General features: G+C 43.2%; 1 long non-coding RNA gene and 1 pseudogene across 1 annotated transcript; both read left to right on the forward strand.

Annotated features, from left to right (window-relative positions):
• Positions 1-22,026: 22,026 nt before the first annotated feature.
• Positions 22,027-32,130, forward strand: LOC136320714 (uncharacterized). Its single transcript, XR_010728366.1, has 2 exons — positions 22,027-22,189; positions 31,724-32,130. It is a non-coding gene; the product is annotated as an uncharacterized lncRNA (long non-coding RNA).
• Positions 32,131-68,909: 36,779 nt separating this feature from the next.
• On the forward strand, positions 68,910-69,375 carry LOC136320715 (large ribosomal subunit protein uL23 pseudogene; annotated as a pseudogene).
• Positions 69,376-72,089: the final 2,714 nt, after the last annotated feature.

The raw sequence follows: 72,089 nt of genomic DNA on the forward strand, positions 1-72,089 counted from the left end.
ACACAATCTGGTTCTTTGGCTACTGAATGTTAGATATCTCACATGATTTGTGGTCACAATTTATGAAGCAATCTACAAACAACCTCCCCTAACTGGACCTCTATCTCTAGTGTCATAGAGTTTTTGAAAATTAAATGAGAAAATTCACATAAAAGTCACTTTGTGAACTGAAATGCATGAAACAAATGCTAGTTAGTGCCTGGCAGGGAGTGAAACACAGAACAGATAGATGATGATAGATAGATAGATAGATAGATAGATAGATAGATAGATAGATAGATAGATGATAGATAGATGATAGATAGATAGAGGTGAGAGACAGATGAGAAAGAGAGAATGAGAAAGAAAATTAAGGGTCCCATGGGAACATGGGGGAAGAGTGATTACTTCCAGCTGGACATTCAAGGGGAGCTTCAGAGAAAATTCATAGTGTAGATGGCCCTTGACAGACGCGCAGGATTTTAACTGCTGGGCAGTGATGATGGGAAAGGCTGCAAACATCTCTCTGAAAAGCTTCAGGGGAGGCATTCAGCATAAAGCTGGCACTGAGTTTCAGAAATGAGTCAGGACTCCTCTGGGCAGGAGGTATGCTGCCTTTCACCACCTTTCTGATTCTCCTAACCTTCTTATTTCCTACATGTTAATACAATAGACCTAATTTCAGGTCTTTATTACCTAGGTCTTCTCATAACCATGCAGAAGATGCTCTTAAGAGGACAATGAGGGAAGCCCAGTGCTCTCTCTGGAGTAGGCAAATATGTCCAACTTGTTAGCTCTGTCCCACCTGAGGATTTCGTGTGAGTGACAAACCAGTAAAACTCACATGCAAGAGGAACTAGCATTTGTGAGAGCAAATCATCCAAGAAACTAGCAACTATCATATATAATGATACTTATATCATACATTTAAATGTATGCTTCAAACTCCTATCCACGCCAATTTCTTGGGTCTCATGGCAAATTTTTTAAAAAGGTCAAAACAGTTTTAAAAAATTATGATATAACCTGGACATGTTTTCTTTGAACATATGTACCCTGATTTATTTATGTCACCCTAGTAAAATAATTTAAAAAAAATAAATTAAATTAAAAAATTGAAAGAAAAAAAAATTATGATATGTATATATTTAACAAAGTTATACTTGTAACACTCAAAACTACATTGTGATAATATAATTGTGCTACTCAAAGGTTAATTACAGGATTTACATACTGTATATTCATAATATAGTTCAGGCATGTGTCTCAGTAATGGGACATCCATAAGTTTATAGATATATACTGAAGATCTTCCTCTTTTGGTCTGATCTGTACTTTTCTACCTAATGTAACAAATCCAACTTTGAGAGCTTTGGGGCTCCCTGGCTCCCAAGGACTCCCTAACTCTGACAGGCTCTGAGCAAGACTTTCACAGGCCGGAAATTTAATATGTGGCAATATAGGTGTCATTCATTCATTACATTGCAAATATTGCTTACATATCTAATGGAGTTTAAATGTCCATATTTACAAAAAAAGCAACCAACAGCTGCTAGGAGCCCTGTGTAACCTGGTGAGTCAGGAGCAAACTAGCAGGCTTCCCCTTAAGGCATTCAGGCAGGGAGCAACCGTCACATTGTAGGATCCCATAAATCCCTCAACAGAGAAGATACTTCTCCAGGACCATCCAAGGTCTTCAGAGAACAGCATTTCCAGTTGCTCATGGTATTAAATGCTTAGCAGCCAGGGGTCCTGGTACAGAGAGTCACCTATTCTGAATTTAGCTAGACTTTCTATGACATGCCTTGTTTCCAACACCACCACCTCTTGTTTCTTCTTCTTTTACTTTTCTTCACTTCCTCCTCTTTGCCCATGTTCTGGAAGAAAAATGAGCCCCCACCTCTGTTGAGGGGTTTGGACTATAGTTTCCTCGCTCTCGGAACTTCAGTCTGTCTTCCGCCTTCCAGAAATGTGTTCTCTCTCACCAGAAACCCACACTCCCACATACTCTGTGACTGTTGCCTTCTCACCACTCGGGCCTTAGTTCAGATGTTATCTCTTCAGGAAGGAAGGCCTCCCTACCTGAAGCGGCTCCTCACCCCTACCCCACTGCCCCCGTCGGCCTGTCTTCCAACCTTCAGGCAGCATTGATCACCATCTGTAATTGTTTTGCTCATGTTTTTGTGGGTGTCTGTGTCTCCTCCCCGGAATTCAAGTTCCAGGAGAGCTCAAATCTTGTCGGTCAAAGCCCTGTTTTGTGTCATCGGAGTTTAGACAACTGACATGCAATAAATATTAGTAAAATGAATAAAAGCACTCATTTCAGCAGATGTATTAAGTGCCAGGAATTGTGCCTATAAAGGAGAAAAATTTATCTGTTTGTGAAAAATGTCTTCCTGTCCCTCTACCACTTCCTGCCTCCTCTTGTCACACTGTCTTTTAATCCCCATAAACAGACACACACAAGCTGGCTCTGCCTGGGTGCCTTGTGGCCTGAAGAAAAGAAACTCAAAGATAGGATGACCCCGTCCCCATGGCCAATTGCAACCAGAGCTGGCTCTGGCCGTGGACCCGACAACGGAGGCCGAATGTTTCCTGGGCCTGGCCTAGTAAATATTCAGCTGCAATAAAAGCCATGGTCCAGTGAGCAATTAGAGAAAGGGGCCCAGGTGTCCCTAGAGGAGCTGGTTCCTATTTACAAGAACACACAAAGGCTGGCTGGGCCGCAGCCCACCTCCGCGGCCTTGACTTGATCACAGCAAACAGGACTGACCCAGAGCTCTCCTCCAGACACTTGCAGCTGGCTGGAAAATGAGCGTGATAGTAAACACATGTTGCCTCGCCTGTGACCTGACAAATCAGATTACCTGCCTCCGACACACGCGGGGGCTTTGCTGGGAGGCAACCTGGAAACAGGGCCCTTGGAAGGGACCACTGGGTCGTTGTTGTTGTATGTTGGGGGTCTGCAGTGACTCAGAAAACCTTGCCATTGTGTGGAACGAAGCATCTTTTATTTATTTGATTGTCCCCCGGTTCCAGAGGAGCTCACATCAGCCTTGTTCTTGTCATGGAGCCCAAACCTTCTCATTCAAAGGCTGTATTTACAAACGGAGCTGGATGGCCATAAAACTGATGACCTTGCTGCTTCTGGAATCTCATAAAAAGTTTCCAAGCTGCTCCTCCCTGGAGTAAATAAGGGTGTTGCAGTTGCTGGTCCCCTGGCAGGGCTCCAGCTGGAGCTATTACATTCCTCCCTCCTCGGCTTTCCTCCGAGTGTCAACTCAGAGTGCTTAACTCTGCAGGTGCTGCTGGGTTGGAGCCTTCAAGCTGAAACGTGGGAGCCGAGCAGAAAAAGGGGGAAAGAAGAAAAGATGCAACCTCGACTGGGATGCTCCAGGCACCATGCAAAGGATTTATCATTAATGTTCTCATTCAATCTCTGTAACTTATTCATAGGCTAGCCCTCACTGGAAGTTTAAACTCCTGAGCCCACATATTAAAAATGCTTGTGGCAGACATCGCCCACTTAACTGGGGTCACATAGATACTGTTGATTAAAATGTATAAGTTCCAGTGGCCTGTGCAGCAGAAATAGCCAAGTGATACAGATCAGACCAATGAGGGTCAATGGGCGTGTAGGGATGGGGCTTCAGGGAATCTTTTGTTTTACTGATAAAAAAGAGTCATACTTAGCTAGCATGTGTCTTTTGCCTGTTTCCATTCTTCCTCCTTTGAGTGAGGATGTGAGCCTAGAAGAGCAGCATCAATCTTATGACCAGAAGGATGAAGGACGGTGAAGCAGAATAAAGAGCCTGGGACATGGATGGCAGCATGGAGATGCTCCGTCGGAGCCCACATGCCTGTGCTCAGGCCTCTTAGTAGTGTGAAGAAATCGTCCCCGTCCTTGTGGTGGTGGACAGAATGGAGGGTATCCCTCATCTACGGGTGGGCATACCTATGGTGGGACCTATGACTTGCTTCTAATCAACAGAATATGGCGGAGTGATGAGATGTCAGTCCCATGATAACATTACATTATACAGGCTTTGTCTTGTTAACAGACTTGCTCTAGAGACTCTCCCTACTGCCTTACTAAAGTAAGCAGCCATGTTGGAAAAGCCCACATGGGAAGGAAATATAGGTATCCACTAGGAACTGTGAGAATCCTCTACAAACTGAGGGAAGCTTCTAGAAATGGCAGGTAGCCTTCAGAAGATGGTGATGGCCTCAGTTCTGCAGCTGCAAGGAAATCTATTCTACCAAAAACCTGAACAAACTTGGAAGTGAATTCTTCCCCAGCCAAGCCTCCAGATGAGCATGCAGCCCAGCTTCATTGCAGCCTTGTGAGACCCTGAGCAGAGGACCCGACTAAACCAGGCATGCCTAGACTCTTGACCCACAGAAACTGAGATAATAAATGCATGTCGTTTTAAACCACTAAGTTGGGGCAGTTTGTTTTGCAGCAATGAGTCACCAATACCCTCATTTTACACTGTTCTGGTCATCTTTCCGTTTATGTAACCAAACTAATACACAATTGGTGAATATACAGATAAGGATCTCCCCACTGAAAAGAGTTGAGGGGCGGCAGTTGACTTGTGGAGAAGGTGGAAGATTAGTTGTTGGAAGATGAAGAGAGGCCCTGGCTAGTTGTCTCAGTAGCAGAGCTCAGCCTGGTGTGTGGAAGTCCCAGGTTCAATTCCTGTTCAGGGCACACAGGAGAAGCAGCCATCTGTTTCTCTACCCCTTATTTATATGATCATTGGTTAATTCTTTTATGTGCCCTGACCAAGGATGGAGCCCACAACCTTGGTGTATCAGGATGATGCTTTAACCAGCTGAGTTACCTGGTCAGGGCCAAATAAAACTGAGTATTTTCATTCAAAAAGCTTTAAGCTGCTGACCATTTAGCTATTATCCAAAATATTATAGGTGACTAAGGACTTGGAAATAGAAGATTTGTTCATTTACCCTTTGGGGTAGGTCTTTGAACAAAGGGTAGGACACCAGACTCTGTATTTCTCTTTTTGGTTCTATGGGAGATAGTTTTCTAACATGAGAATAATAATACCAATTGGCATCGCATCCCTTCAGCACTTACTGTGCACAACGCACTACGCCTGTCCCTACACCTGCGTTTCTCTTCCATGCTCAGAGCTGACCTATAAGCTCAGATTAATGACTACTCCCTCGTGACAGATGCGAAAACTACGATTCAGAGAGATTAAGAGGTGGATCAGTAAGCAGCAAGGTTCAAGGAAGGCAGTCCGACCTCATACCCGAGGTGTGTAAACATTACCCTATTCGTCCCACAGCAAGAGATGGAAGACAGAGAAAACAGTCATAAGAAGAGGAAGGGAACCCTTTTCCATACCCCAAACACCTGGGCACAAGTACAAAGACATCTTTGCCATAGAGGGTGGGGCAAAAGTAGGTTTACAGTTGTAAGTACATGAAACACTGAGTTTATTTTTGTACTATTATTTATTAATTATTGTGTCATTTTCCATACAAACAGCTGTAAGCCATCTTTTGCCCCCACCTGGTATTTCCTAACAAGATCGAGGTCAGCCCACACATACAAATGCGTCTCCTGCATTTTGTTTTTTTCAGGGAACATGCCATACGCAGTTTCTTGGGTTCTTCAAAGCTCCGGGTAAGCACGGTGCTTTCTATTCCATTACCTGAGGTACCATAATATAGGAAGGCGTCTTCCTAATACAGACAATTTGAGATGCTCCCCATTTAGGACTATTATAAATAAAGCTGCAATTAACATCTTTGTGCCTGAAGGTTTTTTCCATTATTTTGAATTTAAGGTAGAGTCCTCCAAGTGGTAAGACTGAACCAGAGAGGGTGAGTACAATTAATGTTAGTGATACTCGTGCCCAGCTGGCTCTAGCTCAAAGGTGACAAGGTAAGACTTAAAGACAAGAGAAAGGCGACAAAAGAAAGCTTCTTCAAAAGTGACATGGGGGTCTATGTACCGTAAGAAGGCCAGATTTCTTATAGTTATCTGGAATGTAGTGCTTCTTCCAGAAGCTATAAAATTCTAGCCTGATATTTGGTAAAGTTCCCTGGTGTTTGTGTTTTATAAACTGTCTCACGGCCATGGTCTCAGCCATTTCTACATGTTCCTAAATAAACAGCAGGCCTCACATGCTTTCTGGTACAGACAGACCTCTGCTACGTTCCAATTGGTACCCACCAGATCAACCATATTTTCCATATGCTTAAAAGAACAAAAGGTCTCTAACCCCAGAGGCACAAAAAATATGGCTTGTTTTTGAGGTAAAATAAGTGAAACTTTTAAACATTTCAGTGTCGTGGCTAAATGACCAAGGAAAATCAGTTTCTCCTCCCATCTGCTACAGATACGTTTTGAATTGGGGTGATGGAGCCAGGTATCGGCAAGGAGAAACTTAGGCACTTAATAATGGAAAGGGCTAACCTTGGCTGGACATGACTATGTGTCAGGCACTGGGCTCAGTGCTTTGCATACATTGTTTCCTGTCACCTCAGCACGAGTCCATCAGGTAGATAGATTTGTTATTCCCATTTTGCAGTTGGGAAAATGGAGGGACGGAGAGGTAATGACTTTCCAAGGTCACAGATGTTCAGCCCAGTGGTTGAAGTCAGAAGAGATCTTAGAGACCAGGGAGATCTCACACTTTGCTCTGTGGCTCCAAAAACCACTGTGGAGGCAAGGACACCTAGGATGGGAAAGCTCGAGAGAAAGGCCCCCACCCACCCCGTCTCCTAAATACTAGGACGTGGCTGGAGTTCATGAACTATGCACCAGTGGAAATGAGGACTCACACAGTGACTTCTGCTTATGTGTGGTTTTATTCTCGTCTTCCTTTTGTAAGTCTCCGATCAGATTTTGAGTTCTAAGAGGTAGATGCAATGTCCTCGCCTCCACTCTGACTGGAAACTCGGGAGCTCTTCATTTCTACAATACTGGTCACATTTTCTTTTCCTCCTCCTCCACCTTGGGTTAGGCAGAATAATGGTGGCCCAAAGATGTCAATGTTCTAATTCCCAGAACCTGTGAGTATGTTGCCTTACATGACAAAAGGGACTTTACAGATGTGATTGACTTCAGGACCGTGAGATGGGGAGGTTACCCAGGTTTATCCAAGTGGACCCACTGTAATCACACGGGTCCTCAAAGTGAAGAAGCCTTCCAGGCGACGGTTGGCGGGAGCTGTGCTTATGGAAGAAGGAAGGGTCAGAGAGAGTCAACATTGCTAGCTTTGAAGATGGAGAAAGGGCCAAAGAACGTCATGTCTTGAAGCTGGAAAAGGCAGGGAAGCAGTGTTCCCCTCGAGCCTACAGGAAGGAGTGCAGCCCTGCAGCACCTCGGCTTCCGCCCAGAGACCCCTCTGACTTCTAATGCACAGCAGGACGGGATAATAGATCCGTGTTACTCTAAGCCACTAACTCGGAGGTCGTGTCTGATGGCAGCGACGGAAACCTAGAGCTATCCCCTCCCCTATTTTATTCTTGTGATCAGACTTCAGTGTGAGATTTCATTTGGAAAATAAAACAAAGGGGGCTACTTCTGAAAAAGTTAAAAACAAACAAATTCTTCTCTCTCTGTTTTTGTTTGTTTCTAATATATGAGAAAAGGCTTGGTGTCCAGAGAGAGGACAGGCTTTGTCCACTGTCACATAGTGGCGGGGTGACTGGCCCACCAGTCACTGCACTCACAGCCCCAGTGAGCACTCAGAGACCTGCTCCTCTGAACCAGAGCGGCAGCTGTGGATCCGCCACCTGAGCCAGCACTAAAAACCAGGTGAACTTCTGCCACTCAGCCGCTCAATACATAACCCCCAGCATGGATTAGACATTGTGCCAAGCATTTGGCAAAAAAGGGATGAATGCAACCCAGTCCCACCTCTGGGAAAGCCAGCAGATACACTGGAGAGTGACTAGAACTGTAGCATGTGGAGAGTGAAGGCTAACCAGCCAAGTCCTGAGGGCCACAAAAGGCTGTCCAGGAGAAAGGACATCTAAGCAGAGGCCTGAGGAAGAGTGAAAGTCGGCCGGAAGGGTAAGAAGACTGTTCTGTGCAGGATCACAGTGCAAAGGTGTGGAGAGAAGGAATGGGCAGCTTCCAGAAGTTGAGAATGGATGAAATGAAGAATTCACAGAGAAGGGGGTGGCGGAAAGTGAGACAGGGGAAGTAAGCCTGGGTCGGTACGAAGGGCCTGTGAGCTAAATTAAAAACTCACCTGAATTTACCTTCCATCAATGCCCATTACCTGATGACGATGGGAAGCCATGCAAGGTCTCTGATGCCGACAGAGAGATTGCAAACATAGGGCAAGGTCAGAGCAGGGACACTAAATTTCTGTTGACTGAATTCAGTGTGGTGACATGTATAATTGAGGTGCATGCAAAGTGCAATGGGAAAGAGAAAGGACTGGCTAGTTCTCCCTGGAGGGGGTAGGAAGGTTCACAGAGCAGGTGAAGACCTGCAGCTCAAATGATTATCCAACAAAGGACATGTTAAGTTAACTTATTTTTCTCTGAAATCTTCTGTGAGCACATAAGAATAGTCTCTGTAATCCATCACATTCCCATAAACATTTGCGCCTTGAAAAATTTGAAAATTCACACCTCTATTTCTTTTAATTAATGATACGTCTTCATAGTATAATGTTTAACTAGCTTTCTTAAGGGTGTATGACCATCCACCTACCCCCAGTTCTTCCTTGCCACCAAAGGAAGGTGCCCAGCCCTGAGAGGGTGGAATTGTGATTGGTCTAAGTCGGCATGGCTATTCCATTAACATTTGCCAGACATTCACTTTCTCAAACTCTTTTGCAGTGAAGGATGCACATGTGACCCAGTTTTGATTAATACTATTCTGGTCGATTAGATATAAGTCAGCTGAGAGGACTTCTGGAATATTTTGTTCCTTGATTAATAAAATGGCATAGTAATTTTAGGAAAAGGAACTTGTGCTATTCTACACATTTATCCTTTTGCCATCTTTCCACCTATGAATACTGTTGTGATGTCCTGAGGTGTGGCAGCCATCTCATAGACATGAGGCAAAAAGCAGAAGAATCAATGACCTACGTACATATGGAGGATGAAAAAGCGCAAGAATAGAAAAGTGCCTGGCATGTTAATAACACCATTGAGCTTCTGTTCTCACTTTAGAATACTTACCTCCAGCCTCCTGGTATGTGAGATAATCAAACATCTTTATGGCTCAGGCCATTATCAATCAGGTTTTTTGTTTCTTGTCGCCAAATATATTCTAAATTATATTGCTATTTCCAGAAAGAGGACTACCGGGACTACCTTTCGTCTTACTGGATTTATGCACCTCTAAAACCGTGAACAAAGCGGTAGTCTATGGCCCACTAGCCCGATGAAAATCCAAGATAATGTTTCCCCAATCCTGGAAACAGAAAATTTTCTTCCTCCAACCCTCCCTTCCCGACGATGACTCTTCCTTGGCTGGGAGGAGATGTTTGCTCTTCTGATTTCATGCCTCCACATTCACCCGTTGCTTCATCGCTCTCTGCATTTGGCCAGGTCTTTGGTCATGTTGGTCCCTGTGGAGGGCCTGGCTAGTTAGGAAAGTTGAACTTGTCAAAAAAATCAGAGTCAGATTCTCCTTGGCAATGGCAAAGGTAAGCTGTCACCAGCCCTGTCAACAGTCACAGCAGAAAGAGAGCTATTTATTCATCTCAGACCTTTATGAGTCACAGTCTAAACATTCTATGAACCCTCCTCTGGCAAGTCATACCCTGTCCCGGTCTCTGGAGAGAGTGCTTCCCACCCAGTGCCACTTCAACATAACAGACTCTTGGCTTGTGGCTGTCTAATCTTTGGGCTGCACAAGTGGTCATGTTATTAATGACTCTGAGTCATCATTTAGGACATTCCATCTGGAGTGTGTGTGTGTGTGTGTGTGTGTGTGTGTGTGTGCGCGCGCGCACGAGCGCAAGCACTCACGTACATGCACATATGTAAAAAGTAAACGTAAGATGGAGGTCTACTGTGTCCCAGACAATATACGAGACTTCCCATGGCCTCTGCCTTACTATATACACTTCAAAATATAACCTGTTCTTTTCATGACAAGGGTTCGAGTATATCCACCTCTTGGTGACTGCTCTTTGTAACATCCTCTTGTTGGTCAGTGTCAATTAAAACTCAAAGAATTTAATCATTCTTAGGTGGGTCTGCTGAACACAGAGCGTGAGGAACATGGGAAAAAAGAGCTCTGACCTTTTATAATTTTAGACAGATCTTTAATTAGAATTTTCATCTTTGTTTTTGTCTTCTCCTCCATCTCAACTTACATAATGACTGTGACTATCCTCTCTGGAGTAAGAAAATGCTCAAACCTTGATGACACAATTCATGGAAAGCTTCCCACCTTAGCAACTTCTCACAAGTGTGGACAGTTGTCGATTCTTTCAAGAAGTCATCCCTGATCGCATTAAGTGGTGTTCCATGTATGAGTCGCTGTAACACCTGGTACTTCCTTGAAGAAAGTGCTTATCATATTGGCAACTCCCAATTTTCATGTCAGTTGCCCATGGGGTTGCAAGAACTATGAAAGCAGGGTTTGTATCATGTTACCAGCATCTAAACATTCCCTGACTCATATCAGGCACCTTAAGTAATATATATATTGAGTGAATGAGGTATAGGGAAGGACCACCTTCTACAACCGGGCAGATACCAAAGCCAGCCCTAAGGCCCCTCAACCTGGAAGAAATAATAGGGGAGAGGGTTGACCAGAAGGATGTTTCTGATGTTCCTTTCATCAACACCTTGAAGACATAGACCAGGTATTACACTTTTCTGTCCAACAAAAGGAAGTCTAATCTTCCCTGCCTCTAAGTGGCCAGTCAGCATTGCCAAGGTGTTCTGTTTGAGTAAAATGTTGCAAGCACTCTGGGACTGACAGGCTTCCTTTAGAACCCTGGGGTTAGACGCTATAGAACAGGGGTCCCCAAACTACGGCCCGCGGGCTGCATGTGGCCCCCTGAGGCCATTTATACAGCCCCCACCGCACTTCCGGAAGGGGCACCTTTTTCATTGGTGGTCAGTGAGAGGAGCACATTGACCATCTCATTAGTCAAAAGCAGCCCATAGTTCCCATTGAAATACTGGTCAGTTTGTTGATTTAAATTTACTTGTTCTTTATTTTAAATATTGTATATTTGTTCCCATTTTGTTTTGTTTTTTTTTTTACTTTAAAATAAGATATGTGCAGTGTGCATAGGGATTTGTTCATAGTTTTTTTTATAGTTCGGCCCTCCAACAGTTTGAGGGACAGTGAACTGGCCCCCTGTGTAAAAAGTTTGGGGACCCCTGCTATAGAACATAAGTAGATAGGCATCAATAGCAAAGACCTGTCAATGGGCAGGGACATTATTCTATGAAAGAAGAAAGCTCAGAGCTCACAGTTGGGTCCTGAAATTCCATTAATTATCAGAATGATGGGCCAGACTTGTGAGGAACCCACTATAGTGCTACTACTTTGGTCCTCCAGCCTGACCTCAAGAATCTTGTCCCCACCTTGAAATCTTAACACTGATGAGGAAAGCCCTCCTTGGAAGCAAGTCAGAGTTTGCGGAGGGAGAGAAAGCACACCAGGTCTTTGTTAAGAAGCCCTAGATGGGAGAAATGGCAACAGCCAAGAAATTTTCTGGTTATCAATCAGACCACACGAGACTTTCAGGACCCTGCCGGGGAAAGGAAGAAATGTGGACAGAGGAAGCTCAGGAGTACAGGAAAAAATGCTGAGAGAGGAAACCAAGGAGTCAGCACTAGTCCAGCCTCCTGTTTTCTGTTCGAACAACAGTTAGTTACATGATATCCCTGCACACGATGGAGAAAATTGGTCCTAATATTACAGGCTTGCTATAGAGATTAAAGAAGATGGCTTGTCCACAGCACCTGATCCATAGTAAGTGTTCAAGACATGCAGATATTGTTACCAGCTAAGTAGCGGCTGAGGATCAAAGGCAGTTTCCCTCTCTGTTACAATGTAATCCCCATTCCCTGATGTTTGTCCCAGGTTGGTGTATTCAGTGAATTCCAGGTTTTACCTGGCTGGCTGTCTACCAATGCTAAACAGACGGCTGTCTACCACCCGAACCGCCATCTCCACCCGCTGCCTTTAGCTAACGCCTGGTGCTCTCACTTACCGTGTCTCCTCTATCCATAAATTCAGGTCCTATATAGATAGCTGCCTGGACTTATCTAGAACCACCCTCACTTGAATCTTGATCTTCTCCAGATTCAATGCTGCTTTTAGGTTTTTATATTATCTCCCTCCCTCCCGACTTCCCTGACTCTCTGAAGAATGGCGCCAAGCAGTCATTATGGACTTTTGTGTGGGTTTATCTGTGACTCTCCTGGCTTTCTACTTCTTTGCTAGGAAGCCCTTTTTAGGTGCTCAAGTCCCCCAGCCAAGGCCATAGCCAATCAGCCAGCTGGCTTCCTGGTTGAACAACCAAAGTGCTGGGTTCAGACACCTGGCACAGAGGCAGTGCCCAGGAAAAGTTTATGGAATCCAGTGGTCTCATGTTTCATGTCCATTTCCAGCCCAACACTGGAATGGTGCTGAGACCTTACCCGCAACAATGCTAAAACATAAGAAACTGTCATCTGCCTCGGACCAAAGGAGAAGGAAATTGCTCTTTGATAGATAAATGCGAGTGTGGCAGTGCCCTGAAAACTATCAATTATGCAGATCTGAAAAACACTTTCAACATAAAATGCAGTCTCTCTGAAGAATCCAGAGGAAAGACAGATTCCCAAACAAGGGTCAGGGGGTGAAACTGGACACTAAAGAAATTCATCTTCTAGGGCCCATGATCTAAAGTAGAGGGAGGAAACGCGCTGAGGACCCACCTTGTGCCATCCTTTTTCTCATGTCATTTATACAATGCCCTGTAACCTGGACGGGGCCACTTCCAGGGGAACTATGAAACTCAGATCAGATCAGTAATTTCCCCTAATGGTCAGACATCAAGTGGCCAAGCCTGGATTCTCGTCCAGGGTCTCAGCACTCTCCTTCCCCAGTACTCGCCATAAGAATGTAAACCTCCTCACCTTTTAGAGGGAGCAGTTACCACAGAGACACACTGTCTCTCCGGGAAGCCACCCCCCCCATCTCCTTCCCACTGAGTACTCTCTGTTGAGATCCTGGCGAGCCAGTGGGTAATGGGGCCTTTATGCTTCTCAAAGCCCTTCCCATGCCATGCACTCCGTACCTACAGAGACAGGATAGTGTAGCACAGCCATTAAACTGATTCTTGCTCAGAGCCAGGCAGCCGGAGTTCAAACCCTGGGTCCACCACTTGCCAGCTGTATGACTCTGAGCAAGGTGTTGAGCTTTTCTGTGCTCCAGTGACCTCATCTGTAAAATGGGGTGATAATAACAATCTATCTCCTAGGTTACTGTGTAGATCAAAGGAGTCTATACAAGTGCCGACACAGCGTTAAAACTCAAGCTTTAGTAACTGTTATTACAAGTCCATTTTACAACACTTTGATGAGGGTTTTTGTTTTGTTTTTCAGTTATTGGTCAAATAAAGGAACTGAGGCAGAGAACAGTTACTGTCATGCCCACAGGTCCCACAGCTCATCAAAGGCAAGGCTAGGCTTAGAAAGCAAGGTCTCGGATGCCTCAGCCAGGGCTCTCTCTCCTCCTGCTCACTGAACCAAGAGGCAGAAGAAGCAATTAAGCTGTTGATGCAAGGCGTAATCTCCTCTCCCCTCTCCCACAGCCTGCCCTGTCACATGAACCACAGTGAAGTCACCACAAACATCCATGTATTTATAAACCTACAACATTAACCTCTTCACTTAAAAGCCTCTTGGAAACTTGCTGGTTAAAAGCATTTCAGAGTCTGTCAGAGAAACAAGCTCCCACTGACATCTTGTCTCCATATGCCTTTGAAACTTGTTCCGAGCCCCCTAATCCCTCACCGAGGGACGTTCTCTGCACTCCATTCTTCTAAGGTTTCCACAGTGGGGCGTGGGCATGCTCCGAAAGCTCTCCCTTTTGAAAAATTCCCTTGCTTTGAGTCATGGCAAAATCTGAGGAAATGAAGGCTGCCAAAGGTTTCAACATTTACATAAGCTCTTAATCAGCCCTCAGGTTCATTACAGAGTGACCTATCGATTACCCTGTTGTCCAGGCAAAGGAATGGGACCTTGCATTCTGCTGTTTTGACTCAGAGAACGTAGAGGGAGTTTGGAAAACTGAGCTCTGTGGATGGTGCCTGGGCCCTGGGAACAGGTTCCAGCTCCTCCCTTTCTGAGAGCTTGCTCTGGCACCAAACCCAGGTGCAGCTCCTGCCACTCGAAAGCTAGCAATCAGGAGACCAGGACTGGTGGAGGAAAAGCAGGTTTGCTCAAGAGCTGGATGCTTGAGAAGATGGTGGATTCTCTTCACAAAGACTGTCCTGACCATCTTAATAAACTGGACACAATCAGGGGCTTTTGTAAGTGAGGAGAAAGAAAGAAAGAAGAGAGAGAGAGAGAGAAAGAAAGAAAGAAAGAAAGAAAGAAAGAAAGAAAGAAAGAAAGGAGGGAGGGAGGGAGGGAGGGAGGGAGGGAGGGAGGGAGGGAGGGAGGGAGGGAGGGAAAGAAAGAAAGAAAGAAAGAAAGAAAGAAAGAAAGAAAGAAAGAAAGAAAGAAAGAAAGAGGAATCAAAAGGAGGAGGTTGAGAGTTTGAGGAGACTACTTGCAAGCCAGCACAGCCTGTTCTGATACCTGGTTGAAGGTCAACAGATCACCTGGAGGTGGAAAGTCTGAAGGTCTGCTTCTTTTGAAGTTAGTTCCTAGAATTCTAAAGCAAACAGGCTATTTATCCATGAAAGGGTCATCATTTACAGAAGTAATGTCAAAAGAATGATGGGGTGGGCTACACTCTTATACTGCATTCTTGTTTATTCATTCATTTAGTAAATATTTATTGGTCTGCTTACTATGGAGACCATACTAAGTACTGGAGATGTAAGTGAAGCAGATATGACCTCTGGCATCCTGAGTCTAGATCAGAGGTCCCCAAACTTTTTACACAGGGGGCCAGTTCACTGTCCCTCAGACCATTGGAGGGCCGCCACATAAAGTGCTCCTCTCACTGACCACCAATGAAAGAGGTGCCCCTTCCTGGAGTGCAGCGGGGGGCCGGATAAATGGCCTCAGGGGGCCACATGCGGCCCACGGGGCCGTAGTTTGGGGACGCCTGGCTAGATAGGTCAACAGACACTAATCAAAATAAATGGTGCTATGCATATGTGTGGCAGGGCAACATAAATTTGACCTGTCTGAAGTCAGAGAAGTTTTCCTCTGGTAAATAATGTTTCACCTGTGATCTGAGGTTTTGGAGTAGAACTTCCGAGACAGAACATCTACTAACAGAACGTCTTTATTCTAGACCAGTGGAAAGCCACGGAGAAATCATAGCCAGTATCCAAGGGCATCACCATCCTGGTTATTATATTATTCTCCCTTAAGTTGGGGTTATTTCTCTTTCATCTTATACCAGCTGTTTCTAGCGCAATGTTTTCTAAACTATTTACTTCACATATATTATCTCGTTGAATCCTCACCCAAACCTTATAAGAAATGTACTATCATTATGCCCATTTTACAGGTGAGAAGAGTGAGGCTCAAAGAGAGAAAATAATTTTCCCAATGTCACACAGAGGAGATGAGATTAAAATCAGATCTCATTTATTGTTGCTGGATGGATAACTGGGTGTATAGTCTGGTTCCAGAATTTACTTTTTCCTTTTGGCTTTTTCCCCCTTTTTTTTTTCTCTCTCTCTCTCTGTTTACAAAGCCTGAAGAAAGATGACAAAGTACAAAGATCAAGGAGGAGGCAGTCGGTTTACAGGGAGGGTAAAGGAAAGTGAGAATCCAGGAGCTTCGTCTGCTCCAACCTGAAACGATATCCATGTCAGGAGTGCTAGGACCGTGGACTGCAGGTGCGGGAGCAGCAGCAGCAGCCTTGGCCTCCCGCACTTCCCTCTGCCTGCTCCTCCCGGAGCTTGGGGCCCACAGGAGTGGCCCCGGGCTCTGCCCAGAGCCCAGGAATTCCCAAAAGGAGGCGGAAGCTGGTGTGACCTGTGATTGTTCCTGCGCTGCAGTGACAGTGGCTGTTCTGGGCACTTCAGGAAGTACTTGCTCCAAGAGGCCCTTCCAGCTATTGTTGTTCGGGCCAACCCTGCTGGGCTGGCACCGGGACAGGCTGCTCCTTCCAGGCCAAGGGTGTGTCCAGGGAACTGGGGGCAGGGGGGGTGGTGGTGAAAGGCAGGAATAAACCAGAGGTACTCAGACGAGGAAGGGGTCTTGGGCCCAAGCTTCTCTTTCATTTAGGGCATTCGTGCCAGGAGCTGCCAGCCTGTCGGTTCAGTTCTGTCTCCTCCGGCCATGCACGGCATTGACTCAGAACGAGCCAGATGCTGTCAGTGACGTCAGGGCTGGGCCAGCAAGAACCACACGGGGCCCTGAAAGGAGCCTGGGTACAGGCCTGGCTGCTGGCTCTGCCTGTCCCTGTGCCCTCGGATGCTCCTGAATCTCCTCCTCGCCTTCCCCTTCCTCTTCCATAGAGAGGAAGAGTAACCAGCTTGAGGGGTTCTAGGATGAGCTGAGCTGAGATTGATGTCCTGTCAGGTACACAATGGCACTGGGAAGAAGCTCGTTTCCTTCCTTGCCCTGAGCAGCTGGACGAGGGTGGGCGGTGTGGGGACGTGGTTGGGCAGCACATGTCACGTTTCTCCACATTCCTTCCTCTCACAGGCTGCTGGCCTGGGCACTACGCCCACTGCGGCCCGAATTATCCCGACAGCTGCCCAGCTTCTCTGCGTGGCCTTGCCCGTGACTCCTGTTTGAACCAAGAAAAGCCTCTGCTCTGCTCCAGTCACAGAAAAATAACAAGAATGATGCAATAGGTGTCTCTCGCAGTCACCAGCCACAGAGTCCTGGCTTCCTCATCTCTGCCCCAAACCCATGCCAAGGTTGTAAATTAACGTCTCCCTGTTCCCATAAATTTTGGGTGACTTCCTTGCCACTGATCCACCTGGCAACAGCTCTGCCACCCATGTATTTTGTGATCAAGGCCACCAATCTGGTCCCTGAGGCACAAAATTGGCCAGAGGCAGGGAGACAGTTTTCCAGTACCTAGACCCTGCAACCTGACTTTTCATAATAATGATGATGATGATGATAACAGTGATGTTTATTGAGTATGTGCCCAGCCCTGTTCTAAACCCTTATATTAACTCATTTAATGTTCACCAACATGTTTGGAGGTAGGTACTGTTTATATCCCCGTTTTACAGAAAAAGAAACTGAGTCTCAGGCAGCGAGGCTGGCATCATAGCGGCATAAGACATTCCTCCTTTCTCTCCCCCTTACTTAGTAACACTTTCATCCTTGGACAAAGGTGCCTCAGTGGGAGCTGAGACCCAGCACCATATAAGCTAAGGGACCCAGGAAGACTCTTACTCACCTATGCGTCCAAAAATTAGCAGAAAGACCTCAATAAGGGCTGTGGAAACTAAGTCTCAGAGAGTTTAGGTGATGGCCCACGGCCACCTAATTCATGAGTTGCAGGTAAAATTTAAACTCATTCCTGCAGCTGCCACGTCTTGTATTATTTGTGTTTCCACCATGCCACTGACTCCCAAACAAATAAAACTGGCAGCCTGGACCCTTCAGAGTGATTCTGTACAATAGAATTTCCCCCAGCGAACTCAACGTTTACAACCCCAAACTAAGTTTGAGGAGCAAAGCGACAGCCTGAGTGTTCTACAAAGGGAGAGAAGGCAGGAAGCGTGGCCTGTCCTCTCCCTACCATGAGCCAGGAGCGTGATCCTGGACCTCCACTGTGACTTCAGGCAGACCCCTCCCCACACTGGCAATCCAGGATCCCAGGAAACAGCTACCGTTTGTGGTGCATTTCCATGATGCCAGTCACTGGTCTGAGTATTTTATATAATCTCAAAATAATCACAGCTATTTGCTGGGCTCTGCTACAAGTACTTTCCCCTGTAGTATCTCATTTAATCTGCAGAACCACCCTAAGAGACAGATGAGGCTATCCCTTCCCCATTCCAGGACACTGAGACTCAGAGCAGTGATGCAAATTAACCCCAAGTCACCCAGCCAATAAGCGATGTTGGTGGAATTCAAACTCAACTTGCCTGACACTCAAACCATAACTTTCATGACTAGACTACTTACAGCACCTCCTCTGCCTCAAGCAGGGGCAGATGCCAGAAACAGGCACTGTTGCTTTGCCACTTATCCCACTTGCCTGTCCATCTACAGTTGTTGTTTTATTTTTTTTTATCCTTCCAATCATCAATCACAGTGTGACTTAAACAGGTCAGGGAGAGAGGGTCTCCCGGCCGCCCGTGCAAGGCCACAGCAGCCCACAGCCCATAAGGTCCTTCCCGTTCCCGTGGACTTTATTATTGACATTTGCGAAAGCCTTATCTTTGAAAATAAACTGATCATGTTGGGGGAAGGGTCCCCTTTATTTATTTAGACTCAGTCCCAAGGCTAAATTGGTGAACTGGCAGCTCCAAGTATTTTCTCTGAGCTGAAAAGCCAATTCCAAGGGCTCAGCTGAACAGGTTGGGAAATTTGAGAACCGCACAAACATCGGGGAGAATTCAGCGAGTGGAGCAGTTGATGGTGTTGAAAGGGCTGTATGGCCCAGAGTGCCTCTCCCTCGGGTAACTTCCAAGCTACCCCCTCTTTCTTATCCCTCCTTCCTGCACAAATTAAGTAAACCAAGGAATTCTAAGAAGCAGGCCTGAGGAAGCGGGCTTCTCCAGGAAGGGGGAGGGGGCTACTGGTCCAGGAGTCATTTGTCTTGGGGAAGAGGGTCATTCCGAAGTCACTGACCTGCACACCAGGGCAGATCTCGCGGGCCTGGGCACAAACCCTGCTAATCCTCTGGGCTGTACTGCCCGAGGTGACTGTGGAGAGGGGCAGCGATGGAATGCCTCCTGGTCAGAGGAAAAGTATCCAGCATGACTCAGTCAGGGAGAGCACTTCTTGGAGGAACCATCCAGAAGCCAGCAGAATTTGAACTGAAGAAGCTTCCACAAAGAATGCGTTTCTGCGAGGTCACTCGTGACCACCACGTTACTCTAACTGTGCTTCACTCCCTAAAAACTGCCTCTAACATTCATTTGGAGCTTATCAACTGAAATTTCAAACAAACAAGCTGACATTTCTGGGACAAAACCACTTCCACAGTGTGGACATGGCAGAAATTCCATTCCTTACCCGTAGGAGGACGGCGCTTGACCGCATACTGCATGATTTGAGCTGGACTTGTCACCAAGTGTTTGTTCAACTGTTCTGTGACCTATCTAGACATCACTTGGTGCACGTTTATTGGCCTTCAGTCACACTCGTGTAGTTTTATTCCTAGGCCCCAGAGAGACAGCTGGCTTTCAAGACACAGGGGTTTCATTTCAAATCCCAGCTCAGCAATCTTCACAATCCAAAACAAGCCCCCTACACTTCTTGGACCTTGTTTTTCCAATCTACAAAATGGGGCTAGTATTACCTATTTTGAAAAATCGTTATAAGGCTCAAAAGAGATAATGTCTGTAGTACAGAGTAGGTACTTAATCTCTGGTTGTTGACCCCAAATCAACACCAACAAAAGTCCCCAATTTGGGGTGCAGTGAAGATGGAAAATTTATTCCATACAAAACAGCTCAATTGTGATACAACACAGCTGTACAACAGCTCTGGGACCAGGCATCCTCTCTGCTCTATGGAGACATCTTTTGTATTTCAACTCAGCCAGGGAGACAAAGTCTTCAATTCTTCAGTGGAAGGAGAAAGTTTGTTCGAAGAGCCAGGGGAAGAAGACCTCATCCCTGATCCCTGACTGGTCTATCTTCATGCAAATGAGGGCTCTGAGTCTTCACAGTTTGGCCCAAAAGGCACCGTTCTGATTGGTCAGAATAAGGCCACTCTCATTGGTCAGAGCTGCATAGCTCTGATTGGATAGAGAAATCCTCAGTCTTATTTGTTGAAATAGGATTCCAGGAACCCCTTTATAAGCTGGCTCAGCTAGCAGAAACAATACAGGCAAACAGTTCAGCAAAGACTAATGCAATCCAGTGCCAGCTTTTCTATAAAGTGCTGTTTGCATGAGAGTCTCCTGTGCAGAAATGGCTCCTAAGCTCTGTTTTTGTTTGTTTGTTTTTGTTTTATTTTTGTTTTTGTATTAATTTTAGCCAGTTAGCCACCAGGAGCCCTTCTTAGTAAGTGTCTTCTTTCTCAGGGTTCACATACACTATAAATGTAATTCCTTCCCCCTTACTTCTCACATCAGGCAAAGGAAATACTATTGATAAAAAAGAAAAGGAAGGGAAGGGGAGGGAAGGGGGGGATTTCAACTTTATTTTCTAATCTCACCACCTGTGCCCTAAAGCACCACACTCTGGTCCCTGTGCTAAGAAAATGTTTGAAGCCTTCTCCTCCCTAGGGTCTGTCAGGGTGGCCTCAAATGTAAGCAAGGAAAAGGCTGGGGATCCACGTTGTCAAGTTCCCACAATACTTTCAGCCACAAGCCCATGTTGCTGCTCCGGATCTGATGTCACCATGAACCGGGGCTCTGCAGGGATGCCCCAAACCCCAGATGCCAGAGAAATATTCACCAACGTCCCTCTTTGGATAACCATTTCACATCCTCTCATTCAAGAAAGGTATTAACACCAGAAAGAAAGACATATTTTTGCAAAAGTGATAAACAGCCTCAGTTTAAATCTTGGCTCTGTCGCTTACTATGGGACCTTGGCCAACTAACCTCATCACACCACACAGAACCATGTCAGCCATAGCAATGTTTTTCAATGCTGGTCTGCAGACCGTGCTGGTCCACCAGCAATTTCATGCTGGTCCACAAAAGAGTTAACCACCTGATGTTATATGAAGATTATAGACCACTGATCCATAGGATGAAAACACTACAGGGCATATCTTAGAGGACTACCATGAGGACTCATTAAAATCATTAAAACAAATATTTAGCATAGTACCCAGACATAATAAATGCACAGTATTCAACTGTGTTTTTATAACCGGGTCAGTAAATATTTCTGGACCATTCATATTCCTAAAATTTCAACTTTTGCAACTCTTGCCCCCTAAAAAGGTAGAACAAGAATAATACAATTCAGAAAGAAATTTTTCTGAGTTTTTTTCAATAAAACGTAAAGTATGTGGATTGGTCAGGTCCTGCTCTAGGCACTGCACATAAATTCTCATTCAATCCTCATGATACCTTCTGAAGCATGATACTTTTGAAGCTGGAGAGTAAGTAGAGGAACGGTTAGGAACAAACTGTAAGAGGGTGCTCTGACTTGGCCATTTAACTCTGTGACCTGGGGCCAGTGGCTTAAACTCTCTGGGCCAATTTCTTTGTCTAGTACAATGATAATAATGATACTTACAATGTAGTCATAAGGACTACATGAGTTAACAAGCAGAAAGCAGTAAGGAGTGTTATGCACATAGTAAACAGTCAATGTATAATGGCTAACTAACACCTTTTACGGAGCCTGAACCAGAGCTTTGAGGAGGTTAGTTAATTTACCCAACTTCACTTGCTGCTGCTGGTTAAGTGGCAAAAGCAGAATTTAAATCCAAGTCAAACTAACTCCAAAGCCAATCACACACTCGATAAGAAAATGTTCAGGACGTATTCTAGTGAGAACAGATGGGGCCAAAGAAAGTGGACCTGCGTGCGCTGTAGGAAGAGTGATGGTGCTGCTGGCAGAAGTGAGAAAGACAGAAAAAGGGAACTGGTTTGGGGACAAAGATGCTCAGTTACATTGTGGCATCAGAAGTTAGCTCTGCAAATAAAACAAGGTTTTAGGCCATATTGCCACCTGTGAGTACAGCTGGCATTCAAACCAGTGTGAAAACCCCCCGTGGGAGCGTTCCAGACACTGTTTAAATTCTGATGCGGGGTGGGAAGGGGCGGGGCTGGGAGCCCTGGCGGCTGCGTGTTTCTGCTGAGCAGGTTTCCCTGCGCACAGACCCTCCCTGGGGCGCAGCCCTCAAGGAGGCAGCGCCCCAAAGCGCTAAAGCAAACACGCTTGTAGCCTTTCTGCCAGACCCCATGCCTTCAGTTCACAGAACGTGAAATCCGGCCCACGGAAACAAAGCAAACGTGAGGAAAGGCGACAGGCTGGGCGGCCAGGGCGGGGCCGGGCATTCAAAGGCTTCATGTGACTATCATCAGTGGTGGGATTAGCGGTGATTAATTTTTCTTCTGAGTGTTTGCTTGAGCATGGGGCACCTATTGCTTTGGTGATTAGAGAAACTGTTGAAACAAAACAGATAAAAAACTGCGTGTGGTCACCTCTGGACTGTGGGATTACGGCTGATTGTGTTGCTGCTGCTTTGTGTGTTTTCTGTTTTCTTACATTTTCTGCTTTGAACGAGTAAAGCCTTCAGATCTAAAAGAAGAAGGAAAAAAAAGTTCTTAAAAGTCAAACAAGAACAATTTCAGGTGAGGGTGAGCTCTAACCACTTAGACTTCCCTGATTCCTGTCACAACATGTTGAAGATGAAATTAGGTAATGACCTCCGTCAGTGAAAAGAAAGTAGGAGAAAACCCCCCACTAGGGGGTGGCCAATCTCCAAGGGTATATGGGGCACAGGTAAATCATTCTGTTACCAACCTCAAGGGGTTCACCACTTGGGGTGTTCTGTTCAAAAATAAGATGTGGTTGTCACTAGGTAGTTCTATTTACTTGCAGCAAGTAAAGGAGACAGGTTATTTATATCCAAACCACTGCCTCCCAGAAGGAAGGCTTAACCATTGCTTATACACACTCTTTGGTCAATTACATATTGATTTCTTCTTTGTGGTTGGCTACTCTCATCAGGTTGCTGTTCTTTATCATGCTTATCCCCTTTACAGCTGGTCTGCAAAATACAGTGCTGCATGTTAACATTTAGCAAGAAATAGCATTTAGTAAGAACGGCCTAGACCTTGAGACCCTTGTCCTAACAATTCCACCAGCACTACCAATTTTAGAGGCGGATGTATTTTGTTATTGTTGCTGTTAGACTAGCTTGATTATTTCTTTACCAAATTAAAGGGGAAAAAAATGTATTCCCACCCAACCAAAATTTCTGGTATGTCAATTAGCTCCATTCTTCAAACCAGGAAAGAAATGTTTAAGTTCCTTAGAGACAACTTTGAGGGTTGTTGATATGAATGCAAACATATGAGTTCCTGGGGATATAATTTCTGCCAGGAAAGAATAGACTGGGCCAAAGTCAATGGTCTCATTTTTGTTTGCATGTTTCTTCTGGGGGGGAGGGAGAAAAACAGAGGAGATGAGAGGAAGGAAAGGAAAGAAAGAAGAAATAAAGAAGAGAAAGAGGGAGGGAGGGAGGGAGAGAGAAAGGAAGAGGAAGGGAGGAGGGAGGGAGGAAGGAAGATAGACAGAAGGAAAGATGGAAGGAAAGAAGGAAGGAAGAAAAGAAGGAAAAAGGGGAAAAGGAGTGGGGAAAGAAGAGAGGAACAGAGTGATCTATGAAAAGTAAGGAGAGTAGTGTTAACAATTAGAATGCAATGGTAATAATATTAGAAGAAAAAAGGACAAAAAAATGATCTTTCCAACTCCCCTCAATTTCCAGATGAAAAAAAACTAAGCCCAGAGAAGTTAAATTATTTGCCCATTTTAAATAGTTGTATGATGATGGAAGCAAGATTGGAAGCCAAACTTCTCAAATCCGGACCTGGCCCACTCTCACTCGGCCTTCAGGTGCAGAGTAGTATGTGTGACCTACCCTGTTTATTACAAAGGCCTTGACATTTAAAGGATTAAACATGTGGATGATGTATTGGAAGTATTCCTTCAAAGATAGTTCTCTCCAAAGAGGTAGATCAAAGAAGACTGGTGGAAAGAGGGATCTGTCGTAGCTTATCTGACTCAAACTGGCTGAAGTAGGAAAGGGAATTTTGTGGAAAATGCCACCATGATGTGTCTGCCTTTGGAAGAGGCTTGTTGCCGTTGGCTCAATTAAGTCACCAAAGGTCTAGTTTCTCCCCAGCTTGATCTTGATCTCTGCCTTTGACAGTGGGACTCACTCTCTCTGTCACCCTAAGTCAGAAACCCTCAGGACAGATCCTTTTCCTAGACCTCAATTCCCTGATGGGGTTGGTCATTGAATGAACTCTAAGTGCCCTCCCACCTTGAATAGTGTTTCTCAAAAGATGGATCACAACCATCTTCATTAGAATGGTCACAGAGAATGTTGGTTAAACCATGCTGTTCCTACATCCGAGCTCATCCCCCACTACGTTGTCATCTGGGAGGAGCACAGGAATTTGTGGTTCCAACCAGCTCACCCAGGATGGCCTCGTGCTCCCTGAAGTTTGATAAATATTTTCCCCCCTACAAGAGAGCTTAGAACAAAGAACAACCCAGGGACAGTGAGCTTAACACTACCTGACTGTTAAGAATGATTTTTGCATTTTTAAAGGGTCATCTAAAAAAAATACACAAAGAAGAATATGAAACAGAGACCTTACATGGCTCACAAAGGCGAAAATATTTACTACCTGGCTTATTACAGGAAAAGTTTGCTGATCCCTGGCCTGGAATTATGAGGTCATTGGATGGTGAAAAGAAAGGCAGGGGGTGGATTTAAACAGTTTATAGGGCTGATGAGGCCAAGAATTTCTGGGAGCAGGAGTTTTCAATGTTCCATCAGCTCCATGGAGAAGCAAGCAAATAAAAAATAAAATGTGCTCAAGTTCTGGAATTTTGTTTAAAAAAAAATCTTTTCCAGGAAACCTCCTGCAGTCTCTGGATGGGCCACCTGATGTCTAATGTTGACAGAAGGGCCAGCAGGGGCAAAGATTCAGGAGAGACAAGTCAGCAGGCCAGCCCTGAGCCAAAAGCCACCAATCAGCTCTCGTTTGTACCATGGGGAACATTTTGGGAGCAGCTGGCCTGGGCTCTTTTCTAAGCCTTCCCTCCAGCCACTGGGCAAACATGAATCAGCTAAGGACTGGGCTCTCAGAAAGCCATCCTGGGTTAAGAGGTAATTTCCCAGGACTTGGCCAAGAAGAGATCCCAGTCCTTTGAAGACACCAGGCAAGAGAGGCTCTCTGTTAGGAGCAACAGTGGGCAAGCCCATGGCTTTGAGAGTCAGGCAGACCTAAGACACATTCTGCCCTTGAACTTACCTCCTGAGACTTCAGACCTGCACTCTTTAAGCCCCAGGTGGCTATTTATAGTTCATTAAAATGAAATAAAAATCACAATTCAGTTCCTCTGTCACAGTAGTCACAGTAGTGGTTGCAATCAGTTCAGTACATGTGGGTAATAGCTGTCATATCAGACTGTGCAGGGGCAGAACACCGCCACCGTCATAGAAAGTTGTGTTGGACAACGCTGCTGTACTCATTCTCTGACAATCATTTCAGATCCATCCGCTGGCTGTCTTTCCACCACCTTGTGGCCTCATTATTCTAGGCTCCATTGCCTTAGAAACAAATGTTTATCAAACTTCAAACCAAGCTTCAATTTGCTCATTTGTAAAATGGGCATGTGTCTGGGCTGATGGGAGAATTAGAAGAGACAGAACAGGTAGAGTGGTTAACACAATACCCAGCACATAGGAAGTGCTTAATAAATGGCTCATACTGCTAATTTTATTACCTCGTGTTAATTAGTATTGCCGATACTCTCCCCTCTTCCCTTAGGCCAGGGCTTCCCAAACTTGAGCAGTCACAAGACTCACCTGGAGGGCTTTGTTAAACCCTCTAATTGCTGGCAGGGCCCTACATCCTGAGTGCCCAGTTCAATAGGCCATGGAGCAAGTTCGTTTGCATTTCTAACACATTTCCAGCTCTTGTTCGTGTGGCAGTTCTCAGAACCATACTTGGAGAACTGTTCTTCTAAACAGCTCTTCCTAAGCCATTGCTGCCTCTTTGGAGGAAAGGTGCTTTTTTTTGGTGACTGTTGTCCTTTCTTAAATGCACCATGCTACGCTATCCACCTGCCCTCCACCCCAGAGAGTCCCTTTCTCTGCCGGTTTTCCAGCCCTAAATCAGACTCTGATAACGCTGGCCGACCGCTTCTTTCCATCCTCCCACCCCCCGGTTCGTCACTCATTTCTCTGTGCTGCCTTCTACGTTTTGTTTACTGTTTGTCTGCTCTCGCATAACAGTTACTTGTTTCCCTGTCTGCGTTTTCCTAAAGTGTGGGAGACATTCCACTGATGGGTACCTACGGCAAATTTCTACATCAATAGTATTAGATGGTACTCAGAGAAATAAACAGCAATGAGCCACAAGAGAAGGAAGTTATTACTTTTAATTTTTTTCAAACCCTGATTACATCAGGGAGAAAGCCCCAGTCTAGGGCTGATGTGTCTTCACCCCTCACTGACAGCCTTCCCGCTCAGATCATGAGTCAGGTAATTCGATCACCATTGTCATCACCACTATCTGAATGGTGGCAGCCTGATTTCAAATAGTGCTCTCTGTGTGCCTGGCAGTGTTCTAGGGGCTTTACACATATTCCCTAGACATACAACTGAATAGTAAGCTAAAATCATTAATCCTCACAACCTTATGAAGTAGATAAAATCATGTCTCACAGTGTACGGATGAAGAAACTGAGACAGAGAGAGGTTATGTGACTCACGCATGGTCACACAGCCTAACCGTGGGAGAAGCAAGACTTCAGCCTGGCTCAGTCGAGTAGCAGAATGTGCCTTTAACCACAGGGATGCTGAGCTAGAGTTTAGCAATACTGTTCTGTTATGCCCTTGTCTTTTATTTTGCACAAATATATTTATTTTCTATTTAGATAGTGATTTTAAAAATCTCTTTTTATGTTTCATGTCAATAATACCTCTATTTAAATAGATAGGTAGATAGATAGATAGGCAGACAGGTAGAGTGATATATAGATTTAAATGGGGGGGTCTTTTTTTTACCTGAATGGCAAAAAAATGAGGCGACTTAAGCAGAAATATTTAGCACATAATAGTGGAAGTGGTTCTTGGACGTAACAGCAGCTGTGGGGATGGCGTGCACTGACTCATGTTTGGGATAACTAGTCTAAGCAGACAGTGAGCTTCCCAGGGGCAGGATCCTGTTGGTGTCAGTCAGGGTCCAGCCAGGGAACAGCCTGAATGGCTTAATTGAAACGAGCGTAATGAAGGCGGTATTCAGAGGTGCAGGCAGGCGGGAGGTAATGACATACCACAGACTAGCTGCACAGGGAGGCCGTTACCACCCTGGAAGGAACAAGGGAGAAAACGATATTAGCAGATTATGGTGAGAGTGAGAGCCAGCTGTAACGGTGGAAAGGAGGTCAGCAGACAGAAACCATAGCCAAAGGAGAGCCAGCTATGAGCTGGGGAAGGGAGGGGGGACCTGTTTCCCTTCTGACCTGTAATCTTCATCCTGCCAGCCCTTGCCGTGGACGAACTCCCACCTGGAGGCCAGAGGGCAAAGAGCCTGGTGATGCCATCAGTAAATAAAGGTCCGCCTCCCAGATGCTGAGCAGGGCAGAGGAAAGCCGCCGGCAGGGGACGGCCGGCACCGCCCTAGAGCTGGCGCAGTGCGCAGAGGGCATGGCTTTGAATTGAACGGAACCAAATGGACAAATTGATTTTGAGTAAAGGGTGCTGTGTGGTCAAGACAACTGGGCCCTGGACCTTTAGGGTTTGGCTTCCAGCTTATCTGGGCAAGTGAATCATCAGATTTCGGTCACCTCTCAGGGCCTGAGTCATACACAGGCAGGAGGAGCTGGTTGCTGAAGCATGTTAAGTGTTTCAAGGTATAATTATATCTTCTACCTCCTCAGAGTGTCTAGACTAGATTGCGAGGGCTGGGGAAAAAATGGCTGCAGCTTTCAGTGGCCCTCGGACACGTGGAGCTCCTGGCAGAGGCCCCCTTCCCAGAGTGCACGGGGCAGCAGCCCCCGGACGCAGCAACAGCCTGGGCCTGAGGCTGGAGATGGAAGCGGGGAAAACTGCCCCGTTTAAGTCTTGAGAGGAAAGAGAGTCCAGTCAAGCAGAGGCCGTTGGGATATGAAGGGTTCCTGCTGGCATTTGCCAGAAAAAGTGTTCATATGACTTATTATCAGCAATATTAATAATAGTCCGTATTTAGCGCACGTTTGTTATGTGGCAGACACAGTGCTATGCATCTGCCATGCCTGCCTGCCTTTCACCTCCACCGCCACCCTCTAAGGTGAGTGCCATTAACCCTGTTGTGTTTTTTTTTTCGTTTTTTTTTGTATTTTTCCGAAGCTGGAAACGGGGAAGCAGTCAGACAGACTCCCGCATGCGCCCCACCAGGATCCACCCGGCATGCCCACCAGGAGGCAATGTTCTGCCCATCTTGGGGCGTCGCTCTGTCACAATCAGAGCCACTCTATTGCCTGAGGCAGAGGCCACAGAGCCATCCTCAGTGCCCGGGCCAACTTTGCTCCAGTGGAGCTTTGACTGCGGGAGGGGAAGAGAGAGACAGAGAAGAAGGAGAGGGGGAGGGGTGGAGAAGAAGATGGGCGGGCGCTTCTCCTGTGTGCCCTGGCCAGGAATTGAACCCGGGACTCCTGCACGCCAGGCCGACGCTCTACCACTGAGCCAACTGGCCAGGGCCTTGTTTTTTATTTTAAAGAAAAATGATGCTATACAACCAGTAGTCACGGCCGTCATTGTCATGGCCATGCAGGTGCAGGTTCCCATTTGATTCGGGCAGATGGTAAAGAAACAGTGGAGCTGAAAATGGTGGGCCATTCCTTTATTCAAGTCTCGCACCGGCCAATGAGCAAACACACAGGGGAAACACTTCCCTCTTCATTCATTCAGATCTCACAAAGCCCTGACACATTATCCAGCTCTACAACCAGGAGAATGTTCTCTGATTTCTCCTAGAATCAAAGGCCTCACCAGTCTCAGCAGAGCTCGCAAAAGCCCCTCCCCTCTGTTCCCCATCTCCTTCTTAATACTTTCTGCACAAGCTCTGCTCAAAGATGGCTTCCTCCCTTCTCTTTTCAATACTTTCTGGAGTGTAAACCTCTCCTCCAGCAAACATACACAAGACAATGGCCTTTCCCAAGCAGGAAGGTAATTTGCAATTTCATAGATCACATACCTGGCGCTGCCCAGCGCCATTTTTAACACTAAAAATGAGCAAACTCAGAAAATACAAATTTTACAAACTCATTTGCCCAATAAATGCCCAGAAAGGCAAAGAAATCATGGTTTTTAGCTCCAATTGATTGAACCTTTATTATGTGCCTGGTTCTGTCTCTGGTGCTTATATCAGGGCTGTGTATCACAATGGTTGTCCAAGAGAGGTTGTGGCCACTCTGGGTCCCCAAGACCTCTACTGGGGAACATCTGCAAGGTCAAAACAATATCCACAGTGACTCTGAGATACTATCTTCCCTTTCCAGTGTGTTTACATTTGCAGCAATGGTGCAAAAGAAAAAGTGGGGAATGCTGCGCGTGCCTTTGCCTGGATCAAGGCAGTGCACCGAACAGCACCAGCGGCCATTGCGTTCTTCAATGGCACCCGCTCGCAGTGGGGGAAACAATGCCTTCACTTAAGCATGTCTTTGATGAAGCAGAACAGTTATATATTTTATGAAAGCTCAACCCTTAAGCACATATCTTCTTAAGATTTTGCATGAGGAAGTGGGAAGATGGCACAATGCACTTCTACCCACATCCAAGTACCACGCTTGCCTCCAGGAAGGGCCCCTACACAACTGTTTGAGCTGCCGTTGGGTTCAACTCTTCTTTTCATGGGTTCCATTTTTACTCGAATGAACAAATGGAAAACTATGGGCATTCGGACTTGGGTAGCTGGCAAACACATTCTCAAAAAATTAATAAGTGAGCCTGTTATGTAAAGGAATACAATGCCAGTGATAACATTGGAGTTTCAAAGAAAAATTAGAATTTTGGGAAACATATGCCACTATAAACTTGCCAACTTCCCATTCAAAGACTTTTCTGATGCGGTCTGTGGTGTCATTAATTAATGCGATGTTTTGATATTGTATTTAAAATGTGTCAACATCTGGATGGTCTGCATAAGTCAGTGCACCATTATTTTCCAACTGGCCAATGTGTCCAGTTGCAAAGGCATGCAGAGGTTAAAACATTGACTCAAAGTGGAAACTAGACAGTGGACTTTTAAAATAATGTAATAGCATGAAAATGTCATTGATTTTGGTTTCATTAGCCACATTACAACTAATTATTAAGAACCTGGAAGTCAAGTTTTGACTTCGTATCAAAAATGTCTATTAGAATATACTTCCCTTTTCCTAATACATTTCTGCATAAGGCTAAATATTTTCTATACCACAAGCAAAACAATACATGGCAACACACTGGATTCAGAAGAGGTTATGGCGTTGTCTTCAGTTATGTAACATGTAATCAGTTTATGATTGTTATTTTTAAATAAATTAGTAGCTAAAGGATTTTAAAATTTTTTCAGTTGTAATTTCTACAGAAAATGTTAGTCGATTAACCCACATTTCAAAATAAAAAACAAAAAAAAGCTCTTTGGGACCCTCAATAATAATGTTTCGGAGTGTAAAAGGGTCCCGAAGCCAGAGTGTCTGGAACCGCTATCGGATCAGAAACTCGCCAGTGCAGTGCAATCCCAGAGCTCTGAGTTTTTCAGGGGCCTAGACAACTGTACAACATCCAGATAGAAAATAGCTGTTGGCTTCAAACCTACAAAAAGAAAACAATAAATGTAGAAACATGTTTAAATGGCTGCAAACATACTGACATGCCAGTTTCATTCACTGTTAAGTTTAGTATTCATAAAAGTTTTATTCCATCGAATCCAACTTACAGGTTCAGTTTTCTCAGTTCACAAATGCCCCTAAGAATACACAGTAATTGTTGGGAACTCACAGCCAATCCCAAATTAAATAAGTATCATAGTGCCAAATAATTTCTAAGGCACAAATATAAAAACCCTTACAAAAGTTCTTAAAACAAAAAAAAGTATATATAATGTGGGATATGGGTACAGCCAGTATATTCGATGGTTTTGTGGTGGGAACTCTAAATGTCAGACTATGTACATCTTATGAAAGTCCTGCTTTGAATATGGCATCATCTTGGCTTTAAATTATATGCCTCCTGGAAGCATGTCAATGAGAGGAGTTCATTTCCCCCAGACAAAGGCAATGTCTTCACTGGGAGAACTATACCCCCCTGACCTTTGGCAGGACTGGGAAAGAGAAGCACAGGATGAAAATACAATAAACCCGTCAGCAAAAGCACCAAATCACAGGGCAAAGAGTGAGCAGACGCTCAGTTGTGTGGGTCTGAGCAGTAGCACAGCTGGCTGGGCCCCTGCCTCCTGGGCAGTAGGGGTTAAAGTCACCCTCACACCTAGACTCTCATTAGGTGTGAGCAAGGTGGGGCCGATGGCTTAGAAGAGCCCTGGGCTTCTCACGGGAAAAGAGAAAGCCTGGGGAGAAAGGTTGAGGGCGCTTCCTAAAGGGCCCCCAGCTCAAGGCACAGTCACCCAGCGGTCCTCCCCACTCTGTTCTGGGAGGCCCTTGATTCAGGCTGGTACCTGGGAATTACGTTCCTTACCAGGGAGCAGTGCTCAGTAATACAGAGACCTCTCTTGACTTCGTTCCCTTTAAAAGTGTCTTCCTCCCTTCTCCCTTTCTCCCAGGCCCTCAGCACCACTGGCCGGAGCAGAGCAGGTTCAGGCCCTCACCCAGCTTGGCACTGTAATGACTCTGAGACAACATGGTTGCCTGTTAACGGGGGTCTCCAAGGATGAAATTCCCCGCAATATGACGGAACTCATTTAAATCCTTATCTGATTTTGCTATGGCTTCTGCTATCAATACATTTACTTTAATTGTTTAATTGTAATGGATATGGTTAGAGAACTGGCGCCACAGAGTTCCTCAGTAAAGACTAATTACTGTTACTCTGTGATTAATCAGAGGGCACCCTAACATTCCCTGCCTCACAGCAGGAGCTCACCAGCATCAAGGGAGGACAGATTCACTTCCATTTCTGGAGCTGCCTCATTTGGTTAAAAAAAATAAAATAAAAAGAGAAAAATGGAAAGGATTTTGTTTTTTAATTTAGAAAATTAATTTTAACAAAGTGATCAATTAATCAAGTGACATTGATCAATAAATATACGTAGATTTCAGGCAAACATCACTCCATCATTTGAATAGTCAATTATGTTGTATATCCATCACCTAAAGCCAAATTATTTTCTGTCACTTTATAATATTTGTCCCTTTTTACACCCTCCCCACCACTTACCTCCCCCTCCCCTATCTCCCCCCCATAATCATTGCACTTATCTATGTCCATGAGTCTCAACTTTGTATCCACCTGTGTGTGAAATCATACAGTTTTTAGCTGTTTCTGACTTACTTATTTCACTCAGTATAAATGTTCTCAAGGTCCATCCATGTTGTCATAAATGAACCTATGTTGTCATTTCTTATGGCTGAGTAATATTCCATTGTATACATGTATCACGTTCCTTTTTCCAATCCTCTATCAAGGGCACTTTGGTTGTTTCCATGTCTTGGCTGCTGTGAATAATGCTGCGATGAACATGGGGGGTGCATGTGGAAAGAGGATTTTGTAACACACTGTGTATATGAAATGTTTCATTTAACAAATCAATGCTTTTAAACATGCATACACATGCAAAACCACAATGCAATAAAATTGGGCAATTGACAATATAATTATAAGACTTATGAAAAACAGATAATGCGCTGAGCATGCATTGTGCAGGAAATGTAGTGAGGAGTCCACACGTTGGGCTCTGGGATGTACAGTCTTCTTTCAGGCATGTCAGCGAAGCTCTGTGACTCAGTGGTATCACTTGGAGATTAAAACAAAAGTCCAAAATTAGACTTCGTTGCCAAATTGCTATTCTCAGGTACCTCCTCCCTTTACCAACACCAATAGCTTCTGGTTGCTATTAACCTTGATTCCTTCTTTTAATATCCACATTTTTCCATGCAAATACCTGGGCTTTCCAACCAGAGTAAAAGGATCATCATATACAACTGCTGTGACTTTTGTATGCTTGGAACAGATATGAAACAGACTAAGTGAATGACTGATACTTGCTGAATATCAAGGTCTGTTTTAAAGTACTAGCTAACAAAAATGCACTTCTCTCCACTATAAATTCACATTTTTTTTCTTTCTCCTCCCAATATCTGCATCTATTCTCCAAGCCTACTCTATCATATTAAAGAAGGAAACCTCAAATCAATCTTTTTTTCTTTGCTTTCCATCCAAACCCTTTCGATCACAGATAGCACCCCTCCTCTCCCCAGAAGCCTGGTGTGGACCTCGCTGCAGCTGTTCCTTTCATCCCTCACAAGCAGACACCTCCTTACATTGTTATTTCAGTCGATCTACTTGTGACTAAGGCATCAGATGCACTTTCTCCAAACATTCAACCCCGATCACTGAGAAGCAAGAGGTTTGGATGACGGTCTCTGGCAAGAGTCTTCTCCCATCTGGTTCTAGTTCAGGGCTGGCCTTTGACAACCTTCCATCTCACACCATGACTCTGAGCGGGTGTGGAAACTGCTTGGCTCTCTGGCAGGTTGAGTGGGTCCAAGGAGAGCTGTTTATTTTTCCAAGCAAAAACAAGGAGGGATTGATGTCTCAGCATCATGCAGATTGAAGCTGATGACCAATTGCTCCCTAACAGGTATATCTTATTTGACAGAAAGGAAGATCTGTTATCAGACATAAAGATCTCCTAAATTATGACTTGACTTTAAGGGAATAACAGTGGTTTTAAAAATAGACACCAGAAGCAACTGGTGTCTCCATACATTCTTTAAGGATATCATAAAAAGATCCATCCCATCCTCACAGTTTCCTCATTCCACTCTCTTGAGTGGAAGCCATTACTTCCTGTCTAGAAAACAGTCGCTTCCTAAATGGTCTCCTTGCCTCCTTTCTTGCATCTTGTCACATTTCTTCTTTCTACTTGTTGCCAGAACAAATTTTTTGAAGTACGGGGTATAACCAACCCACCCTTACTCAAATACCTGCAATAGCTACCCGTGGCGTATAGGAGAAAATACACGGACTAGCAAGCACACCAGGCTCACTATAACAGAGGTAGATTAAACAATAGACAACTGTAGAGTCTGTGAATAGAATTCTTTTATTTTTTTTAAAGAAGTTGGGGCACACCAGACACAGAAGTGTATAAATCCGGCCCATGGTGGCAGTTTAAAACTCTCACTCTGGGTTTTCACTCCTACTAGTCCAAGTGCCTGGAAAGACCTCAGAGCTGCCTGCCGCACCTGCCTCTTCACCCAGCTCCTTATTGATTGTACAGGACTTGGTTCCAAAGTAGTCTTCTCCAGGAATCTTTTCTTAGTAGTGAGCCTGGGGTTTGGTGCCATTCCCCGGCTCTCAAAGCCATTGGCAGCCCCTATGTGACAGCAGTAACCACACTGTTACTTGCTTGACACTGCCGCTTGCCATACTCTTCCATGGGACCAAGACGTCCTTGATGAACGGGAATATCTTACTCTTCCTTGAGTGAGGATACGGAATGCATGTTTACAGTGGACACGTGTTTTGCCCACCCTGGACCTCCTCTTCCCTTCTCTTAGAAATAGCAGCTGCTTAGCCACCTCCTCTTTTTCCTGTGCCATATAGTTCTTTTTTAAAAAAAATAATTTTATGGTTCTAGTAATGCTTCTAAACAAGAAGACTCTCCAGCTCCATCTTAAGGGAGGACACATGACCCAAGTTGGACCAATCAATGTCTTCTTCCTGGGAATGGACAAGGTTCAAAAAGGCAACAGGAGTTTTGGCATCTGGTAGCAGCTCTCTAAAGGAACCACGAGTGCCCTAGTTTCTGGATTTTATTCCTCTCAAGGCTTTGGTGTCTGTGAGCTTATGCTGTGTAACAAATAATCCCAAAATTTAATAGCATAAAACAACATGTTTTTATTTATCTCAAACTTCTAGAGGTTGGTAATTTGGGCTTGGCAAGCTGAGCATTTCTGCTGGTCTTAGGAGAAGTCACACATGTATCTATGATCAGCTGTTGGTGAACTGGATGCTGGTGGTCTAGGGTCACCTCAGTGGAGGTCATCTCTGTTCTCAATGGTGTCTTATCTTATAGCAATGTAGCTTGATCTTATTCACATGCAGCAGGGTAGAGTGCCAGGAGAGGGAATGGAAGCAGACAAGGCTAGCTGAGGCTTAAGCTCAGACTTGGACATTATCATCTCCATTGTATTGTATTGGCCAAAGCAAGTCACAGGACCAGTCCAGATTCAAAGAGTGGGAACTAGGCTCTACTCTTTGGTGGGAGTTGCCGCAAAGTCACATCATAAAGGACATAGATACAGCGAAGAGTGGAAGAATGTTGTCCTATCTGCAAACTACCATGGCTTTGTTATTCGGTTCCCTGTTGATCTTCCAGTGCATCCCTTTTTAAGTAAAGGTACTATGTATCAGCTTCTGTTGTTTGCAATTTAAAAACCATAACTTATGCATGCTTGGGAATGAATGAATGAATGAATAAATAAGGGTATGATAGAGTGGGTGAAACATTATCCATGGGAGAGGGTTATAAAATGGGAAGGGAGAAAGATGACGGCCCTCGTCATGGAGCTGGAAGGGGGGACTGCAGAGTATGCTGGTTGCCTGTGAGCAACTCAGAAGTTAGGATACTACTTTCCACCTTCCTAACTCACCCTGTGGCCACAGCCACTAAGAGCTTGAAGTCTCTGGGAGCTAGACATGGAACAACAACAAGCTATTCATTTGGAACTGCTCTCTTGTCACTACCTAAACTGAATTTGAGATCCTGACTGCCTGTACTAGGCAGCTATCCTCAGGTGAGTGTTAATATAGCCACATATTATACTTTAGATTTGCGTAAACACATGACATACATTTTTTGAGAAAAAGTTCTTTCAAGAAGGGGAAATCTTTAAGGCTGAAGGCCCCCTTAGTTACAATCCAGTGTTCCTAATTTAAGTCCTTCTCAACCCCCACACCCCACTCCTTTCCAACAAAATCTTTATTTCCTTAGGGGCTGATTATAAGGCTGTTGGAAGGGGGGGGGGAGACGACAAGTTATATAATGAAATAACACTGAACTGTGAATAACTGATATCTCACAAGCCTCAATTTCAAGGATAATTTATAATGTGAGAGGGAAGAATTCTTAACTCAGAAATACCTTTTTCTAATTAAAATCCCAGGAAACATGGAGGAGAGATTTGCAGGCAGCTAAGGCAATTTATTTCGTTGAGTTTTTTGTAGTAATAGTGGTGATGTGAATAACGAAAAAATACTATCTGGCAAATGCGATAGTGGAATTTTCTCTTCTTTGAAAGTCATGGTTACCTTGGCCTTCAAAATATTCCAGAAATTAATTTTTATAGTCATGTATAATGAATACCAATGAAAACGGAAAGTTTCACAACGTGTTTGCAACCTTAAACGCAATGTTTGGGGTTTGAATAGCACCCCTCTATGAAATGATTGCCCTGCAGTTCCATGAGCACTTCTCACCAGCTGTAAATCACAGAACTGTCACTCAAAGTGCTGAGATTCCATCTTTGCGGGTGAGACGAGGGGGAGCCATCTCGGCTCTCATTAAGTTGCAGGCTCGGGACACGTGCCAGTGCAGCCAGATAGGATCTCCGGGGCTGAGCGGATGCTGCCATGCTCCCCGTGTGGGAGGCCCCTGGGGAGGCAGAGTGGTGACCTCACTGGGAAAGTAAAAACAGTTCAATAAAAAATACTTATCTTGGAAACAATCGCCTGAATTTGAGACCAGTGAAAGGATTGTATTTCCAACACCCTTTCAAAGAAAAAGGCCATTTTCCATTAAGCCTGTCTGGGGAAGAAAGCCCATCATGCTTCTACTTGACTGAGATGATGATTTAGGCAAAAAGGATCCCAACTCCAAGACTACAGAAAGACACAGGAAGGGAGTCACCCTTAAAAGCACCAATTAGAACGTTTTCCTTCTAAAACCAGAGCAGTGATGTGCCCCTGGGAAGTGAAGCTATAGGGAGGACCAGCCACACGAGTAACCGCAACTTGTGACCTCTGACACTTTCCTTACCTCTAGGATTTCTCTGATGCTTCCATTGCCACCTGTAAAGACTCAGTGTGTCCCTGTCTTTAAATTCTAAATACAAAGAAATAAAAGTTGGACCTTTCCAAAGGAAATTTACCTAAAATGAATAAATACAGTAGGGAGATTAATAAGAAAAATTTCAAAACAATCTAGAAGCAATGTCAGGCTGAGATCAGGCTTCTGAATCCCCACGGCTAACCGACTGGAGTCTGTCCGAAGCTGGGCTCTTTGCCTAAAGAGCCCTCTTGTCAGCTCTTAGTCCCCAGCCATTGGGTGTGTGTCTTTCAGGGGATTCGGAGGGCCAGCCCTAGTGATAGGCAGTTGGTGGGGAGTTAATGTTCTGTTCTATCCACATTAACACAATCTTATCACCTTTTCAAGAGATATTTACAGAGAATTAACCTAGTCAGACACGTTATAGTGGGCAATATCTCTCCTCTGCTTAGCTTATAGCAGGTGTACACCCATGGTCTTGGTTTAATTTGCAAAGGGTTCCGGCTAGAAGCACCTTGGGAGAGTGTAGTTTGATTTAAAGAAAGGGGAGAAAAAAGCCAAAGAACCCTTGGGTTTTATCTGAGATCTTTTCTCATCCCGTAACTTTCTCAGCCTCTAAAGTGACGGGCATTTCAGCCTCTTCTGCTTTCTATCCAGAAGAAAACGCAGACCCGAAGAGTCAGACTGGGTTGCCGAACCATCCATGAGCATGACAGACCTTAGGAGTGTCCCAGCCCCTCTTTGCTGTGAGAGCCAGAAAGCCCATTGTCCAATGTGCCGGTCTCCCTTAGAAGGTGTGCGAGAGTTTCAGGTGTAAATGTTGGAGTCTAACTTTATTCCTGGGCTCATTCTAGTCTTACTTTTCTCTCTTAAATTTACTTCTTTAACAATTTTTTGTCCATTTTCCCACTACGGGGTTTTGTTAGATAGCTCAGTTTTATTTTTTCACCAGCTTAGCATTGGAAAAATCCTCTTCCACTTGAAAAGCAGTTGCTGGATGGTCCCCAGGGCAGTGCCCCTGACGAGCTCTTGTCTCAGCTAGTTTACAGCCCCGCTGGGGCAGATGCTAACTGGAACATTTTTGTATGGTGAAAAGGGAAATAATTTCTCTCCCATGGAACAGATAATCTCAGAATTTATGGCTTCTAACCCAGTTGGACAATAACCAATTTTGTATCCAGTCTAGCACTCTTCACCTAATATTGGATACCTAGCTTCTGAAGTACCACTTGGACTGCTGTTAATATGTTAAAATTTTATTCAGTAATTAATAAATTAAATACAATCTCTGGCACACTTTATATTTGTACCAAAATAATGTTTTTAAACTTCTGAAAAATGTACCTTAACAGCAAGTAGAAAAAAAAAAAGAAACAGGCAACACTTGTGTTTGTCCAATATCCATAGAACTTTTCAGCACACAGAGTGAATCTTGACAAGGAAGTCAAGGAAATGCCAGCTGGAATGCAAAATGTGACCCAAAACTTCCACCTGAACTGCAAATGTATAAAACAAACCTCAGTGAAGGGCATGGGGAGGAAGGTGCTGATCTAAGTAATGAAATTAGTGCACTCTGTAAGACTAATGGAGTAAATAACTGTAAAGAGTGCTGCACTCTGATAAAAATTTGGCACCTCCAACCACTATACTTATATGCTGGAATTTACAAATAAGTAAATGAATGGCAGATGATAGGATCCAGGTTTCTTACTGTTGGAGAGAGAGTTTATAAATAAGCAAAGAAAGGCTGGATTATAATCAAAGACATCAGTATCAGCTCATGTTTGACTAAACACGAACATAGATAGTTACATAGAGAAACAATAATAGATACATGGGTGGGACTGGGAGCAACAACAGCCCAGTAGCAATGAGCACACCTGGCCCCCACATCTTGATTTCTGTCTTCTCCAATCAAAGGAAACAGGGGTTTTTTTTAGAGAAATGGCTGATTTTTGAACTGAAGTAGAAATTATGTAAGATGAGCCTGAAGCATCTTGTAGTACAAGAAAGTGAGCAGTTCTCCAGTGAGTGAATGAATAAATGAGTGAGTGAGTGAATGAATGAATGAGTGAATGAATGAATGAGTGAATGAATGAGTGAGTGAATGAACGAGTGAATGAATGAACGAGTGAGTGAATGAATGAACGAATGAGTGAATGAATGAGTGAGTGAATGAATGAGTGAATGAATGAGTGAGTGAATGAATGAATGAGTGGGTGAATGAATGAATGAGTGAGTGAGTGAATGAATGAATGAGTGAGTGAGTGAATGAATGAATGAATGAATATGATGGGGCTGGTCAAAAGGATATAGGAGCCAAGTGAAAGAGCTCCTAGTGGTCAAAGTAGAAACTACTTAAGTAATAAAATAAGGAAAGTAATACTAGATTATAGCTCAAGTATGAAATAAAGTTTGAGTCTATATTGATACAAATAATTTCACAAATAAATAGGAGAGATAAGACAAATCTTACATGCAGAAAAATTTCAAATAATGTATGTAGTTACTCTGCCCTCAAGGAAGTGAAGCTCTTTATTCCTTAAATCCTTAAATGTGGACTGTGTGCAGTGACTTTCTTATGAAGAGTACATAATGAAAATGAGGAGGAGTAAATTTACAGTGGAGGAGCCTGATAAACACTATCTCAGCCAAGGTATCAAGGTCAACATCAACTGTCATAAAATATGTGTTGATAATATGTACCTTTTATATGATGTGATAAGAATGGCACTTTCTACCATTATGCTCTTCTTCCCATAAAACTATAACCTCAGTCTAACTATGAAGAAAATGTTAAACAAATCCCAGCTAAAGAAGTGTCTACAAAAGACCTCACCAGGGCTCCTCAGCAAAAATAAGAAAAATCTGAGAAACTGACACAGACCAGAGGAGCCCAAGGAGAAATGACAACTAAATGTAGTCTGGTACCCTGGATGGGATCGTGAAATAGAAAGGAAAAAATGCACTAGGTAAAAAACTAAGGACATCTGTAGAAACTATGGAATTTAGTTAATGATATTACATCAATATGAATTTATTAATTGTGACAAATATACCATGATAATGTAGGATGTAAAAAGTAAGAAAAACTGGGTGGGGGTATGTAGAACTCTCTCTTCTATGTTGGCAATTTTTGTAAATCTAAAACTAATATAAACTTTTTTAAAAAGTATATTGGAATAAATACGTGCATTAGACAAACCTGATAATGATACCTCTTACATGCAGCATATCTGTGAATTAAAACAATGTGAAATCCTGCACTGGATCACAAAATTTAAAAAATAAATAAATAAAAACACTAGTGGAAAACCGCTACAATCCAAAAAGAAGTCTATGGCTTAGTGAATAGCATGGTACCAATGTTAATTTCTTAGCTTTGACAAATGTACCATGATTTTATGCAAGATGTTAGGGAAAGTTGGATAAAGGTATAGGAACTCTCTTTGGGTGAAGGTATATGACAACTACCTTTGCAACTTTTCTGTAAATCTACCATTATTCTGAAATGAAAAGTTTTTTTAAAATAATTTTAAAAAATAAGTCAACCATGAGGAATTGATGAGGATTGGTATAGACTGACAGCAAGGTATACTGTCTTCAGTTAGCCAACAGAGACACAAAGCTGTCTTCACTGGAACTAACATGTTTTGCAGAAGGAAATGATCTCTAAGAGCTTAAGGAAGACTGCCTGAATCAATGCGATCTCTCTCCAGATGGGCAAGTGTAATAATCTGGATAATAAATCTTACAGTAGCATTTGTTGGAGTACAGCTCAAGCCAAAGCTCAGTAAATTCTGCTTTTCTTTGAGCTCTTGGGGACAAAACACCCCTCTTTCAACGATCTCAATAAGAGTGGTCTATGTCAGGCATTGCTTGTTCAAGATAAGGACACAACAATTAATGAGATCTACTTTCCTACATCTGCCCTTTCCACATATACAGGAAGCCTAAAAACTATTCCCTCATGAATATAAGAAGAACGGGGCTTAGCTCACTGACCAGTTAGAAGGCCAACCTCTACAGGATGGCCACGGAGAGCCAAGATCCTGCAGAGACTGGAAAGAGTTTCAGCCATACTTGGCTGAGGTACTTCTCCAGGCTTTTCCCGAGGTAGCTGGAAAGAGGTTTCCTGGAATTGTTTATGAGGATGCCAGAAGGTCAGCCAGAGTTCTCAGTCTGAACAGTCACTTGTTCCTCCTCCCTTGCTTGAGTAATAATACCATATGTTGCCCCAACAGAGCTACTCACACCCACTAAACACCTGCAATGTGCCAACTAGTCTTAGATGCTAGAAAACAGAGAAAACATAACAATAAGAACGATGACAATCAATGATGATGATGATGATGATAAATATGTGGTAGTATATTATCTACAATTGATCAAGCCCTATGCTACAAGCACTGACTCAATCCTTACAATAACTCAATGAAAAAGATTATAGTATCTCTATTTTACAGGTGACAAAACTCTTCTCCAAAAAGCGAAGATCAAAGTAGCTTGTCTAAGGTCAACTAGGAGCTATTGAAGCAGCTAAGAACAGGGTCTTTGAAGTCCAATAGACCTAGAATCTGTCCTTTTATTAGCTGCTTGACTTTGAACAACTAAGGTCACCTCTTTTTCAAGCAGGTAAGGAGAAGATAAAATCAGCACAAATTTATCAAGTGTCTTGGTCCACTAATAATGACTTCCACAAATTTGGGGGTGAAAAAGGCCACACATGTGCTCAGAATTTGCCAGACTGTGCCAAATACCCTATAGGTGTGAACTCATTTTATCCTCATAATGCAACCAGAACTTCTTATTTTACTGAGGATAATATATTCAGAGGTTGAATCAATTTCTCAGAGGTTACCCAGCAGGAGGTGGTCCAGCTGCAGTCTGAGCCCAGCTCTGGCTGCTGTGGTGCCCAGAGTCTTAAACACTCTGCTGGCACCCACTCACCATTCCAGAAACTCCAGACAGCTCACTTCTTCCAGGTAACATAAGATTCACTATAAATGGTATGAAGTGAAGCCAGACCCAAAAGATTCACTATAAATGGTATAAATCCAGCTAAGGGAGTCTCAGTGGATTCGGTGGGATCTTTAATCACTAATAATATGTACCTTGGAAAGCAGAGAACCTTCCCTGGTAAGCTAGAGTGTATTATAAAGATGGAAAGGTGTGGGGGTAAAAGGGGGAGAGGAGAAGAACAGTACAAGAAGCCTAAAGGCCAAGGACTGTGTTTCTTTTGGATTAGAAAGCAAACCTACTATTTATCCAATTAACCCTACCTTTGGTCAAGACCCAACCAAAAAGTCAATGCCTTTTGGGCCTCAGAGCTATTTAGGATAAAAACAAAGTTGCTAAAATAGATTCCAACAACCCCTACACCAGCCAAGGTAGTAGTAGCTCCTGGGAGAGTTGTATTAAGAAGAATCATGAATTCAGCAATTCTTCTTCTAGGTACTTATCCAAAGAATATGAAAATACTAATTCAAAAAGATACATCTACCTTTTATGGTCATTACAACTTTATTTACAATAGCCAAGACATGAAAGCAACCTGTGGGTCCATTATCCAGAAGAATGGATAAACAAGATGCAGTATATATATACATATATGATGGAATATGACTCAGCAATGAAATGAGATGAAACATTGCCATTTGTGACAACATGAATGGATCTTGAAGGTGTTGTGCTCAATGCAATAAGTCAAACAGAAAAGAACAAAAATTATATGATTTCACTCACATGTAAAATGTAAAACAAAAAAAAGCAACAAAGTAACAAAACAAACACAAAGCAGGATGTTAGTTATCAGAGGTGAAAGGGTAGGGAGAGGGCAAAATGGGTAAAAGGGGTCAGATATATGGTAACCAATGGAAACTAGACTTTCGGAGGTGAGTGCCAATAGAGTATGCAGATACTGAATTATGAAGTTGTACACCTGAAATTGACATAATGCTTAACCGATGTTACCTCAGTTTTTAAAAAATAATAATTGATTTTTAAAGAAGGACCACAAAACTCTGCCCAGGCTCAGGTGAGGAAAAATATAATGCCTTGGTTTATTAGTAATTTCTAACACAAGTTTGAGGTGAGGCACAGTGGATAGAGCATAAGACTGGGATGCAGAGGACCCCAGTTTGAAACTCTGAGGTAGCCGGCTTGAGTGCAGGCTCATCCGGCTTAAGCATGGGCTCACCAGCTTGAGCTCAAGGACACTAGCTTGAGCGAGAGGTCACTCGCTCTGTGGCAGCCCCCTGGTCAAGGCACATATGAGAAAGCAATCAGTGAATAACTAGGGTGCTGCAACGAAGAATTGATGCTTCTCATCTCTCTCCCTTTCTGTCTGTCTGTCCCTATCTGTCCCTCTCTCTGACTCTCTCTCTGTCTCTGTCAAAAAAAAAAAAGTTTGAGATTGGGAAAAGCCTCACCTGTGCCAATAATTTGCTTTTCCTACTTTAGGGGATGTCACAGCTTGGACATACTCCGCAGAAAGTGTTAACTGAGTGCAGGTCCAGGTAGAGAGCCAAAATGTCCAATGGCACCCGCTTCTGCCAACCTTGCAAGCTAGGGCAAAACAGCAGTGACAGCAAGAAAGGACCTAATTTGAATTCTGTTCATTTTAATTATTTTGAAAAGAGACAGGCCACTAATGCCAAGATCCTTTAGGAAGAACTAAAAACCAAAGAGCTTCAGGCCAGCTGGAAGAGGTAGAAGGGTGAGTTCCAGCCAATTAGGCTTCTTCTGTGACATGGTCACCCTTCACCTCACTCTCCAGAAGCCTTAATAACCCTCATGTGTCCACAGGATCTCAGGAGAGGGGAAACATCGGTGAGCCAAACCTCAGGAGTGAGGGGGGGAAAACAGCAAAATCTGGAATTTCAGCTCAAAGCTGGACCCTTGAATGGCTTAACTGCTGCTATTATTTTTTATAGAGCTCTCCCTGGGCTTTCCTGACCACCAAGAACTTGGCCTCAAAGCTCAATCGGCCATGTCTTCCCTCTACCGCCTTGCCAAACAGGCTCAACCACCATATCAAAGTCCACAGTCTTCCATGTCAGACCTCCCCGAGTAAGTCAACTTTCCATGACTAGACTATTAAAGGGAAAGCAGTCCTACTGTTTCCTTTAATAAGCAGTTTTTACAGGGTGCCAAATGCCCTTTAAGGAGCCCAACAGCCCAATGCAGTCCTCTGGGTTCCAGAAACCCCAGCCTAGCCCAGAGGCAGAAGGATTCAGAGACCCAGACCCAGTCAAAATTACTCTCCAGGGAATCTACTTGCTTCAGGCTGTCAAGAAGTCTCTGCAGTGACCGTCAGCTTTCATCCAAGAAGGTTCTGCTAGGTCAGTGGTTCTCAAACTTTTTGAAGTCGGGCACGTTTAAAATCCTACAAATAATTGTAGGCACACTATATACACATTTCTGAGAAATATGTTATAATAATTAAGTCAAATGTTAAAGAAAAAATATGAAGTCCAAGTGTGCTTTTATGGTAATTAAACAAAATAAATATAACAAAATTAAATTTATTCTGACATTAAAAAAACATTTCTGGGCCTGACCTGTGGTGGCGCAGTGGATAAAGCGTTGACCTGGAAATGCTGAGGTCGCCGGTTTGAAACCCTGGGCTTGCCTGGTCAAGGCACATATGGGAGTTGATGCTTCCAGCTCCTCCCCACCTTCTCTCTCTGTCTCTCTCTGTCTCTCTTCCTTTCTCTCTCCTCTCTAAAATGAATAAATAAAATAAAAAAATAAATTAAAAATAAAAAAAAACATTTCTGTTACATTTTTTGACTTATGCTTTTTAAATTCATAAAAAAGAGGGATTAAAAAATAAAAGACAAAGAAGTTATCATTTTATATATATAGATATATTTTTAGTAAGATTTAGTAAATTCAGCAGGTCCTGGTGCAAATGTGTTAAGTTTTTTCATTCTTGTGTTTATGAGAAACATGAGCCTGATGTATCCTAGCAATTTCTTCCATGTTTGGGCATATATTTGAAAGGCAAACTCTCATTTCCTCATCAATACATTGAAGAATTCCTCTCTTTTTACTCTTAATTGTGTTGAGTGCAGAAAACCCCCACCATACATATCATCTTAATTTTACACCAAACAAAGGATAGAAGAAACTTGCCTCCAGTCTTTCCGGGGAACATGGGGAGTAGTGTAAACAATCCAGCACCACAACTTAACAGCCTTTTGCAACCTAATCAGGCAAATGAGGTGGGGAATCCGGCAGACTGTCAGCTTACAGCCAATTCCCCACACCTCCCAAAAATCTAAACTCCAAAAGCCCTGTTGGTTTTTTGGTTCCCAACAGGAACATAATTCTCTGGAATACCATAGGGCGCACCTGGAAATCTTCTAGGGCGCACCAGTGCACCCTGGCGCACACTTTGAGAACCACTGTGCTAGGTCCTCGTGGGAATGAACTCTGTCTCTGCAGGGTGGTGGCTCTAGAGAGAGGAGGACAGGACATTTCATCCATGTGCCTTCTAAAGAAGGCATCTGTGATGTTGGAAGACCCTGTGCTCTACCGAGCACCTTTATGGATTTGGAGTCATGAAGTGGATCATGGAGCTGAATTTGATGCTGGAGAAAACAAAATGGTTCTACTTGATAGAAAAAATAATGTGGAATTTGGGGGACAGTCCAACACATAAGAGAAAAATACCAGCACAGAGGGTGATCTGAAGCTAGGAGAAAGTATCCATGCAAGATCCTGGGGCTCAGAGGGTCGGGTATCTGGGAAAAAGGATACCTGATGTTCAATTTCAAGTTTTTTGCTGTTTGATAATGTAAACTGTTCTTCTATTCCCCAACCATCCAAAATTTCAGTAAAATCTAGTGAATACCTACATGGCTATGTGTGAGTGGAGCCTTTGTGCAGACCCAGGAAAGAGTGGGTTTCACTCCGGGGTTGATGAGGAAAATAGGTGGCAAACTTAGGTTGCAGGGCCTAGGGACCAGGGTGACACAAGGTTCGATCCCTAAGAATTGACTAAATCTTCCGGTGCTTTCTCCACTTCATTCCAAGGGGGAAGTTAATTGTATCAATACTCTCTTTCAATCTTTTTCAATTTTATTCTCTATATTTAAGATATAGTAGACACTATAAAGAAATGATAAAAAAAAATACAAAATTTAGGGTTTAACTAGATGTGGGTCTGAATTCCAGCTCCATTTTTCTGATCATGTGATTCTAAGCCTCAGTTACTTAATCTATTAAATGGGGATAAATAAATCATGATGATCATTCTTTGTAAAGGGTCAGTGAGATAAACTATATGTAATGTCTTCCCTGGTAACTGACGCATAACAACGCTCAAAGATTGGTGGTTGCTCTTCTTCACCTGTTGGTAAAAACAGTAACAATGATGATGAAGACCACACTGACAATAACTATTCTTGATTGTCAAGCTCTGATAGTTAGGGAACGGGAAAAAAGACTAGTTAGATTTTTAAGATAAAAAGAAATAAATCTTGCTAATCTGTTCTACTTATCCTCATTGGACCATCAAGTGAACATGAAATAAAGATTGTTTCTTATCACAATTAGCCTAGATGTGCTAATGCAGGTACCACCCCCCACCAGCCAAGGCTGGCGGGAACAGTAAATGGAAAAAGGTTGATGAATTGGTATGAATTCACACAGAGACAACTGAATGATGACCTCTGTCCAAATCCTTAGCAAATCAAATGTATTACACGTAACTCTTCTCTCATGCTATTGAATCCTCCCCTTATTAACTTCCAAGTGGATTATTTTTCTCCCTGAGAGATTATACATAGTCCTTTTCCCAATATGCACTTAGTTAATTTATAAGTTTCTACATTCAGTGTGCCTTTTTTGATATAACCATCATTTTTTTTCAATCTTTATCAAGATATGATTGACATTTAACATTGTACACGTTTAAAGTTTACAGCATGATGATCTGACACACACATATTGCAAAATGATTACCACAGCAGGATTAATTAACACCTCCATCACCCCACGTAATTACTAATTCTTTTTTGTGGTGAGAACATTTAACACTCTTAGTAACTTTCAAGTATATAATATAGTATCGTTAACTATAATCATCATGCTGTACACATGCTCAGAACTTATTCATTTTCTAACTGAAAGTTTGTACCCTTTGACCAACATCTCCTCACTTTCCCAACCCTTTAGGCCCGACAACTACCATTCTGCTATGTCTGAGTTCAGACTTTTTGATTGCACATATAAGTGATATTTGTCTTTCTCTGTTAGACTTATTTCACTTAGCATAATGCCCTCCAGGTTCATCCATGTTGTCAGAAATGGCTGGATCATCTTCTTTCTCATGGGTGAATAATATTCCTGTGGGGGTGGGTTGTTTTCTTTATCCATTCACCCATTGATAGACACTTAGATTGTTTCCATATCTTGTTTATCGTGAATAATATTGCAATGAACATAGGAGTGCAGGTATCTTCAAAATCCTGATTTGATTTCCTTGGATATAGGCCCCAAGGTGAGGTTGTTGCTAGATAGTATGTTAGTTCTGTTTTTAATTTTTTGAGAACCCTCCATAAAATTCATAGTAGCTGCACCAATTTATTTTTCCAATGACAGTGCAAAATACTTCCCTTTCCTCCACATCCTCACCAACACTTGTTATCTCTTGTGTTTTTAACAATAGCTGTTCCAACAAGAGTAAGGTGATCCATTATGATTTTGATTTGCATTTCCCTGATGACTAGTGATTCTGAGCATCCTTTCATGTACCCTTCGACTATTTGTATATCTTTCTGGAAAAAAAAATGTCTGTTTTTAAATCAGATTGTTTCTTTTTTTTTTGCTATTGAATTGTGTGAGTTTCATATATATGTTGGATAGTAAGCTCATATCAGGAAGCTTGTAAATATTATCTCTCACTCAGTTACTTGCATTTTCATTTTGTTTATTGTTTCTTTTGCTGTGCAGAAGATTTTTAGTCTGATGTAGTTTCAATTATTTATTTTTTTCTTTTGTTGCTGTGCTTTTGGTGTCATATCCGAAATATTGTTGCCACGACTAATATCACAGAGATTTCTCCCTACATTTTCCTCTAGGAGTTTTGTGGTTGTAGTTCTAACATTTAAGTCTTTGCTCCACTTTGAGTTGATTTTTCTGAGAGGTGTAAAATAGGGGACCAGTTTTATTCTTCCACATATGATTATCCAGTTTTTCCAGCACCACTTAATGAGCAGACTATTCCTTTCCCATTGAGTTTCTTGGCTCCCTGGTCAATATTAGTTCACCATATCTGCAGGAGTTTGTTTCTAGGCCCTCAGATCTGTTCCATTAGTCTATGTGTCTGTATTTATGGGAGTACCATACTGTTTGTATTACTATGTCTTTGTTATATAGTTGAAAAATCAAGGTGTGCTGCCTCTTGATTTGTTCTTCTTTCTTGGGATTGCTTTGACTATTTGGGGTCCTTTTAGTTCCATATGAATTTTTGGAGTGTTTTGTTTGTTTGTTTTTGTGAAACATACCATTGGAATTTTGACAGAATTGCATTCAATCTATAGATGGCTTTTGATAGTATGAACATTCTAACAACATTAATTCTTCAGGACAAAGTGAGAGGAAAAGGGGCCTCTCTGACAGAGTCCTGAGCAGTTGGGGACACTGGGTTCTCCTGTATACACTCTCACTTTCCCTCAGAGGACAAATCCTGGCCAAGGCCTCTCGTGGCACCAAGCAGTGCTGCCTTGGAGGGAGGGTAACAGAGTAAAGTCAAATTGTCCTTCTTACCCTCAGATATGTATTTCCTCCAATGGTGTGCTGGAACTTCCCTGCTGGACTCCTGAACATCCACAGACTTTCTTATCCAAGAGTTATTGTCTAAGACATTGTTCTTCAGGGCTCTCAGCTAGAGCCAGTCCATGGGCCACTGCAGAATCTACAGCTGGAGCTGAGATCTGTAGATCTGTATGCCTGTTAGCCAGTGCTGGGGAAACAATACTCCTCTTGGCTCCCTTGGCATGTCGTGCTAGATCCCTCAGCTCCCACAAGCCACTTTTTGTCTGTAGATGGATGCCACATTGTTGTTGCTAAGGGGAGACATAAACAAAGGACATCTGATCCGGCCATCTTGCTTTTGTCTAGAACCTCTGGCCAACTCTTTCTGACCAACTCTTGATACCTCTGGCCAACTCTTTCTGACGCAGCTACTCCGTACTTCCTCCTCCTGGTCCAGCTCCCACAGAGGAGACTTGTTGAATAGAACTTGGCACACACATTTCACCAGGTTATCTCTGTCTGGGGCCCATCTTGTTTTCAGTCTGAAAGATAATACCTCTCCTATAGAAGCCAAGAGGAATTTATTTCCTTCAAAAGAAGTTTCAGGAGATGCTGCTTCACTGGCTTAGACAAATCCAGTCTGATTACATTCATTGTCTCCTTGTCTTCCCTCACAGAACACTCAAATTTTTAAATGAAGGTTTAATTGGAAACTGAGCCTTTTCAGTTTCACTCTTCCATCGTACTTTCATTACAAAAGCCCTGCCTCGGAAAATGACAGTGAGAATTGTTTCATTAATCACAGGATATCAGATTTTTCAGTGGGCAATAAGGGAGATGAAAATAGTCCTTTACCAGAATCAAATCCTGAGGACACAAATACTAAAAATGAAAGGTCCTTAAGGCCAAAAAAAAAAAAAATCAATTGGCTTAAAAATGTAAAAAATTAAACTGTGCTTGGGTGGGAGGGAAAGGCTGTGTTTCATGACCTGACACTGATAAATTTCTTTTTACTGTCCAAAGTCACTTCTAGGAGATCAGTTTCTTTAAAAACAAGTCTACTGAATATTTCGTCATCACTAGTATTTCAGTATACTTTTTATTTTTGTTAGCTACTAATCTTACTATTTATTCTATTTAAGCAGGAAATTTCATTTTATGTAATGAGATTTTTTTTAAAAAAAAAAAGCTTCCCAATTTGACCTGGTTTTTGAATCGCAAGTGTTACTAAATGTCACTAGTTCTTAGTTTTTTCCATTTGTAAAATAAGGACATTAATACCTACCCACATTAGATAATGATTTTAAGAATTAAAGAGAAGCTTTGCTTACTATCAGTAAAATATGTAATGTAATTACTTATTATTACTACTTTACTTATTATATGCGTAGTACTTTTATGTCTGTTAATTGGTTTAATCTCTCAACAATCAATCCTACATGCAATATACAAATACCAATCCCATTTTGCAGATGTAAAAACAGAGGCACAAAACAGTTAAGTACTTGTACAAGGTTACTCACTGTAACAATCACGGAGGTAGGCATGTTCAAAGTGGAAGGGAATGTTTAATGTGTGGCAGAATTGAGGGAACAAATATAGTGATGGATCTGGGGACTACCCAACAGAAAGTCATTATCACTTCTAGGCCTGAAGGGACAAGAGGAGAGATTGATGTAGCCGAAACCAGGTGAGAGCTGTACACATGGGAGAGATGGCTATAGATAGAGAAACCCAGTCACTGCCAAAAACGCAGCTTGGCAGGAAAGGAGAAAGGGAATTAACATTCTGATCTCTCTTTTCTCCCATCCTCTAATCTTCTGCCAGCACCTCCCATTTCATTGATCAAACTCAACTGGGAGTCAGAGATTAAGGGAGCCCCAGGTGACACAGAACATAGATAGAGGTCAGCCTCCCAGGGCCCAGGGTAATATTGAGACTAGAAAGGGCAAATGGAGAAAAACTAAAACATGACCGAAGTAGGATTCAACTCCATATTCTTACTCACTCATGCTATTGACTCTTGAGCATATACCAGTTATTAACCTTTCTTCAACTTACTTGAAAAGCTTTGAGTATGTTAGCTCGAAGTCCACCTTGAAACCAAACAGCTTTTTTTCTGCAAATCATGACTCATAATTGTCGGGTGGTCGGCAATGGGGGACGGTCACGTGAGGAACTCAGACCCGGGAATTTTGGGCCACCCACAACCAAGCACGCCAAAAGAAACTTCCCAGAGGCCCTTTGGAAGAAAGCGACCATCTACCAGCCAGTGAGATTTCACCACGTCATATTAGCTCAACCACCCTAGATGGGACCCTTTAAATATCTTTTACACGGGTCACTCCATTCGACTCCTCTGGCCTCTGTCCCCCTGAACCAGAGGACCTCGTCGGGCGGAAAGTGCTCTGTACTCAATAAAGCCTTTTATTATTCCACACTTCATGGCTATGGCCCCTTCCTTCCTTCTCGGCGGGGAAAAATACCTTACAATAATTATAATAAAAATTTGTCAGCAGGGGAGCTCACAGCACAAAGAGTACTATGGTTCACTTGAAAGAGTCCTCATTAGACAGGCTTAGTTCCCAAGTCATGGGGTGTCTCCCCTTTCCTCACTCTCTACATGCAGAAGTTCTTGGACCCTATATCACCTCCATTTTACTCAACTTGCTAACACAAAAATCCCTCTTTATTTTTAAACCTGAGAATAGCCTGACACCTCTACCTGCAGATCCCAGAGGCTTCCTTGCATGCCTCAGTGAATTGAAGAAACTTTTCTGCAAAAGATGTCTTTCCCCACAGAGAATTCTCACATCATCTACTAAGAAAATATTTGTTCTCTATCAATGCATATGTATGTATAGGGTTTGGCATGGTGCTTGCATAAAAGAGGACTCATTCAATGGAAATTATTAGTAGTAAAAATATTACTCACATTTTGCCCAAGTGAGATCAAGCTTACAGTGACTGCAGAAAATAATGCAAATGTAGCAGAGCCAAGTTCTAGGCAAGGGAGACAATGCTTCCATGAGAACATCCTGAAATGCTTTCCCAGAAGACGCACAGCAACCTCTGACGCCATCATGCATTTCTACTCAACCTCCACTATAGCCTTTGGCAACGCTCTTTGGATCGCTCTTCTCCAGAATCACTCTTCTAGGCACCTTCATCCACCAGGAGATTTTTTAAAACAAGATGCAGATGTTTTCCTTTTCCTGAGAAACATCCCAATGCATATTATTTTTCAAAATGTTGAGTTTCGTACCATGAAAACTGTATTCCTGGCCTTCAGTTAGCATGATATAAGAAACTTGAATAACCATGACCAATGGAGGATAATCTTTTGTTTTTTAAGTTTTAAACAGACATTTTTGAAATTGTCTATAAACAGTGATTTTCAACCTTTGTTTCTCATGCACTCATAAACTAATTACTAAAGAAAAAGGGGCCCTGACCTCTTCTTCTTTAGTAACTAATTTATTTGTGCCATGAGATGAAAATGGCTGTATTTAGTCAGGGGCACTGACCTTAGTAATTAGTGTGTGTTTGTGCCATGAAAAAAAAAGGTTGAAAATCACTGGTCTATAAGATGTCTACCCTTTCAGGCATTTGTCTAAATCAGAGTGCATTTTCCTATCGAAATACACAGCAAGTTTGCATTTGTTTCCATTACATCACTTTCATTCGCCTGTACAATCGATCAAATATGTTGAACAAAGAAGACACATAAGGTGAAAGAGACTTGTTCATGGGTTCTTAAATCTTCCTTCATCAATTTCTTCGCTTTAAATGGTAAACTTTGATGCCCACAAAATGGGTAGCTGTGTGAGCAGAAATAGAGAGCAGGGCTACAAAGTGGAGATAGCACCACAGAGAAAAAGGTGTTGAGAAATTAGTAGTCTACTTCACTGCAAAAGTATAAGTATTATTATTCTTGTGAAAGTAATCTAGCCACAACGCATGGGTCTGCTCACTTCTCGGCACCTCACTACTGAACTCCCATCACCTCTCACTGCACGTGCTTCTGGGTCAGACTCCTCCTGAGTATGACTCGCCCTCTTACTGTGCCTTAGCTGCTCCACAGAACCTTGCTTCTATCCCTGCTTGTCAGATGCTTGTGGGAACTACTCATTCTGCCTGATGTACAAACCTGGCAGTGCAAGGGAGTGAACACTCCCGGGGCAACCCTGGACCAGTGGAGGACAGGAACTGAACAATTCAGAGGTGAATTCCCTTTGGGCCTCTTAGAGCTCCCTGGAGAAATACAGCCCCTGTTGTCTACAGAATATGTCATTGTCTTGCACATTACTGGCTTGATGTTGCCTTCTTTCTGTCTCATTCTTCGTATTCCTCCACTCCTGTTCTTTGGATCGCTTCCCAAAACACGTTACCTACACACAATCCCTTGTCTAGGCTCCACTTTATGTAGGAACGCAGGCTACAATGGCCTCCCAACTGTCTCCTTCTATCCCTTTTAACCTTCTATAATCTGTCCTACAGAAGCTAGAGTAGCTCTTTTAAAACATTTATAATAATTTTAGGTCATTTCTCTACTCAAAAACTTCTAATGTCTCCCATTATATTCAGAATAAATTCCAAAGTCCCCTTCAATGACTCAAAGGCTCAGCATGATCCAGCCACGGGATCGACTCTATTTTTTCCTACACCACTTACACCACATGACATTATATTGGGTATTTCTCTGTTTATAGACCACCATCTCCTCTATTAAAATGCAAGCTCCATAACATCAAGGACCTGTCTATCTAGTTTACCACTATATCCCCAGTGCCTGGCTCAGTGCCTGACTTCGTAGGCATCAAAAAATATTTGTTGAATCAATAATGGGACATGTGATTTTCATTATGCACATGGTTGTAATGCTAGAACTAACATCATATCAGACAAAGAGAAAAAAAACTTGCTGTCAGCTGCTTTTGTTTGAGTGGTTCTGTGATATGTTTATCCAACAATGGGTGAAAAATGTGATAAAAATGGCTAAGAAACCTTGTGCCAACAATAGTCTTGGTGAGGATTGAAAAACAAAGGCCATTTCTCTTGATCAAAAGCTAGATGTAATCAAAGCTGGATTTGCCCAAGGATATAAAGCTTTATAACTATAGACTTAAAGCTATAAAAACACCAGTATTATTGCAATGCCTGCAGGCAAAATGACTCTATTACTGTGAGTCTAAATGCTCTGGCCCAAATCCCCTATTTTTTCTTTGAAATAATTATTTTGAAAGTGATTTTTACAAAGAGGCTCCTGAGGAATGCAACTGTAACACCATCGCATAGATCACATCCCTGCCCCAATGAATGAGAGAAAAGCCGAATCTAATCTATAAGAAAATGTTACTTGACACATAAAGGGGTGTCTCAGAAATAGTAAATATGACAAAGCCCTCAGAACTCAGAACTATAATCTTAAAAGGAGATAGGGACCTAAAGAATACATCACCTGTTGAGGCCGTAATTACTAAAATTAAGCATGGCTCACAATGCCAGAGGGCAATCACGCAACTGGTTGGCAGTCATTAGGGTGACCAGCCTCAGCACAGTCCCAGACCTAACACTAACTAGCTTTGTGAACCTGAGCGAGTCACTTAACCTTTCAGTCAAATCCTCTCGAGGGCAAGAACTATCTCATTCTCTAGCGATCTCTTTTTCTTCTGCAGATATCTGTATTTTTGCCAGCACTTTACCCTTGGGCTCAATTTGCTGTTAATTTCCATGGGCAACATGATCTCGTGAGATATTTAAATTATTATTTCAAATTGGAAAAGCATTATATCCAGTCAACAGAGATTACTATGTGAGTAGATAGAAGCTGTTGTATATAAGTTGGACATCAGGACATGATTTGGGTTTGAAATGTCCTTTAAATGAAAGATATTCTGAGGACTCTCCATGGAAGGACATCAGATGCTAAATCAGGAGACCTAGACAAGTGATTTTGGACAAGTTACTTATTCCCTTTGAGCCTCAGCATTTGCACCTGTTAAATAAAGTCATCTGAGGAAATGCATACTCGCTTCCCAGGTTACACAGGTGTTGCCTATTGTGAACATCAAGATACATTTTGGAGATATACCAGGCAATGCTTCTATTTGGTCTGCCCACAGGTCCTAAAGGATGGGAGGAAAGAGACTATGTATCCATTATTTACTGTTCCATAATCAAGCCACCCAACATTAAATGGCTTAAAATAACAATGTAGTATTATATTGCACAAGTCTGTGGGTTGGTGGGGCTTAGCTGGGAGGTCAGGTAAGAGTGTAGGAGGTCACCCCAGCGCTGCACTCAGCTGTGAGCCCAGTGGAGGCAGGAATGTCATATCAGTCTTTCTTTATGGCCTCTCATCATTTAATGGTCTATCCTGGGCTTCACTACAGCATCGAGCCTGGCTTTGTAAGAGGAAGTGTTCCTGGAGAATATGCACCCACATGCAAGTATTCATCAGGACTCTGCTTGTACCACATTTACTGATATCCCGTTAGCCAAAGCAAGTCAGTGCCAAGCCCAGAATCAAGGTGAGGTTGGGGGAATGGGGAAAATACAAGAGCAGAATACCAGGAGATATGGCTCATTGTAAGAGCAAGAAGTACAAAATGGGAACAGAGTTTTGTAGATTAAGATGTTTCTGCAGAATTGAATCATTTGCTCTCCGTGAACCTGTTTCCTTCTCCAGATTCCACCAGACCAAGGGAGGTCACTGCCCTGGCTGAAGCAGATCTGTCTCTTGAAATCATGAAGTATATCCTCCCCAGAAATATACTCGTGACACAGATGGTGATTTTATCATTATAGGAGGAGTTATCTGGTATGTATCACACATGAAACATTTTTGTCACCATTAATCAGCTTCACTGCAATAATCCATTGAATAATGAGGGAGGCTGTATTGTCTGAAGGGCTAGAAGAAGGATGAAATGAATCAATTTTAATTTTGTCTTTGGAAGAGTACAGCAACAAATATTTACTGAGGCCCTGCAGTATACTCAGATGTGTACTGGGCGACCAGATCGTGAAAACAGAGAAAAAGTAGAATAAAAACTTCCAGACACTGAAATATAGCTAGGAGTCTTAATTTACTTAGCATTACTTACTAATAACAATAATAACAAGTATTATCAGGATTACTGCTACTATTTTACTTTTTAAAAATCACTATACTCTGGCCTGAGCGGGCAGTGACACAGTGGATAGAGCATTGGAATGGGATGCGGAAGACCCAGGTTCGAGACCCCGAGGTCTCCAGCTTGAGCATGGGCTCATCTGGTTTGAGCAAAAGCTCACCAGCTTGGACCCAAGGATGCTGGCTTGAGCAAGGGGTTACTCGGTCTGCTGAAGGCCCACGGTCAAGGCACATATGAGAAGGCAATCAATGAACAACTAAGGTGTCACAACAAAAAACTGATGATTGATGCTTCTCATCTCTCTCTGTTCCTGTTTGTCTGTACCTATCTATCCTTCTCTCTGACTCTCTCTCTGTCTCTATAAAGTAAATAAATAAATAAATAAAAATCGCCGTGCTCTGTATTTTATGTACATTTAACCCTCACATGCAGTCTTATAAGAAAGGTACTACCATCCCCATTTTATGAAAAAACCAGGGGTTAGAGAGGTTAACCAGCTTCCCAAGCTCACTTGCAATGACAGGGTTCAAATCTGTATACTAATTTATCTAGTCATCAACTATTTATTGCATACTTTCTATGTGCCAAACTCCAAATCTTTGTATTTTTACCCATTACATATTCAATGGTAGCTTTTCAATGATAAGCCCAGAGTACTTCAAAGGAAAATGAATGAATAGATGTTGGGGAGAAAACACTGCAAGAAAATGAGTCTGTGCCCTTAATCAGGAGTTGAGTCTCTGGGAGCCAAGGCCGTAGCGAACCTCCCCACCGACACCACATGAAGGAGTGCATGTGATTGACACTCTTCCTTGGAAGCCCAGTGCATCAGACTTCCTGATCCGGGGCTGCTGCCCTGCTCTCCTTCCTCAGCCAGTGAGTAGGTACTGCCGTCACATTGAGAAGCTCTTGCTTCATTGACACGATCTTTCCTCAACATTTTCATCATCAGCTTGGACACCTCAAGTGCTACTGATGACAAAAGGCCAAGTCTTGGGGGTAAAGAATGAGAGAAATGATGAAATCCTGGATTCCATATTCTCACTTTGACAGTAAAATGTTGGCAATAAAAACCCTTTCCAGGATGCTGAAACTGCAGGAACTTCAAAACTCTAGGAAACATTATGATAACCCTTCATCTCTATGAAGGAGGCAGAAAGAAGACGCAGTTGTCTGGAATATCTTCTGAGTCAGGAAGGAGTACACATTTGCAGTAAAATGCACCAACCCTAAGGTCCTCGAGCACTTGGATTAAATAAAATGTTTCTGTGCAAAGCACAGATTTGGCCCTTGGAGTCATGTCTGGATGAAAGGCAGGCCTTTATTTTAAAAAACAACTTGAAAAAAATACAAGGCTGGAAAAAGGCAAGTGGGAGGGACAATAAAGCATAATAGGAATTCAGAGGAGACAGAGACCAGACGAGCTGGGTGGCCTGCCCTCACTAACAGCCACCGCTGGGAGTTGGAGGGCTGCCTGGGCGTAGAAAGCGAGGGCCGCAATGCATAATCGAATGAAAAAACAGGGCACAAGTATTGAGTTGCATCTTCTCCACATGGGATCTTGAAGAGAAGGGATGCATTTTCAAGAGAGTGGAGTAAGTGCCATGTACTGGTTTCGGCTGAAGAAAGCAAACAGTCCCCTCCTTCCTTAAAAATGTCCTGGCAGCCCCATGAAAATAAATAAAATGTCCACCAATAAGCCACTCCTTGAAATTCAGGAATTTAAAGACCAGCTAGTTTAGAATAAGAAATTGCTAGCATGGGGGGAAGAAAGAACAGGGCTTTCCCCACCATAAATAAGCTCCTTAAGCGAAATGGATTTCTGAGTTTTTTGTTTTTGTTTTTTTAATAGAGGGGCTTTTTCTGGCTGATGAGCAATGAGTAATGATCTCTTCTTTATATTTTTTCTGAACTTTATAGGGCATTGTAATTATCAGTATTATTTTTGGAGTCAAGGAAATATCTCCAATGGGAGAGAGTTAAATGTTATGATGAAACAGGTAAGCTTTGGCGCATGTCAGGAAGCTAAAGAGAAAGTCTGTCTGTTCCGAGGGCAGTATCAGGTCATTACCCCAGGACAGAGAAATGATAGAAGGAAAAAGAAAAACTTTTGTAAATTTTATGCATTTTACATTTTTTTCTAAAAACAAGCTTCAGAGAAAGAAAAAAAAAACCAGTATCAATACCATTCAGAAAAAAGAAAGCTCAAACTTAGAAAATAAGATGCAAACATATAGTTAAGCCCTCTGAGTAATAAAGTAGGAGGGGCTTAATTCACCCCATCTCAGCAAGACTACATGCCTTCTACTACCTACAGGACATCTTTCAAACTGTATTTCTGTGGGAAAAGGGGCTCTATAATAGAAAGCACTGATTTTTAGAACAGGAATAAGTAAAGTCTTTGTATACATGTATGTTTTTCATTATAAATGTGAAAACCACATATTTCAAAGTAGAGAAGAAAATTTGCTCATAACTTTGCATTGTGCTTTTCCAATTCACTATATATCGCATAACACAATCATTACTCTATGTTTCCACAGTCTTCAATATGATCATTTAAATGGCTACTATTATATATCATAATTTATGGGTTTTTTCCAAATATGTTGAGTGTATGAAGCAGGCAGCACATCCAATTGGAAATGTCATCTAGACAACTATAGAAAAAAATGTGCTTCTTGGTTGAAATATTACACTCTTTGCTTTAAATTTAAAGCAAAGATCTCTATTTTGTTCCATGGGCTCATTAAGTTATCAATGCCTGAAGAAAGAATGCTCTCTAGAGGCATCATTCAACATATTTGCTTGTGAATTGGATGAGGGCTTCACTAGCATATTTATTAAATTTCGAAGTGGCCTAAACAATGGGAGACATAAGCACTACAACAAATGAGAGATTCTGAATTCAAAAAGGATTTGATAGACTGAAAGAACAGTAAGTTGTATGAAACAAGATGGCAGTTCACAGGGTAAATATTTTAAAAACTGGGGATTGTTTTTGATAAGCTGAGTATGCTTTGAATAGAGAAAATAAGCCTTAGAAAGGACAACAAAATATCCTTCTACTATCTGGGAAATGGATCTTCATTATCAAAAGTGAATTCAAGGAGAACTGTAATAAATGGTAACCATGACTACAAGGTTCAGATTTTAAAATTCCTTCATAGCAAATGGAGTTGTTAAAAAAAAAAAAAGTAACCAGCCCTGGCCTGTTGGCTCAGCGGTAGAGCGTTGGCCTGGCGTGCGGGGGTCCCGGGTTCGATTCCCGGCCAGGGCACATAGGAGAAGCGCCCATTTGCTTCTCCACCACCCTCCCCCCTCCTTCCTCTCTGTCTCTCTCTTCCCCTCCCGCAGCCAAGGCTCCACTGGAGCAAAGATGGCCCGGGCGCTGGGAATGGCTCCTTGGCCTCTGCCCCAGGCGCTAGAGTGGCTCTGGTCGCGGCAGAGCGACGCCCCGGAGGGGCAGAGCATCACCCCCTGGTGGGCAGAGCGTCGCCCCTGGTGGGCGTGCCGGGTGGATCCCGGTCGGGCGCATGCGGGAGTCTGTCTGACTGTCTCTCCCCGTTTCCAGCTTCAGAAAAATACAAAAAAAAAAAAAAAAGGAACCCGCAGCCACATGTCCGTTTATTCTGTGCATATTTACTGAGCGCAAGCACTCCGAGCTAGCACTGCTCTTGGACACAGCTCTGACCAAGGCAGTCCGGGTCTCCACCCCCAGGGCGCTCACATCTTAGCCAGCCAGCCGGACTGACACAAAACCAACAATCAAATAAATAATAAACAATTACAAAGTGCGTGTTATAAAGTAAGCAATAACGGGGCCTGAGATATACATTAGTTAAAGGGACCCACTGTAAACAGATGGCCAGGAAAAAGCTTTCTGTGTAAGTGCCACTTTAACAGAGAACTAAAGGATGAGAAGGAGCCAGTTACTTAAATTCTCATGGATAGAGTGGTCCAGGCAGCATCTCTGAGACAAAAGAGTTTGTGTGTCTGAAGAAATAAGAGAAGGGAAGTAGGGGTGACACTGTGTGAGCAGGAGAAATGGGAAGAGGGAAGGCTAGAGAAGTTAGGAGAAAACAGGGCTTTGGGGGCATGGTAAGGAGAGTGAATCTTGATCAAAAGGCTATGAGATGCTGTTGGAGAGGCTTATGCAGGGACTGACTTGGTCGATTTTGGGTTTTAAAAGGGCACTCTGGCTGCAGTGTGAGGAACAGGTGAGTGAGAGGCCGGCATGGAAGCAGGGAGAGCAGTTAAGAGGCTAATGCAGTGGTCCTGGTTAGAGAAGATGGTGGCTGTGACCAGAGTGGTGGCAATAGAGACAGAAGTGACCAAAGCTAGAGGAGAGAGAGCGTGGTCACGGAGCCTAGAAGAGTTCAGAGCTGGGGTGACCACTCCTCAAAGAAGACCATAGAAAGGATTCAGATCTCTTAAAGCCCCTTCCAACTATGTGACTCTCCAAGAGACAGAGAAGTGGTCCTAGAAGGGACATCGGGTTGTGAACAAAGCCCTTTGTGGGTCCAAGACATGGTTCCCACTGATTTACATGCAACAGGCCCTGTTTTTCTGAAACTCTTCGCAATGAAAGACACTAGGTTGGGCCAGATTCCTCCAAAGAGCTAATTATTGGTCTGTCCCCTGGAGGATCAGAATAAAACAGGAGCATGTGGAAGGCATCAAGCTTATAATGCGAACATGAGCAGCACTAATGGGAACACTCCATTGCCAGGCACCGTCCCCATAATTCTACAAATTAGCCGGAGCCTCTGGAATCCCAGGTCTGCAGCTGCTGCACAGATGTGTGTTGAGCACTGGGATGGGAGCAGAGAAAGGAGGTCGGTGCATAAAGAGATGTACCCAAATTAAACCGGGGTCCTTGGCATTGAAGGAAATGACCACCATTCCAGTCTCCAAAATGTAACTGGAAAGATCTTTTCAAAATGCAACTGTGATTATGTTACATCCTCACGTTCATCCCCAACCTTAAACCCTGCTTAGCATTGCTTTTAGGAATGAAGACCAAACTCCTTAGTACGGCCTTTAAGTCAGAGCAGACGATATGCCCTGGTCTGCCCAACACAGCTGGGGTCGTTATTGATGGCCCCTCATTTGCTCTCACAGTGTTTTTATTTGGGCAATAAATTATGTGGTCTTTCCACAGTCGTCTCTGTCCTCATTTCCTGCCACGCATTCAGCAGCAGTCATGCTGGAATTCCAGTCCCTCCAACTCTCTGCCATTCCTCCTGCTGTGGGGACTTTCTGTATGCTGCCCTTTCCCAGCGGAAGGCTCCCACACTTCCCTCCCCTTCACCAAACCGTGGCTGCACCTCCTTCTAATCCTCCCTGACCAGGAGCGTTCTCTTTTAGACTGTTTCTTAGTTCCATCATGTCCTGCTCCTCCGTGGCACTTATCACAGTGGCGTTTGTTTTGTTCTGTTGACTTTTATCTGGGTGATTAATGTTCAACTATCTCTCCCATTTGAACGCAGGCAGTGACCATGTCTTCTTTGCCCTTGAAAATCAAATGCTAAGCAGATTTTGCCTGAATGAATGAATGATGAATGAATGAATGAATGATGACTGAATGAATGAATGATGAATGAATGAATGAATGAATGAATAAGTTAATGAACAAATTACTAGTTACTTATTGGCTACTCCTGCCAAAAATAAAGTAAAACTAACAAAAACTGTGTATTAATACACTGAGGAAATGATCAAGGTGACCTTGTTGATATCTTTGTCACATATGTATTGCTGTGCACAGGTGTATGTGTGTCTGTATTCTAAACAAGTATTGGATTCCCTGATGGTGACCACATTGAGCTGGAGCCCTGTCCTAAAGTCTAGCAATCATTCTGTGAGTTTCTAAAACTCCTCTTTGGAACTTGCTTGAAAAGTCTTAGTGTGATCTATTCAACCTCCTCAGTAGTGGCAAAACCACAGTCTTTGAAGGGAGGTTTTGATTTCTGGAAAAGTCAACTGGTACTTGGTACCAAGTCTTATGAACGAGCCTACAGAACAAGCCAGACGGGGGTGGGGGGGTGTCTAAGTCAAAAATCAGGAGGAACTTTACAGAGACCAAATCTCTCAAGTGTCTCCTATACTGTCTCTGAAGGTAACTCCAAACATTCTCTGAGCAGCAAATGTGGAAGAAGGAGATAAACCTCCACTGGGTCCACGTGAAAGACGAGTCTGTGGTCATTTGGAAACGCTTGTGGACCACTAGCCACAAGCGAAGTCCTTGGGATGACGACTGTCCCGACTGTGTGGCGCTTCACAGCTTGTACAGCGCTCTCCCCAAGTTGATCAGAGATGTCCTCTTCGACCAGGGCCCACTCTAAGACGTTTTGCTGTTTTCGTTTTGAAGAACAAGGCAAATGGGGTTGCAGATGCAGAGAAGCAGACTCTGAGCTCTTGTAGGGTCACGAGTCCTAAAGGCTTTAAAGAAATCTAACACTTCCCAGGTCTGAGCGTGGAAAAATAAATGCCAGCTCCCCGAGACAGCACCATGATGTGTTCCAGCGAGTGCAGACATCCCTCAGAGCCCACCTGTTCGTGAGCCTTCACCCCAGTCTGCCGGGGCCTGCCCCAGGACTGACAAAAACTCAGCTCTGAAATTCCATGAGCACCACGAGAATGTTCACCTAACAGCTTTCAGCAGTGTGGGGGAGGGGAAGAATAAAGAGCATGTTTTGAGTCTTACCTTAAATATGTAAAAGCCAAATGCAAGGGTGAGCTACAGAGCCTAAAGCTTGGGGTCAGGTGATCTGCTTCATGGCCTTTGAGATGCAGGGGGAAGAACTGAGAATGAATAGCTTGCAATCGATTGCTGGTCAGAGTACACAGAAAAAGCAATCATCTGCTTCCCCTCCAACCCTCTCCCCATTTTCTCTCCTTCCCCTCCCACAACCAGTGGCTAGATTGGTTTGAGCATGATCCTAAGCACTGAGAATAGCTCTGTTGGAGCGCATCTGTTTCAGGCACTAGAAAGCTTGTATCTTGAGGGCTTTCCCATCTGGAGTCAAATCTAGGTTCTCTTTCAGAATTTCAATGCAATAAGTTGGTCTAAAAATGTTTTGCTTCCTTGCTAGCACTTACTACACATTAGGCTTCTATTTCCGACATAGACTACAAGAAATTTCAGCTATTTGGAGCACCATCTCCTCTATCTTGAATATGAATCAGGAGACAGGAAGACCAAAAAAGCCATCTAAGATTTATAGAAACGCACTCTTCATTACATCATTGCTGGCAACAGAAGTCCACGGGAGTGACAAATACAGTCTGGTCGTGTGTGAAGGCAGCATAACCAGGACAGCCAAGTCTGGAGAAGTCAGAGAGGTTAGATCAAGATGTCAGGATAGGCCCTGGCCGGTTTGCTCAGTGGTAGAGCGTCGGCCTGGCGTGCGGGAGTCCCAGGTTCGATTCCCGGCCAGGGCACACAGGAGAGGCACCCATTTGCTTCTCCACCCCTCCCCCTCTCCTTCCTCTCTGTCTCTCTCTTCCCCTCCTGCAGCGAGCCTCCATTGGAGCAAAGATGGCCAGGGCACTGGGGATGGCTCTGTGGCCTCTGCCTCAGGCGCTAGAATGGCTCTGGATGCAACAGAGCGACGCCCCAGAGAGGCAGAGCATCGCCCCCTGGTGGGCATGCCGGGTGGATCCCGGTCGGGCGCATGCGGGAGTCTGTCTGACTGCCTCCCCGTTTCGAGCTTTGGAAAAATGAGAAAAAAAAGATGTCAGGATATAATCCTAGAATTGGCACCAGTCTGGGAATTGATCAAAACACACCAGGTGACAGACATGCCCCCAAATATCTACAAAGTATCAGTCATGGATTAAGGAAGAATCTTTTCCCCAGCTTCAGGCCTTAGCAACAAACAGAATCAGATGTTTCTTTCTCGAGCTTGTTAGATTCATTTTCACCCAGTCCTTTAAAAAGATTGGCTTCCCCCCGTATCTATCTGTTACAACCAGTATGACCACAATTTATCATTTAAATTGAGACACTTTTGAACATGAGAGTGGCCACTATTAACAACTTTTCGGAGAAGCAGGAGTTAACCTGGAACTGTCTCAGGAAAGTCATCCTTCTGGTAACAGAGGCATTCTCCGTGAACGAACCTCTGTGTCACCCAGAGAACCTAACAAGCAGAATGATGCCCCTTCCTGAGTCAACTGGAACCTACCAACATGTCCTCAGGCTGATAACTGACAACATGACAACAGGCCACAGGTCCTGAAACCACAAACCACATCACCTACCATTCCTGGACAAACAATGAAACGACCTGGTAATTACTGACAGCCACACATTTGCCTCCATGACTAAATGTCCTTTGTGTCCTGAGTCTCAGGGAAAGCCAACCCCTCCCCATCTAAGTATCCAAACCCCTCATCTCCACACCTGCCCCACCCCTAACCTCATCTATTTTCCAAGGGAGTGGAGCGTCTTCCGTGACCATGTTGATGGGAAGCGTCTGTGAATAATTAGGTTTAAGGGTTTGCTGACAGATTTTCAAAGGGTTGATTTAAGAAGATGATTGATGCTATAGCAGTGCTTCTCACACTTGAACTTTCATAAGGATCACTTACATTCTTGCTCAAATGCAGAGTCTGTCTCAGTAAGTCTGGGGAAGAGCCTGGGATGATGCATTCTAACAAGCCCCCAGGTGATGCTGAGACTGCTGACCATAGGCCACGCTTTGAATAGAAAGAGTCTACAGGCTGGCTGGTGGCTTAGGGGATAGAGCATCAGCCCAGCATATGGATGTTCCGGTTCAATTGCTGATCAGAGTACACAGAAAAAGCAACCATCTGCTTCCCCTCCAACCCTCTCCCCATTTTCTCTCCTTCCCCTCCACAACCAGTGGCTAGATTGGTTTGAGCATGATCCTGGGCACTGAGAATAGCTCTGTTGGATCACATCAGCTTCAGGCACTAAAAATAGCTTGGTATTAGAGCATCATCCCCTGATGATGGATGGATCCCAGTCAGGGCATATGTGGGAGTCTGCCTCAGTATCTTCCCTCCTCTCACCTAAAAAAAAGAAAAGAAAGAGTCTACAGCCATTTAGTTTAAGGGCTTAATGATATCTTTAGTGCTGACATGAGGGGAAGCTTGCCAATTAAACCTATATCCAAAAGGCAATACCATGGGAGAAAAAGGAGGGAAGAGGAGAAGACTGGAGGAAAAAAATATAGAAAGCTAGATTGAGAGGAAAGTAGAAGGAAGAAAGGAAAGAGAGAAAGAGAAAAAGAAATAAGAAGGGAAGAGATAAATACACTAAATTAAGTAGGGCTAGAGAAGAAGAAAATAACTAAGGGTTAAATGGGTTCCTTTGGCAGAAATGGGAAGAAAGAGCTCCATTCTCGTTGCCTAGAGCCCCAGGGAGAAGTTGTTTCCATTCTGAAGCCCGCTGCAGTAAAAATCTCAGATTCCTTTATTTTTACAATTGTTGGCCAATTGCTTACAGACCCATAGCACAGAGTCCTCTAGTCCAGTGACTTTCAAACTTTTTGATCATGGCTCACTTGAGAAAGACATTTTACACTGTGACCTACTAAATACACACACTATCTCCAAATGTCTTACAGAATAATACCTTTAATATGAGCAAAATGATATGCCCCAGTCAATATAATGTCATACTCTAACCTACTCATCTTTCAGTTGATCAAATAGCAGTCTAATCGCAGAGACACTGACCTAAGCGTCATAGTGCTGCTTGTGAGCAGGGCAGAGATTGGGACCTAGGACTCCAAGCTTACTCTCTGTCCGTTTTACGGCCACTGTGCCTTGTTTCGGGTTCACCGGACAACACGAACTCCATAAATGAACTTAAAGGAAAGTTATCAAGGTAAGATTTGAGCTATATGTTAGGATAAGAATTTTTTAATATTAATAGTTTCTCTTTCTTCTTATTTTATATTCCATCATCCCTAGCCCTCACCATTTAAGTAATAGTGACCTCCATGCTTGTTGTCTTTGAGAAAAAAATGAGACAGTACCAGAAAGTAACTGCTCACAACTGCTCAGCAAGTTTTTTCTTAAAGGACTATCTAAGCAATAGAACTCGGTGACCACCACCGTATACTTTATCACAGCACAATTGATAATTAGGAGTCATGCTATGGATCCTTTTTGCAACAGGACCACTTCATTCCAGTTCAAGGCGACCAATGGCAAGGCTGGCTAACGTCAACTGATGGAAACATTTTACAGGCATACCTCAGAGATATTGCAGGCTCAGTTCCCGACCACCACAATAAATCAGGTCATAATGTTTTTGCTGGTGGAAGGTCTTGCTTTCGATTTGTAAAAAATGCAACTGTGGAGTGCAATAAAGTGAAACTCAATGAAAAAAAAAAGTAGAAATCACCTTTAGGCCCCTTCCCTGCTTTAGTTTCTAAAAATGTAAGCTATTAAGGGAAACTTAAGAGTTAGGCTTGAAACAAATAACTGTATTTGAAGACAGATCTCCCAAATCTCAGCCACATGTTATGAAAAAGATGTCCCCAAGTGAGGGTGAAATGGGAGAATGAAAGGCAAGAAAGGGTTAATGACACAGGAAGGGTCCAGTGGGCCTCAAGGAGAACGATCTGTGCCTTTTTTCCTGTACAGGAGGCAACCAAATTCCAGATACTGTGGAGGGGGAGCCAGGAAAGCCTCAAGAGAGAACGGCAACGGGACGTGTCCAGCCAGGTGCACCCCTTCCAGTCTTGCCCTGTGGCCCAGAGAAGCCTGTAAGGGGCAGCAAATAGCACTGACCCAAAGGGGGCAAGGCAGACAGGAAATGGGAATGTCTCAACAATCGTCAAGGTGCACGGCAGAGCCATCAAATGGCTCTAGATCAGGGGTCCCCAAACTACAGCCCGCGGGTCACATGCGGCCCCCTGAGGCCATTTATCTGGCCCCCGCCGCACTTCCGGAAGGGGCATCTCTTTCATTGGTGAGGCATCACTCACATACAGTACTACTTCCGGTGATGTGAGACTCACATGTCACGGCTCCAGAAGCGCATCATATCACTTGTTGCGGCTAGCAGTGACAAATATGGAACTGAACATTGACTGTCTCATTAGCCAAAAGCAGGCCCATAGTTCCCATTGTAATACTGGTCAGTTTGTTGATTTAAATTTACTTGTTCTTTATTTTAAATATTGTATTTGTTCCTATTTTGTTTTTTTACTTTAAAATAAGATATGTGCAGTGTGCATAGGGATTTGTTCATAGTTTTTTTTTTTAATAGTCCGGCCCTCCAATGGTCTGAGGGATAGTGATGACTTTTTTGGTCTTCCTGTCTCCTGATTCATATTCAGAATAGAGGAGATGGTGAATTGGCCCCCTGTGTAAAAAGTTTGGGGACCCCCTGCTCTAGATGAAGGCCCCAGTGTCTTAGTACTTTGTAATCTCATTCAGAATTTAAACATGACTTTGAGAAAACGGCAGGTCTCCCACACTGGCAGATTTAATATCAACACCCCACTTGAAGTAACAACCCCTCAAAAGCTAAACTAGTGAGCACCAACTAAGAAAGTTTTATTTCTTGAATAGAGTCGGTAAGCCAAGAGTCTTCTTTTCTATTCCTATGATGGCATACTGATACGTTTTCTTCAAGAAAGATACGCAATGAAAAATCAACAATAGTTAACTTCTGAGAAGAAGCATTGATTTTCATTTTTATATTGTTTGCATGTTCTAAATCTGTACAAATACTAGCTTTGCAATTTTTTAGTATCTTCTGTGGCTAACAGAAGCAATGGAAATTATGAATTAAAATGGTTATATAGTGTATATATAGTTTGAAGAATGCATGAAAAATTTCTAGAACACACAAGATACTGTTAACATCTGTCATGCTTAGCATTTGGGGTAGGAAGTAGACTTACTGTTATGTATTATATTAAGTGTTCTACCATCTTATATATTTATTATGTATGATTTTTCCTAATTAAGAAAGTTGTTTGCTCCAACACTGATGTCCTCTGTTCATGATCTCCCACAATAACAAGTCTGCACTGCCCAGATGAGCACTTACAGTCTCCCATCACTTTGGGGAACACACACTTCCCCAGTAGGTGGTAATGGTGCTGAGAATAAGTGCCACCTTGGCCCTCGTTGTAGATCACACGGCGCAGCACAAGGATGAGGACAAAGTCAGCACTGAATTGCTACTCATTGATGAACATTTTGCCGTAGTATTTATGTATCTATTTGTGAAGTTATTTGCTTAGTGATTTGTCTCCCTCACTGGATGAATTAGAGAATTAATGACTGTTTGCTAACCAGAGGGTCTCTGAGAACCTAAGAACCTGTACATGGTAGTTTTTCAATAAATACTTCTTGAAAAATAAATGAATAAGTAGATTACAGCACAACCAGAGATTCACATAATTTCCCCGAATGTCTCCAGTGTCACCTTACTTTTTCCACTTAGACTGCATAAATAAATAATTATTTGTGAATTTTTGTTTCTTCCAAGCACTAAAAGCAAAGTCTCATCTGGAACTGAGTCACAGGCCAGGAATTCTGTCACAGGGATGAATGTCTAGGATTTCCCTGAAGATTCAGCCTTGCTGAAAACAACAAGCTGTTTTTCCAAAACAAGTAATTCCCAACAGCAACATTTATTTCATTTACTTTTATTTGGAATTATACAGAAGGGACTCAGGTTGCCATTAGAAGTTCACGCTGGATATTTTTGGTCCAAGATTTGGGTTAAACAGTCCTCTCCACAAAGTTTGCCAGATTAGGATGCTTTCAGATAGTTTTTGGGAAATTGCCCCCATGATTAAAAAAAAAAAACAGAAAAACAAAGAACATCTTTCATGAAGATGACACGAAAAGTGAAGAAGGAAGCCCTTGCCCCTCACAAAGCTGAAGCCAAGAAGGGTTTTAAAGACAAAGAAAGCAATTCTGAAAGGTGTCCACAGCCATAAAAATAAGAAGATCCACATGTAACTCACTCTGATGTCTAAGACACTGGGGCTCCGAAGGCAGCCCAAATATCCTAAGAGCACTCCTGGGAGAAACAAGCTTGACCACTGTGACATCATCAAGTTCCCCTGGACCACTGAGCCAGCCATGAAGATGATAGAAGACAACCCTACACTTGTGTTCACTGCAGATGTCAAGGGCAACAAGCATCAGATCACACAGGCTGTGAAGAAGCTCTATGACATTGACGTGGCCAAGGTCAACACCCTGATCAGGCCTGATGGAGAGAAGTCATGTATTTGACTGGCTCCCAGCTAGGATGTTTTGGATGTTGCCAACAAAACTGGGATTATCTAAACTGAGTTCAGCTGGCTAATTCTAAATATAAATTTTTTTTTTCATTGTAAAATATCAGACCAAAAAAAAAAGCAAACAATACAGGAGGGAGGTGTGACAAATAACGAGAGTGGTGAACTCTGTGTAATAGGATTACAAGCATTTTTTTTTATTACCTTCTTTTCACTTCTTTTGTATGTTCCAAATTTTCCAAAATTAATAAATCTTATTAGGATAATCCTTAAAAAAAATGTTTAAATTACTTCTTCCTGCTCTCTCATCCCCAAACTGCTTCTTCTCCTAGGCATCCTAATTCAGTGACCAGCACCATCGTCCACAAACCTTCCCAGGCCCAAAGCTGGGGTCCTCAGGATGCCTCCCCTTCCATGGCCAGTGGGGCACTACAGACCTTTGTTTGCTACTTGTTGTATTCTCAGCTCGAGCTGCTATAACCTAATGCCACAGACTTGGTGGCTTCAACAACAGACGTTTATTTTTCACCGTTCTTGAGGTTGGGAAGTCCAAGAACGAGGTGCCAGCAGATTTGGCTCCTGGCTTTCAGGCAGCCACCTTCTTGTTGCATTTTCATTTGGTGGAGAGAGAGGAACATGGTCTCTTTGCCTCTTCTTATAAGGACACTGATTCCATCATGGGGTCCCGCCTAATTACCACCCATGCACGTCATCTCTTATACCATCACCTTGGGAGTTACGGCTTCAACATATAAATTATGTAGGGGAGGGGCACATTCAGTTTAAGACACTACTTAACAAATCATCTCAAAACTTAGTGCTGCAGGCCCTGGCCAGTTGGCTCAGCGGTAGAACGTCGGCCTGGCGTGTGGGGGACCCGGTTCGATTCCCGGCCAGGGCACATAGGAGAAGCGCCCATTTGCTTCTCCACCCCCCACTCCTTCCTCTCTGTCTCTCTCTTCCCCTCCCACAGCCAAGGCTCCATTGGAGCAAAGTTGGCCCGGGCGCTGGGGATGGCTCCTTGGCCTCTGCCCCAGGCGCTAGAGTGGCTCTGGTTGCAACAGAGCAATGCCCCAGATGGGCAGAGCATCGCCCCCTGGTGGGCAGAGCATCGCCCCTGGTGGGTGTGCCGGGTGGATCCCGGTCGGGCGCATGCGGGAGTCTGTCTGACTGTCTCTTCCAATTTCCAGCTTCAGAAAAATACAAAAAAAAAAAAAAATTAGTGTTGCAGTGTTCATATCACGTCGGGGTCACAAAAAAAAACAAAAAAAACTTAGTGCTGCAAACACTTGTAATTGACCCTCTTGGCTCTGTGGGTTGACTGGGATTGGCTGGGTGGTTCTCATTTGGGGTCTCTCATACAGTCATGTATCAGCTGGACGTTCAGAATGGTCCACTCACACACTGACAGCTGAAGACAATCATCAGCCGGGAGCTCAGCCAGAACTGTCAATAGAGGGCCTATATGTAGCTTCTCCATATGACTTGAGTTTCTTGAAGAATGGCAGCTGGCTTCCAAGACAGAGAGGCGCAAGAGCCACAATTCCAAAGGCCCAAGTGACAGTTAAGTGACCTATATACTGCCTGTACAATGGTAATTAAATACAGCATCTTGATGAAATTCAGCTTCTATCCTTCAGTTAGAATATTTCCTAGGTGGTATTGTGTACTTCCAGTGGGCAGGACATAATACCTGGTTGGTTGTCTTTTTTACGATAATGACCATTGATAATCAAAGGCCTTGATAAAGCCATTCATCAGGAGTTCAAATGTGCATTTTTCCCCCCAAAGATCATTCCGGCTATAGTACAAGTTATCTTAAAAAGAAATAAATGTAATAATTATGTGCAGCCTCGTGAGAATGGCTATCAAACCAAGTCAGAAAGATATAAAGATTTATAGGGTACCTCATTCTGCCTTGGTCGTTTTATTAGTCTATAAAAATAAATAAATTCAAAGGGAAATAAAAAGTTAAGAATACTTTGTTTTGGAATACTTATTTTTAACTGATACTGCTCAATTACTTCAGAAAGTAATTTCTATTGTAAAAAAAAATTTTTTTTAAATGAAACGTCAGCCCCTGAGGGTTTACAAAAAAACTTGTTTACTCAACAACCAGGATGGATAACTGTTGTCTTAAAATAAACATTGAGTTTCCTCAAATGCTTGCTTTTTCTTTCCTTTCTCTTTTTTCTTTTTTTTTTCTTTCTCTACTACCTTATTCCCCCACCCCAATTTTTCTCTCACTTTCTTTATTTAGTAAGGCAATGTCTTGAACATGTTAGAAAAATAAAGGCAGGAAATGAAAATATGACAAGATTACAAATATTGTGATAAAAGCTACTTCTATCCAGAAGTTTCCGGAACTAAGGAGTATATACCCCACTATAGTAGCCACAGTCAGACTTCTTACCAGAAGGTCAGATTGCATTTCAGCAATAAATCAAAATCTTATCTGCATCACCTGAGAGGTGGCAGAGCAGCAGAGAGCACGCGGGCTTTGGAGTCTGATGAACCACAACTGAATTCCTGGTTCTGCCACATGCATCGTCATCACCGTCACAGCTCCAAGCAGGGTAGTGCTTGCCAATCTCGAATGGACCTTCCAACCATGTTGCTAGAGTACAGAATCTGATGCAGTGGTCCCGGAGGAATACCTGAGAGTCTGCATTTCTGACAAGCTCCTGAGTGATACCCATGCTGCTAGACTGTGGACCACACTTGGTGGTGGTGGCGAGGTGGGGGCAGGGGGCTCTGAAATCC

Source organism: Saccopteryx bilineata, chromosome 1 (genome assembly GCF_036850765.1).
Source record: "Saccopteryx bilineata isolate mSacBil1 chromosome 1, mSacBil1_pri_phased_curated, whole genome shotgun sequence".
Taxonomy (NCBI): domain Eukaryota; kingdom Metazoa; phylum Chordata; class Mammalia; order Chiroptera; family Emballonuridae; genus Saccopteryx; species Saccopteryx bilineata.